This window comes from Homarus americanus, unplaced genomic scaffold (genome assembly GCF_018991925.1).
Source record: "Homarus americanus isolate GMGI-L3 unplaced genomic scaffold, GMGI_Hamer_2.0 scaffold7626, whole genome shotgun sequence".
NCBI classification, from domain to species: Eukaryota; Metazoa; Arthropoda; class Malacostraca; order Decapoda; family Nephropidae; genus Homarus; species Homarus americanus.
Window position 1 is genome coordinate 19,900,505 of NW_024718273.1, and position 72,089 is coordinate 19,972,593.

At 41.7% G+C, this 72,089-nt stretch overlaps 4 protein-coding genes across 11 annotated transcripts in view; 1 reads left to right on the forward strand and 3 right to left on the reverse strand.

Moving 5' to 3' along the window:
* LOC121859562 overlaps nucleotides 1–4,631 on the forward strand; it is a 51,271-nt gene extending 46,640 nt beyond the window's left edge. The window contains exon 4 of the mRNA XM_042356488.1: nucleotides 2,894–4,631. Coding sequence (XP_042212422.1) covers nucleotides 2,894–3,365 — 472 coding nt within the window. The 3' untranslated portion in view covers nucleotides 3,366–4,631. The remainder of the gene's footprint in view (nucleotides 1–2,893) is intronic.
* An 832-nt stretch (nucleotides 4,632–5,463) lies between these two features.
* On the reverse strand, nucleotides 5,464–11,174 carry LOC121859610 (histidine-rich glycoprotein-like). Its single transcript, XM_042356549.1, has 2 exons — nucleotides 11,081–11,174; nucleotides 5,464–6,611 (listed from the first exon to the last, which is right to left on the reverse strand). The coding sequence occupies exons 1-2, from the start codon at nucleotides 11,172–11,174 to the stop codon at nucleotides 5,464–5,466; spliced, it is 1,242 nt and encodes a 413-aa protein (XP_042212483.1).
* A 2,996-nt stretch (nucleotides 11,175–14,170) lies between these two features.
* Nucleotides 14,171–26,835, reverse strand: LOC121859563 (biogenesis of lysosome-related organelles complex 1 subunit 2-like). 2 transcript variants are annotated; one of them, XM_042356489.1, is made up of 3 exons: nucleotides 26,694–26,835; nucleotides 18,357–18,623; nucleotides 14,171–15,461 (listed from the first exon to the last, which is right to left on the reverse strand). In XM_042356489.1, the coding sequence occupies exons 2-3, from the start codon at nucleotides 18,594–18,596 to the stop codon at nucleotides 15,192–15,194; spliced, it is 510 nt and encodes a 169-aa protein (XP_042212423.1). In that variant the 5' UTR covers nucleotides 18,597–18,623; nucleotides 26,694–26,835; the 3' UTR covers nucleotides 14,171–15,191. The 2 variants fall into 2 exon arrangements, with proteins under 2 accessions (XP_042212423.1, XP_042212424.1); XM_042356490.1 differs by having other exon boundaries at nucleotides 26,715–26,815.
* Nucleotides 26,836–30,299: 3,464 nt separating this feature from the next.
* Nucleotides 30,300–56,266, reverse strand: LOC121859564 (lysophosphatidylserine lipase ABHD12-like). 7 transcript variants are annotated; one of them, XM_042356496.1, is made up of 11 exons: nucleotides 56,247–56,266; nucleotides 54,330–54,462; nucleotides 53,762–53,838; nucleotides 52,847–52,965; nucleotides 50,724–50,823; nucleotides 48,994–49,202; nucleotides 46,085–46,217; nucleotides 42,507–42,624; nucleotides 38,054–38,215; nucleotides 37,198–37,325; nucleotides 30,300–33,653 (listed from the first exon to the last, which is right to left on the reverse strand). In XM_042356496.1, exons 3-11 carry the CDS (start codon nucleotides 53,824–53,826, stop codon nucleotides 33,602–33,604), a joined length of 1,086 nt encoding a protein of 361 aa, XP_042212430.1. In that variant the 5' UTR covers nucleotides 53,827–53,838; nucleotides 54,330–54,462; nucleotides 56,247–56,266; the 3' UTR covers nucleotides 30,300–33,601. The 7 variants fall into 7 exon arrangements, with proteins under 7 accessions (XP_042212430.1, XP_042212426.1, XP_042212425.1 ...); XM_042356492.1 differs by lacking the exon at nucleotides 56,247–56,266 and adding an exon at nucleotides 55,603–55,686; XM_042356491.1 differs by lacking the exon at nucleotides 56,247–56,266 and adding an exon at nucleotides 55,430–55,527.
* Nucleotides 56,267–72,089: the final 15,823 nt, after the last annotated feature.

The window sequence follows — 72,089 nt, forward strand, 5'->3', positions numbered from 1 at the left end:
ACCCTACTGCTGCACGGTGGTACTGTGCTGCTGACTCTGCTGCACGGTGAGTACTGTACTGCTGACCCTACTGCTGCACGGTGAGTGCTGTGCTGCTGACCCTCCTGCTGCACGGGGTGAGTGCTGTGCTGCTGACCCTACTGCTGCACGGTGAGTGCTGTACTGCTGACCCTCTGCTGCACGGTGAGGTACTGTACTGCTGACCCTACTGCTGCACGGTGAGTACTGTGCTGCTGACCCTACTGCTGCACGGTGAGTGCTGTGCTGCTGACCTCCCCTGCTGCACGGTGAGTGCTGTGCTGCTGACCCTGCTGCTGCTGCACAGTGAGTGCTGTGCTGCTGACCCTCCTGCTGCACGGTGACAGCTTATTGTAAGAACATAAGAACATAAGAATGGAGGAAACTGCAGCGGGCCTATTGGCCCATACTGGGCAGTCCCGTTTACACCCAACCCCTATTGCTCATATGAGCATCGAACCTATGTTTGAAGCTATCCAGCATATTCGAGTTAATGATGATATTTGGTAACTTGTTCCAATCATCCACTACTCTGTTTCCAAACCAATGTTTACCTATTTCACGCCTAAATCTAAATTTGTCTAATTTAAAACCATTGTTACGAGTTCGCTACTGGTTGGATAGTTTGAGTACCTTTGTAATGTCCCCTTTGTTTAGCCCTGCCTTCCACTTATACACCTCTATCAGGTCGTCCCTCGCTCTACGTCTCTCAAGGGAGTGCAAATTAAAATGCTTTAACCTGTCTCTATACTCAAGGTTCCTAATGCCCGGGATTAGTCTTGTCATTCTCCTCTGAATTCTTTCCAAGGATTCTATATCCATTCTGTAATACGGTGACCAGAACTGAACTGCGTAATCCAGGTGTGGTCTCACAAGAGCAAGGTACAGTTTTAGGATGACCTCGCTAGTCTTGTAACTAACACTCCTTTGTATGAACCCAAGTACTTTATTAGCCTTGTTACGAGCAAAAACACATTGTTTACTTGGCTTAAGGTTCCTACTTATCATTACTCCTAAATCTCTCTCGCAGTCGGATTTCTCTATGGCATCGTCGTTCATCTGGTATCTGGTTTCCCTGTTTGCATCTCCTATACTGAGTACTTTACATTTGTCGACGTTGAATTTCATCTGCCATTTTTCAGACCATTCGAAAAATTTGTTTAGATCTTCCTGTAGTTTTGCCGAGTCCTCGTCAGATTTGATAACACGTCCTATTTTAGTGTCATCAGGAAATTTACTTACGTTGCTGTCAATGCCGATATCTATGTCGTTTATGTATATAATAAATAATAATGGTCCAAGTACTGAGCCTTGGGGAACTCCACTTGTGACGTTGCTCCAATGGGACTTAGTGCCGTTAATGCTCACTAGCTGTTTCCTGTCCTGTAACCACACCCTAATCCATTTAAGGATATTACCTTTGATGCCATGTGCTTCTACCTTTCTAATTAGTCTTTCATGGGGGACTCTGTCGAAGGCTTTGCTAAAGTCGAGATATACCACATCATAATTGTGCCCCTCGTCCACCGATTCGAAAACTGATGAAAAGAATGTTAATAGATTAGTTAGGCAAGAACGTCCGCTTGTGAAGCCATGCTGGGAATCATTGATCAATCGGTGCTTCTCCAGGTGATTTCGAATAGTTTGAAATGATTGCTTCCAGTAATTTGCCTACTATTGATGTACCTGATGATTAATCCCCCAACTTATTGTACCTGATGATTAATCCCCCAGCTTATTGTACCTGATGATTAATCCCCCAGTTTATTGTACCTGATGATTAATCCCCCAGCTCACTGTACCTGATGATTAATTCCCCAGCTTATTGCACCTGAAGATTAATTATCGTAATGCTGACCTAACCTAACTTAACCTAATTAACCTAAGGCCACCATCTGTCTATTTGTTTATACGCACCCCCCCCCCTCCCGCCCACACCAGGACGTGGCTTCTCAGTTCACCGTCTTTTGCCGGGAACGCGAGGTGTGCCAGCTGCAGAAGGCGCTGAAAGAGACGCCCCTGGTGGACTGGCATGGGAATTGCACATAGGGTGTATCCTCACTACCTGCTGGGCCTGGCCAAGGAGGTCACCCACCACCTAGGACTAGCCTCCTCGACAGCGCCCAGGATCACATCTTCACCTACCACCTCACCTGGACACTCAGCCCTCAGGTAGGTGACACCTCACCTGGACACTCAGCTCCTCAGGTAGGTGACGCACCTCACCTGGACACTCCCCACTTCAGGCAGGGCACACACCACCCGGGATTACTCCCCACTCTCAGGTAGGTGACACACCCTCACCTGACACTCAGCCTCTTAGGTAGGTGACACACCTCACCTGACACTCAGCGCCTCAGGTAGGTGACACAACTACCTGGACACTCAGCTCTCAGGTAGGTGACGCACCTCACCTGACACTTACCTTAGGTAGGTGACACACCCTCACCTGGACACTCAGCCCCTCAGGTAGGTGACACACCCTCACCTGGACACTCAGCCCCTCAGGTAGGTGACGCACCCTCACCTGGACACTCTACCCCTCAGGTAGGTGACGCACCCTCACCTGGACACTCTACCCCTCAGGTAGGTGACGCACCTTCACCTGGACACAAATGGGTAAATGGTAACTGGTAGGATAAATAGTTAATTACCAGGTAAACAGTTGCTAGCCACACTGACGAGATATTATTAAGACGATTGACTTAGATAAATGTGAACTGGCTGTCTGTCATATGATGGGAAGAAAATTTGATAAAGGAAGGAAGAAGAGAAAACACATCACTCACAATTAATGGTGTAGCAACTTGATATAGGAGCAGAGGATGGTCCTGGGGCTTACCGCTCTGAGTAACCCGTCTCTCCCCTCCTCCAGGTGTAGGGCGGGGTTCTGTGTCCGTCTGCTGGGTAAAGCCGGTTTGCAGCACCTCTTGGAGACCAGCCAGTACGCTAAGGACTCGCCTCTGCAGACCATGTGGAGATTTATCCAAAAAGTGCCGTCTGCAGGCGTGTATTTGGACCAAACCGTTGTGGAGGACACGTCGGTGGAGCTGGGCGACATATTAGCTGCTAGAAATGAGGTCGTCCCCGTGTCCTGGATTGCCTCATCCACGTATGGTGCCCTGGGCATGCTGAGGACCGAAGAGGACTACAGGGGCATGGGTCTAGCTCGTCTAGTGTCCAGGGTAACGGCGAGGCTACAGGCTAGCCAGGGCTACTTACCACACGTCCTTGTGAGCATCAACAACACGACCTCACGAGACTTGTTCACACACATGTCTGGGTGGCGTCACTCTCACTTCTCTTTCATGATGTCGACTGACTTTACCAACATTAACTACTATTAGTTTCCCTCTGCAGTGTAGTGGACAATAGGCATCCCAGTTTATTTCACCTAAGTAATTTACTCAATGTAACTATGAGTGTTAGAAACGTAGACGGCAAGCTTGTCTGTGAAGCTTGTTTACGTCTGTTTCTCGTGAGTGAAGACTTGAGTAGAGACTTATCGAGGGAGAACGGAATATATCTGAAACCTCCCTCGAGGGAAGACGGAACCAGCAACAATGGTTCTCAATAACGTCTTCCTCTAGTGAGTGATATCAAACTACTGCCCGTCATAGGTAGTCAGAGAGCCAGTTACTTAATGCTTAACTCAGCACTAAGTGACGCAACTTCCCGTGGGCACACCTTAACACGTGCTCTGAAAATAAGTCTCAAAGCTAGTGGAAAGTTACAGGGGATGATAGGGTATATAAATCTTATGGGATTAACCCATTTATATAAATATTTCTGCCTATAAGACAGGGGCTAATACATGGGGTTAGGCTAGGCTAGGCTAAGCTAGTCTAGGTTAAGTTAGGTTAGGATTGGGGTGTTTATTCGTCATTTGAAGTAAGCGGGGGTTCCTAATCATCATATATCCAATCTTTGTTCTAACGAAAGAAAGTCATCAAGAATTAGTCACAAAGTGTGATGACACTGTGGGCTGATGTATCATGTGCCTAGCACCGCCTCCCCCTCTACCGAGTGTTAAGCTGTGGCATTAATGTTCAAAGCAGTTAATGGGTGGTTAGGTTAGGTTACCCTCCTCTTGGTGACTTGGTTAGGTTACCTTCCCCCTCGTCTCTTAGCCTCGGGCATATAGAGAGAGAGCTCACAGACGATCCATTAGCCCATCTGTTACTACAAGCTCTCACACCTGTAGCTAATTAAGAGATATAACCACAAACCAATATTAATCATGTACAATTTACAAAAACAAAAGTCAAACAAGATAGTCTTTGTCTTAATCGTCAAGAAAACTTGTTTATCTGTCAATCCTGTATATTGTGTACTGTCTCCAGCCTCTAGAAAATTTGTTTTATAAAACTGTCAGTCCTGTATATTGTGTACATGCTGTCTACAGGTGGTGAGGAAGGTGTAAGTACAATGTATTTTTTTTTACTCATTTCTGGGGATATCTGTTTGGCCACGAAGTCTGGGAGAGTAAACAAGCTGCCTTCTCACGTCTCCTATTGTGCCCCTGTGGTGATGTGCACACTGGTGATGTTGTAATGAGACAAAATCTCACATGAAGAGGTAAGTTAGGAGTTTATAGTAGTAGAGTATTATAGGCAGAGGAATGGAGTGTCTCGAGGGTGTGATGTCAACACTGTATATTAACACAGGCACAGTACAAGTGTAGTATATAAAACACCAATGCGTGTTACAGCTTTATTTTACTAGTTCAATGGGGATTAATAGGGGGTTCGTACACAATTTATGATAGACTATGGTATTCGCATAACCTAACCTCACAATTAGAATGGGCACTTCACTAAGTCGATCGTTGGGGAGGCCGGATCACTGCACTTCTACAGTCTACACAGCCAGCACTTACTGTTACACGTGGAGTTGACAGCACTGTCGATGGACCCGGCTGAGACTTCGTTACACTTAGTGGCGGGCTTCTCTCGAGCGGACTGGGGACGTGGTAGCTGGCTCTCCTGGTTACAAGACAACCTCACTGAGGGAGTCGGACGTCCTATATATTGGAAGACCAGCCGTCAGGTTGAGCTGATTGAAGGTCACCTTACATTTGCCCTCGCTAATGTAGGGTCAGGTCTGGACGTTTTCAGAGACTGTAAGTTGTACTTTCTGGAGAAGTCATCAGGTGGGCCGTGTGACATGAGCCCTGGTTGATTTGTGGCCTTGAGTTGGGCTCGAGGTTACTGACCTGGCTAATGTGAGGTCAGGTCTGGACTTTGTTCAGGGATGTAGGTTATTATATTGGGAAAGAGTCGGCTGGTGCCTTCTTACATGTTTTGTTGGGGGCCGTGACACATGGGAGGAGCTAGTTGATTTACAATCCTTGGTCAACCGCAGAGTTACCTATACTTGACCTCCCTAATGTCGGGTCAAGTCTGGCTTTCCTTGCTATATAGCTGTGGTCTGACAACCCCTCCACTACAATGTCGGGAACCGGTGATGTGCAGACCGGTGATGTGAGACTGGTGATGTGCAGACTGGTGGCGTGTAGACTGGTGATGTGCAGACTGGTGGCGTGGGCGGTGATGTGCAGACTGGTGATGTGCAGACTGGTGAGGTGCAGACCGGTGATGTGCAGACTGGTGGTGTACAGACCGGTGATGTGCAGACTGGTGATGTGCAGACCGGTGATGTGCAGACCGGTGATGTCAGACCGGTGATGTACAGACTGGTGACGTGTAGACGGTGATGTGCAGACTGGTGATGTGCAGACTGGTGATGTGCAGACTGGTGACGTGTAGACCAGTGATGTGCAGACCGGTGATGTACAGACTGGCGATGTACAGGCTGGTGACGTGTAGACGGTGATGTGCAGACGGTGATGTGCAGACTGGTGATGTGCAGGCCGGTGAGGTGCAGCCGGTGGTGCAGACGGTGATGTGCAGACTGGTGATGTGCAGACCGGTATGCAGACTGGTGATGTGCAGACTGGTGATGTGCAGACCGGTGATATGCAGACTGGTGATGTGCAACTACACAAGTGATAGACCGGTGATGTGCAGACTGGTGATGTGCAGACGGTGATATGCAGACTGGTGATGTGCAGACTGGTGATGTGCAGACGGCAGACTGGTGATGTGCAGACTGGTGATGTACAGACTGGTGATGTGCAGACTGGTGATGTGACTGGATGCAGACTGGTGATGTCGACCGGTGACGTAGACCGGTGATATGCAGACTGGTGATGTGCAGACTGGTGATGTACAGACTGGTGATGTGCAGACTGGTGATGTGCAGACTGGTGATGTGCAGACTGGTGATGTGAGACCGGTGATGTGCAGACTGGTGATGTGCAGACCGGTGACGTGCAGACCGGTGATGTGCAGACTGGTGATGTGCAGACCGGTGATGTGCAGACTGGTGATGTGCAGACTGGTGATGTGCAGACCGGTGACGTGCAGACCGGTGATATGCAGACCGGTGATGTGCAGACTGGTGATGTGCAGACCGGTGATGTGCAGACTGGTGATGTGCAGACTGGTGATGTGCAGACTGGCGCGTGACCGGTGATGTGCAGACTGGTGATGTGCAGACCGGTGATGTGCGAACTGGTGATGTGCTGGAATCTATACAGTTCACAATCTCACCACTTCAGAACTTTTCACTGAACATTTGGACCATGGAATAATGTACAAATTTGTTCAAGATTATTTTATAGAAATTTGATATGTGTACTTGAGGGTTATTAGTACCGTCGCCTCATTACAGTGTGGGAATGTTTTGATTCTGTAGTCTGTTTGTCTAGCTGTTTCAGTCCTCTTAATGTGTCTGTTACCATTGCGTTTTTAAACTATAATATGCTACTACAGGTCCCCACTAACCTCCCAGAGCACTGTCTCCCTACTACAGGTCTCCACTAACCTCCCAGAGCACTTTCTCGCTACTACAGGTCTCCACTAACCCCCCAGAGCACTGTCTCGATACAGGTCCACACTAACCTCCCAGAGCACTGTCTCCCTACTACAGGTCTCCACTAACCTCCCCAGAGCACTGTCTCGCTACTACAGGTCCCCACTAACCCCCAGAGCACTGTCTCGCTACTACAGGTCTCCACTAACCTCCCAGAGCACTGTCTCGCTACTACAGGTCCCCACTAACCTCCCAAACTCAGCTCCCCCAGAGCACTGTCTCCTACTACAGGTCCCCACTAACCTCCAGAGCACTGTCTCATACTACAGGTCCCCTACCTCCCCAGAGCACTGTCTCCCTACAGGTCCCCCTAACCCCCCCAGAGCACTGTCTCACTTCCAGGTCCCCACTAACCTCCCCAGAGCACTGTCTCGCTACTAGGTCCCCACTAACCTCCCCCAAGCACTGTCTCACTACAGTGTCCACTAACCTCCCCCAGAGCACTGTCTCCCAACTCACAGGTCCCCACTAACCTCCCAGAGCACTGTCTCCTACTACAGGTCCCCACTACCTCCCCAAGGCACTGTCTCCCTACTACAGGTCCCCACTAACCTCCCCAACTGTCTCGCTACTGGTCCACACTAACTCCCCCCAGAACTGTCTCGCTACTACAGGTCCCCACTAACCTCCCCCAGAGCACTGTCTCCCTACTACAAGGTTCCACTAACCTCCCCAGAGCATTTGTCCTCTACTACAGATCCCCACTAACCTCCCCAGAGCAGTCTCGCTACTACAGGTCCCACTAACCTCCCCAGAGTACTGTCTCCCACTACAGGTCCCCACTAACCCCCCCAGAGCACTGTCTCCCTACTACAGGTCTCCACTAACCTCCCAGAGCACTGTCTCGCTACTACAGGTCCACGCTAACCTCCCCAGAGCACTGTCTCCCTACTACAGGTCTCCACTAACCTCAGAGCACTGTCTCCTACTACAGGTCCACACTAACCTCCCCAGAGCACTGTCTCCCTACTACAGGTCTCCACTAACCTCCCAAGAGCACTGTCTCACTACAGGTCCACTACCTCCCCCAGAGCACTGTCTCGCTACTACAGGTCCACACTATCCCCAGAGTACTGTCTCGCTACTACAGGTCACCTACCTCCCCAGAGCACTGTCCCACAGGTCCACACTAACCTCCCCAGAGCACTGTCTCCGCTACTACAGGTCCTAACCTCCAGAGCACTGTCTCACTACAGGTCCACACTAACCTCCCCAGAGCACTGTCTGCTCTACAGGTCCCCCACTAACCTCCCCAGAGCACTGTCTCGCTACTACAGGTCCCACTAACCTCCCCAGAGCACTGTCTCGCTACTACAGGTCCACTAACCTCCCAGAGCACTGTCTCGCTACTACAGGTCCCCACTAACCTCCCCAGAGCACTGTCTCCTACTACAGGTCTCCACTAACCTCCCCAGAGCACTGTCTCGCTACTACAGGTCCCCACTTCTCCCAGAGCACTGTCTCGCTACTACAGGTCCACACTAACCTCCTTTTATGTTCGTTTTTTAGTGATAAATGCGCCACTCACCTCTTGTGCACGTTTATCAGTGCACACAATGTGTCATCAATGATAATGTCTTGCTTATCAAACAGCCTCGGGAACACAGTAGGTGCACACCGCCCCACAAGTTGTTGTCATTCACTCACTACACACAGGCGTAAATACTTACTGTAGTTATTTACATCAATTCTGAACGAATGCTTTAGGCTACATTTTTTTGTAGAATAATCAGCACTACAGTGAACGGGCTATTGGCTTTATAACATAAATACAGAGCTCAATGACACACTAACACCACCAGTTTGTTAGCCCTACTTGGACAACACCGAACGAGCGAGTGTGGCTTCCTGGTCGACTAACGCTGTCTCAATACACCTCCTTGATATGTAGATAATGTACTTGGCTGACCTTACGAGAACAATGCAGTTACTTAATGGCTAAATATTTAAAGTTAATGTTTTCAGGAACTTATCATTTAGTAATATTGTACCAAAATAAAACATTAGAGGGAGAAAAAGAATTACTTCCATATAACTCTAGGTACAGATTCATTAAGGTTCCTAAGACCAATAATAAACATAATTATAATTTTAGGTAATTTCTTACATCAGTGGTGCGATAAGTCGACCAATAACGAGGAATATTTACTGTACAAACTTCTGCAAAACTCAATATGGGCGGACAGTGGCTGATTCTACACCGCAATGAAGTCAAATAATGGTCCTACATGAATAAATCGGACTGCTAATCACTTCTCGACTAGTATTTGGTGTCAGAAAGTCACAAAATTGGAGAAAACTCCATTTAATCTGAGTTAATAGATCGCGTGCATGTACCGAGGAGCGAGAGTATCATCTAATAAATGCAATGAAGCCAAAATGATGGTCGTGATATGTAATTGGCGAATCACTTTTCGATTATTATTTGCGTTTCGGGGTAAAACTTGCTCACCTGAGTTGGGTTAGGCTAGGGTACATGCACTTTGGATTTATTAACTAGATTAAATTAAGTTTACTTCAATTTTTTGTGATTTCTTTCTGACACCAAATACTAGTCGAGAAGATTAGCAGTCCGATTTATTCATCTAGATCATTATTTGACTTCATTCCGGCTATATTTGGGTACATTTAACATTTGGTAATTAGTTTGAATTCTGACAGAGTGTAAATGGAAGGCAGGGCTAAACAAAGGGCGACATTGCAAGTTACTAAACTATCCAACCAGAGCTTAAATCCTCAGAATACCAGCTCTTAAATTAGACAAATTCTAGATTTAGGCGCGAAATAGGTAAACACTGGTTTGGTAACAGAGTAGTGGATGAATGGAACAAGTTACCAAATATCATCATTAACTCGAACACGCTGGATAGCTTCAAACATAGGTTGGATGCTTATATGAGCATTAGTTGAGGTAAATGGGATCATTCAGTATGGGCCAACAGTTCGCTTGCAAAGTGCTTTTCCATTCTATGTTCTTATGTTCTTTATGGTTTAGCCGGTTATGTTGTAGGGGCATCGAGATATTAATGTTGTCTAGCACCAGGATGAAGGAATTCTAATGTGGTTTTTGGTATAATATATGTTATGGCGATAGACAGCGGGCTTGCTGAGGAGGTATTGCTGTTCAGGAAGATGCAGAATGAGAGTGCTGGGCTTGCGAGGGTTTTGAGAAGGACAGCCAGGGTCGCCATGCCTGCTGGGCTGGAGGGGAGCGAGGACCGCCAGGCAGGCGAGAGAAGCGGGCAGCCAGGCAGCGGTGGAGGAGGAGGTGTTGCTTGTTCAGGAAGAATGGCTGAATGAATCTCAATGGAGAGACAGAGCTTATATAACGTTAAGCAGCTGCCAGTCATGTTGGGAAAAACCCAGAAAGTCGCCGTGACTAGTTCTGTTGCTAAGATACGGTAACATCTGGTTGGTTGCTAGAAGCGGTAGCAGGTGGTGGCAGCACAAGAAGTTTGTAGGGGAGACGGCCCACTACAATGTACCAAACCTACCAGCATTATAGGTTCGTTACTTAAGATTCAACAGTTCAGTGATAAACAACGCGTATTAGCTGTAATGAGCATACTGTAGGTCATGGTGTAGTGAGGAAGGGCAGTACTACACCAATCAGGCGGTCCCATGTGTAGTAAAAATTACAAAAGCATAAACTTCTTGAAACGCAACAAAAAATGTATAAACTTCCTGATAAAAAACGTAAATAAAAAAGTATAAACTTGATAAAAAACGTGTAAATAAAAAAGCATAAACTTCTTTGATACTTCACTAACAAATTAATCATCACAAGACACCATGATGAACGTGTTGTCGATCCAACACCACCACCTGTGTCCTTGTTCCCCTCCCCTGCATGGCCCCCTGATATATATATACTGAAGAACACAAAGAACATGAACACGCAGTGAACACCTTGACCATATACAATTAAGTAACAATGTTCTTACCCGGGGTCAACATTAACATCCATCTCAGTTTCCAAATCACAAATTTTACTAACATTTAATCGGTTTTCAGAATGCATTAATCCTTCCGATTTAATTTCAATATAAATAAGTAGTTCCTCTCTCACAAGATTACCACACACATACACATACACACACACGCACACACATATACACACACGCACCTGGTCGTAAGATGGGGCCAATGTTTAAGTTGTTGGTGGTCAATCTCTTGCGGCTTTTCTCCTCTCTCTGGTAACACGCCTTGGGGGACCACATATTAAGCCAGACAGACACTCCTCGCCGTTGTCTCCACTTAGGTAGGTCACCATATATGCAGTCACATAAACCACGGACAGGTCAACACAACGGCACTATAGGATCACTTCTGGACAGGTAACCACAACGTCACTAGAATCACTTGGACAGGTCACCACACAACGTCACTACGTCACTATAGAATCACTTGGACAGGTCACCACACACACTCCTGTCACCCCACAGACCTGGGGTACTGGACTTTGACACTCACTCTACCTGCCTGTAAAAACTACTCCAACCACCTCGTTAATGATCGTTTGCAGCGCTAAAGACAATTACGATAATACACGTTTTACTGTTATATTTATTTACTATTATTCTTTAATATTCTGGTTTAGTTTCGTGTTTTTTTTTTTTAGTATTAATGAATTATATGAAGGTTAGTCCTATTTTATTTCACCTGAAGATTAAACCTTCTAACTACACACCTCTCTTACGTGTTACAGGTGTGAGAGGGTGGCAGCATATGTTACAGGTTAATGAAGAGTGGCAGCATATGTGTTACAGGTGTGAAGGGGTGGCAGCATATATTACAGGTGTGAAAGGGTGGGCAGCATATGTGTACAGGTGTGAAGAGGGTGGGCAGCATATGTGTTACAGGTGTGAAGAGGGTGGCAGCATTTCTGTGGCTTCCCAGCGGTTAGTGGGTGGGTTGGGTGGGAGGAGCTGTGGTAGGGGTGGAAGGGTAAGGTGCATGGTGGTGGGTGAGGGTGGGCCAGCAGCCAAGGTAGTGGTGGAGGTGAAGGTGGGTGGGCGGACAGTCAGGATGGGCAGGCAGTCAGGGTGGGCAGGCATCCGACCGCAGATTCCAAGGCTTTCATCTCACATGATTTTCAATTCCACGATCACCAATTCCTGGAAGCTGATCAATTGAGTTAGATCACCAATTCCTGGAAGATGATCAATTGAGTTAGATCACCAGTTCCTGGAAGCTGATCAATTGAGTTAGATCACCAATTCCTGGAAGCTGATCAATTGAGTTAGATCACCAATTCCTGGAAGTTGATCAATTCAGAGTTACTAAATTGATATTCATTACGATTAAGTGAGTTAGGTTAGATTAGGTTAGGTTAGGTTCATTATGATAAAAATGTGACAGTGTATTAAACAATTTAGTTCAAAGAATGTATATCTCTCAACAATAATGTCCCCGAGTGTCTGAGGTGTACCTGAAATTCAGAGGAGTACCTGGTAGTGTCAGAGGTGTATCTGGGAGTGTGGGGTGTACCTGGAGTGTCAGGGTGTAACTGGGAGTGTCAGAGGTGTACCTGGGAGTGTCAGGGGTGTACCTGGGAGTGTCTGAGGTGTACCTGGGGTGTCTGAGGTGTACCTGGGAGTGTCAGAGTGTACCTGGTAGTGTCAGAGGTGTACCTGGTAGTGTCAGAGGTGTACCTGGTAGTGTCAGAGGTGTACCTGGGAGTGCTAGAGGTGTACCTGGGAGTGCTAGAGGTGTACCTGGGAGTGTCAGTGGTGTGCCTGGGAGTGTATGAGGATGTACCTGGGAGTGTCAGGTTTGTACCAGGGAGTGTCAGTGCCTGGGAGTATCAGTGTACCTGGGAGTGTCAGGGGTGTACCTGGGGGTGTCAGAGGTGTACCTGGCAGTGTCTGAGGTGTACCTGGCAGTGTCAGTGGTGTACCTGGGTATGGCGGTGTACCTGGGAGTGTCAGAGGTGTAACTGGGAGTGTCTGGGGTGTACCTGGGAGTGTCAGAGAGGTGTACCTGGGAGTGTCAGAGTGTACCTGTGAGTGTCAGGGGTGTACCCTGGGAGTGTCGGAGGTGTACCTAGGAGTGTCGGACGTGTATCTGGGTGTCAGAGGTGTACCTGGGAGTGTCTGAGGTGTACCTGGGAGTGTCTGAGGTGTACCTGGGAGACCACAGGTGTACCTGGGAGTGTCAGTGGTGTACCTGGGAGAGCCACAGGTGTACCTGGGAGTGTCAGCGGTGTGCCTCGGGTGTCAGCGGTGTACCTGGGAGTGTCAGAGGTGTACCTGGGAGTGTTTGAGGTGTACCTGGTAGTGTCTGAGGTGTACCTGGCAGTGTCAGCGGTGTACCTGGGAGTGTCAGAGGTGTACCAGGAGTGTCAGGGTGTACCAGGGAGTGTCAGAAGTGTACCTGGGAGTGTCGGAGGTGTACCTGGGAGTATCGGAGGTGTACCTGGGAGTATCGGAGGTGTACTTGGGAGTATTGGAGGTGTACCTGGGAGTATCGGAGGTGTACCTGGGAGTATCAGTACCTGGGAGTATCGGAGGTGTACCTGGGAGTATCGGAGGTGTACCTAGGAGTATCAGAGGTGTACCTGGGAGTGTCAGAGTTGTACCTGGGAGTGTCAGTTTAAAAAAAGCCCCCCCCCTAAAAAAAACTTTCGGTTTTTAGAGCTTTTCGGTTTTCGGATAAAGGGTTGTCAACATATATATATATGTTGTTTACCTGAGCCAAACCAATTGTAAATTTGTACTACGATTTTACTATATTGTAGATATTATTTTTCCCTCCCTCATAAATGTCATGTTTAATGCACCATCATTCTATAAAATACTGTATAAAAATGTACTGTATAATACAATACAGTACAATGATTTTATTGAATATTTTTCCTTACAGTACTGTACAGTACTTACTCTTAACATACTCTTATTTTCTTATACAGTACAGGACTTTTCTTTATCCTCTTCACCAATGACCTTCTGTATTGAGCTTATTCTTTAACGGCTGTTTAAATAAAATCTATAAAATTGCATATAATGACCAATTTGTGCCTGACTCAAGGAATACAGTATCTTCAACACAATACTGGAGTCTATATTAATGGAGTGGTTACATACCAATCAATCCGGCTAAGGAATAGAATCTAGGGCTCTTCACTTTCAGGGCGACAGCTCAGTCCCTGAGCTGTCTAACTTTCATTCAAGATATTTTATTTCCAGGATTCCTAAAAAGATAATCAAAATGCCACCTGGGGTAAACTTTTATCAGAATAGTTTTTCCAACATTTGATATTACAATTATGAACCAATCGAATTTTAGCTTATTTAGATTATACTGCAGTAAGAGAGATGAAATCATACAATGTAACCTACGACATGAAATCATAAATTTATTCCAGCAAATATTACAAACTGGCAACATTAGAGTTACTATGGTATAAACTTTTCTGCGTCAGAATCGGTATATAATTAATGTAAAGGGCAAAGAAGTCAGTACTGTATGACTGATACAGTTAACTTATAAAATTTCAAGTTTCCAATTTGCACTGGTGGTGAGCAACGGGTAGTCTCCAACAATTGCAATATGTTACCAAGACCCATTGAGACACCAATAACGATTGTGAACATACATTAAAGCACACACATGTAAGATAATATAATTTGTTACAATAAATAAATGATTTTATCACTGCAGAGAAATATTTAGGATACCTACCAAAGTGTGACTTATATGTAACAGGCATACCTCTGTCATGTAAACTTTTAAAAACTGCTGAAGAGGATACACACATACATACAGTCAATGGTGGTTTCAACAATACTCTTCTTAATTACTTGTAGCTGGCCTAAGTGGAATTACTGGGTGTTTAAATTCACAGGTTTACTAAAATGAACATTAAGTAATTCATGATCATGATTAGCAAAAAATCTTTAGAAACAACTTCACACCATCTTCACCCAACACACCAACATATCAATACGTATCAGTAGAATTAGCTTTTTTATAGTGTCTTCCCTATACACTGGTAAGAAACATTTCAGGCAAGAAAGAAAACTTTAGTTAAAGGCATTAACATAAAGAACAGCTCTGTGCATATCACAGTCTATAACACCCTATCAACCCTGTTTGGCTCCATCTATCAAAACCAGGCCACAAGGCTGTAAGTGAAGCATACCTCTATACAGAAATGTCCTTTTGAATAACTTTATATCTGGTAACTCAAGAATTATCCACTTACAGGACACATATTCACACCTGTATCATCTATCTTACTTCTTCTCCAAACTTTTGAATTTTGTTTCTAATCTCTTAGAATAGGCATCAAGTTTATATGCAGCTGCTTCTAATTTTGTGACACTATCTTCAATCTGATCAATTTGCTCAAGGTATGGCTGCAGTGCTAAGTATTTCTCATTCAGATCCTTAAGTGCTCTGCTTACACTTCCTCCAATCTGACGCATATCTGCATACTTGGTGATGGTTGCCTTATTCATTTGTTCCAGTAGTGTATAATCCTCCAGGACTGCAGACAATTCACCCTTAAAAGAAGAAGAAAAAGAAATAAAGTTGTTCCTGATACCCATTTTCACTACAGTATTACTCTAAATAACATAACACCTGCAGCTGGTATTACAGGATCATTCTTCCATTTGCTATATAATTCTGTGTCCATCCTTAACAGCTTGTGTATATGAGACCAACTAAGCATTTATCCAAACCAGGGTTTTACTGTGCTTTATAAAGTGAAACTGACATTACTATTTAACCACATCAAACGTCCTTTAACCGCATTTCAAAGATAATTCATTTTGAAATTTCCCGCTGTTGTATGCACGGGTGACGGATGGAAGCGACATTGCAAGGTTACCACACTCTGTGTCTCACTGTCCATTGTCATATGCAGATCTAGGCCACTCACTTTCATCCAGTAGTGCACTATTAAGTACTGTAGGATGATTTTATAGGTTACAAGTTACATAAGTATATTGCATATTGTACAGGGTGGTCCAATTAAAGTAAACCATGTTGAAAATGAAATAAAAATTCATGAAATGGACAAGTCTGTATTTAAACAGTTTGCAAGTTTCTGAAAACCTTTGGAAACAATAGTTAGTAAGGTTTGAAAGTTATGTCATCCAAATGAGTTTAGCTTAAACGATTACAAATCTACCACTCCTACTCCTGCGACTGAACCATTGCACTTTTCTATAATATTCAATCATAGGGTGGCTGGTGTGTTATACAATCTGGGCATGAATAAGGCTCATGGATCAGACGGACTAACCCCTCGTGTTTTGAGGAGTGTGTTGAAGTTCTGGCCCGTGTTTGTTCACTTCTTTTGCCTTTGCCGCAAAACCCAAACTTTTCCTTCTTGGAAGAATGCCTCGGTTCAGCCCATCCCCATTGTCCTAAATTAATCCCTCTCTAAGAGTTCAAAAACTATTCGACCCCCAGTGGAAGCCACTGTGATGCGGTGGAGGGGGGGGACTGGCTTGTGGTGAGTCCCACCAATAATCTGGTGAGCAGTACCAGAGTGAGGCTTGGCCCCTCAGGGAAGGGTTTCCTAAACTGGGTGAGGCATTGGAGAGGGTCCAGATAAAATGGCTATTAGCTTTGAGAGCAGACCACAGCACCATCCCCAACCCAGACCACCGGGACTGGAATGCTCTCCCACGTGTTTGCAGTGTGTGGCATCCCATATGGGAGATGGGAGTCCTGGAGGTTGAGCAATCCTCCATGCTGCACCCTGCAGTTAGCAACACATCTCTTTGGTTCTTATTCCAGCTAGATGGACGGCTTGGTTGGGCCCGATCATGTCAATAGACTGGTCACAGTGTGTCTTGGGTCAAGTGGGCATCAGGGGACCTGGCACTCCTGTGTTGGGCTCTGTGGAGGGTGAGGGAATCAAGTAATTTAGGGTTTGTATGGAAGAAACAAACTCCAATAACCAGCCAGATACTTCCCTGACAACCCTGCACCCGTCCCTGGCACCCACTATGATGCTTCTACCCGTGAGATCTTATCAGGTGTGTTCAAGCAGGTAGATTTTGCAAAATAAAATATCTAGTGCTCTGTAACATTGTCAGATGTATGGCCATGTCAGCAGCACTTGTCATAAGTTAGAGCAGGGTGTTCCTGCAGTATGTGTTAACTGTGGTAAGGCCCAAGAGGGTCAGAAATGTCTGAGTCCGGTCTGCTGTTTACACTGTAGAGAGGCGCATTGGGCTCTTCTAGTGAATGTAACTGGTTACGACTTGAGAAAGAGATACTAAATATCCACATAAGAAATAAGATGAGCTTTGCTGAAGCCAGAAGCACAGCACTGAAATCAGTCTCAAGTCATGGGAATTCCTATGCACAGATTGTACCTTAACACAAGACTCGGCAATCTGTTGCTGCGACATTGCCCCGACTATGCCACCAATCCTCAGTCTTCAGACTTCTCTTGTAGTGACCGAGGTCAATATCAATGAGGCGGGTACATCTGCTACTCCTCATCTTTCCTTCACCCGCTGTCCTGGTACTACAAAAATTTCATAAATGCTACCAAGGATCCTCAGAGTCTCTGGAGGTGGACGATCCTCCAGCCTAGGTCTCTACGGTGGAATCATCTAACTGGTGTGAAGGAAGCGAGACCTCTTTGCCAACTTCAGAACCCAATCCTGAATCCCAGACACTCCAACAGATGTCAACTCAGGCTGGTGTCTCCTCCCCAGAGATGTCGGCTGATCCTCCCCTGGATGCCTCTGGTGACGGGACCCCAGCTAATCTTACAATGGTAGCTGGGACCCTGGCAGCACTCAAGTTGACAACAACAAACATGACCAATGCCATGTGGCCACCCAGTGCACTAGAGTACCAAGCTTTGTTTCCTGGTGATGCCACATGCCCGCAATGATTATCAGTCAGTATCAGTGTTGTTACTTATCATAGGTGTATTATTTATCTTATAGTGGGAGGACATCACTAACATTCACACTGTATTCTATTTTGGTGTCTGTGAAGTGATTTTTGCTTCTTTTTTTTGTGTCTATAAAGTTCTTTGGCCAGACGATGACCATGGTTCATTCTAACCGTTTACATCATGGATAGGAGGGTGGTCTTAATGCATCACCATCGTTAAAGCGGAATATCGTAGATAGGGACATCATAAAGCGGGAGATACCTGCACAACTATATTGCTTCTACGGTCCTGTTTAAGGGTTTTCTTGAGAGAGATAATAATTCCAGCCTATGATATCTATGGGTGAGGCTCAAGTTTACAGCCCAGGACTCATGGCTATAATTCATGGGTCACAGTGAAGGGTGTCAGCCATAAAAAAAAAGTTAGGAGTACAAAAAGATATAAATAAGTTAATGGTAGAGGCGTCTTATGACTCATTCTGGTAAAGGGAAGCCTACCACTGTAGCTTTAGTGAACTATAAATACAAACCTGCAAATAATTAGAGGTGTGTGAGAACATTAATGATGCTAAGTGGCTAAGATTAGGGTCATGGGGGTCAAGAGCTTCAAAACTGCTGGTGCTGGTTGAGAGAGTTGGCCCATGTCTAGGTGATCCAAAGTCACTCAGCCTTTCCTCACCCTCTACATGTCCTTTGGGCAGAGTGTCCAGTTGTGTACGACTGTTTGGAGGGGGATGACCTGGATCTCCTTCTTTGTTGCTAACATCCATTTTTCTTATGTAGAATGAACTTCTGTCCTGAAAGACATATTCATTGTTACAGGAAATATAGAACAATTGGGGAATCCAACACAGACCATTGGCCTCCTTGCTCAGCATGGTCACCTCTAGATGGGGTGGCTCTTAGGTGAATTAGGTATGTAAAGTATAAGGTAATAATCCTTATTCATTTAATTGTTACAAATAACAAAAGTTTTCATGTACTATATATTGTAGAAAATGACAAAACAGTTACTGTACAGGAGAATTATGATAAGATATTAGTTTTGCAAGAGGCCTGGCCCAGGCAAAAGGTAAATTTCTCAAAGTATGATACAAAAATTAGCAATAATAGTTTTTCTATCTATTCTTACCCATTACATCATCTGCCTGTGTGAATAACCAGACACTTGTAAAGATACTGGTTGAGGGGTGATAGTGGAAGGGGGTTAAGCCAGGAAGAATGGTAAGATGGGGTTATATGATGGAACAAAGCATTGCTGGCACTGGAAATATTGGAGAGCTCTTCTAATAAGGTAGCCAACATATGCACTGGTGTTGCAATGGCATTAAGTAGAAAGACAGTACAGTACAGTATATAATTTCTATAGACACAATTTGGTCAACAGAAGTCTCTCCATAATTAATCTAGGCATGTTTCCTCTTCTAAACACATGTGAAAAATTCCCAGCAAAGTCTTATGGTGTAATCTTTATCACTTTCTTCAATGTGGAATCAAAGCCAAGAATGGAACAAGAACTTGAGCAAGCCACAGCTGATGGTGACCTTATCCCCTGAACTGATTCTCCCTCAAGACAGAAGAAGAAAAAAAGGAACCCCAATTTCTCTGAGCAAAGTTGGGATGCAGAGTTTACCTTGTTTACTGCCACTTATTATGATCAGGAGGCACTGACTACCAGGTTCTCCACATTTATACAGATATTTTGATACCATTATCTTGTTCAATTTAAGAATTAATTGCACCTTCACAGTTGACAAGAGGATCAAAGGGCCAGAGCCTAGTGATGTATCCAAAGCTAGCCAATAAGCATGGTGAACAAGTCACTGATGAGTGATTAATCATTGGTAAAGGTGGAGCAGATGGTTAGCACCTGAATGCATTTAGTTACATATTTCGTTCATATTTTCCACAGTTTTTTTTTTGGATGATACTGAATAATAAAATTTAAATGACAACATTGTACAGCAGTATTTTTTTTTTTATTTAGCCATTCCTTTGATCATAAATTACTTGTAAGTGGGCAGGGCATGAAAGAGGGAATTTACAGGGTAAAAAACACTGTGAACACTGATCATATGGCAGAAATTTCACGTCTCTACGTGCTTTGTAGGCGAAGAAATAAATCATTTACCATAATTATGACGTGGCGACCACGTTTTGGTTCACATTGTCTGCTATATGGGAGCGTCTGTGACCTTTATTTGCATGTCATGAAACAAATGGCAATATCATTAGGTATGTTAATTATGATTTATACTGGATTGAATTCATTCAATTTTTTTTAGAGATATTGTTTGGATAGTTTGAAAATCAAAATGACAATGCACAGGTTAGGAAGTTACATAGGTTAGGTGAGGTTAGGTCAGGTGCCAATAGGTTAGGTGAGGTTAGGTCAGGTGCCAATAGGTTCTGTGCATTATCGTTTCCATTTTCGTGTTCAGTATCTTGCAAACAGCATCTCCATAAATTTGGTTCAATTCCATAAGTTCTTTCTGGTGCTAACCATCTCCTCCACCTATACCTTTTTATTTTTATTTAGGGTAATTATCTGGATCATGACCATCCACTGTTTTCATTGAAAATAGGTATAAAAATGCCCAGTTTTCACTGATTTTATTAGAGGATACAGTATTACGTTGGGAGAAATAAAAAAATGGTTGAAATCATGTACTAACCTAACCAAACCAAACCCATATCTTAACTCGCCAAAACAGTATCTAGAAAACTAAGCATTTACACAAGAAAATGAATAGAACTGAAAGTAATCAGCATAAAAAACAGTTTAAAAATTACTGAACCGCTGACGGAAACATCACAGCTGATGACGTGACTGTAAGAATGTTATCTTAACTTGCCTATATCTAGAAAACTAAGCATTTGCCCAAGAAAATAAATATTTGCACAGAGGTTCTGAAGATTCCAGCAACCCCTCAGGATGTGAGGAGACTGGGACAAAAGCAGGGGGCTAAGCCTCGCCCCCTCAGGATCACATTAGGGAGTGAGGAGGAAAAATGGCAAGTTATCCGGCAGGCAAAAAACTTAGCAAGGAGCGAGGCATTTCGAGATGTATTTATTCACCCAGACCGCACGGTAATGCAGAGGGAACAGCACAAGAAGCTCCTGCTGGACTTGAAGCAGAGGAGGGAGGAGTCGAGAAGGAACGGGGACAGGTGCACATGGGTTATACTCAGGGGGAGGGTAGTGGAAACAAGTGTGCCGACACAGGGCCAGGGGGCAGCAGTGCACCCTCCACCCACTCAACCCCCCACCCGGGAGGCGGCACCAGCTCAGCCTACCGGACAGGAGGGAACGAGCGCCGTGTAAACAATGAAATTTTTAACCACACCCTGCAAAATACAGTGTACTTAGCAAATGCTGCAGCTTCTGAGAATGTGGGTGGAGCGGGTTTATTACTAAGAGCAGAGACGTTACCGAGAACAAATTCTGGCTTGAATGTCATGTACACTAATACCGACACGTTCCTTGATAAGAGGGAGGAGTTTGAAACACTACTAAGAGTACACCAACCAGATATTGTAGGAGTTGTAGAACTGTTGTACAAGAACAGGAGAATCGACCCAGAGGAATGTGAGTTCAGTATTGCTGGATATGACTCATTTACGAACCTAACTCAAGAATCCTGCAGGAGGGGTGTGGTTATCTACGCTAGGCAAGACCTTAGAGCCAGCCAGGCGAGGGTACAGGGAGAGGATGTTTTTGAAGAGTCCAAGTGGTGTAAAATTAAATTAAAGGGAGGGGACTTACTTATCGTCGGGTGTATCTACAGATCCCCGAACTGTGGCCCACTAAATCAAAGGAACTTAAGAACCTTAATAAACAATGCGGCGATGCTCAACCCCAGCCACCTCCTTATCATGGGGGACTTTAACTATGGCGACATCGACTGGAGAAACGAGTCAACCCCGAATGACTTGAATAATCCTGCTACTCTTTTTGTAGAAACTCTGAGAGATAATTTTCTGTTCCAACATGTGAGAGACCCGACACATTACAGAGGGGAACAAACACCCAAGCCACTTGACCTCATCATAACAAACGAGGAGGGTATGGTGGCCAAACTGGAACACCTTGCCCCAGTTGGCACCAGTCACCATACAGTGTTGTCATTCAGATTTAACTGTTACCTAGTTCAAGATAAGGCCAGGCCAAGGTGCAAATATTACAAGGGAAATTACAATGGGATGAGGGAAGAGATGAGGGGTATCAACTGGCCTGACTTATTAAGGTACAAGAACGCAGACACTACGCTGAATATCATAACTAGTAAAATGACCCATTTGATCGATAAATATATACCCAAGACCAAACCCAGTGCTTCTAGGAATACGAGGGGATCCCTACACATGAACCATGCGGCGGTCGACAAAATTAAGAAGAAAACCCAGAAATTCAAGACGTGGGTTGGGTCAAACGATGAGCAAGACAGGAGGATGTATGCAAGAGCCAGAAACCAAGCAAAGATAGAGTGTAGGAGGGCTGAAAAGGAGTTCCAAAGGCTGGTTGCACGCGAGGTCAAGTCAAACCCAAAGGCGTTTTACCGCTATGCAAAGTCGAAATTGAAAACGCGAGTAGGAGTATCAGACCTGAGGCTTGAAGATGGTAGTTACGCAGATTCTGACCAGGATAAAGCTGAGGCATTGAACAGCTTCTTTTCCTCAGTGTTCACAAGAGAGGATGCAACTAACCTTCCTGCGTTTGAGGACAGACGGTTCGACACAGCACTGACCCACATTGTGTTCACAGAAGAGGGTATTAGAAATAAACTGTCCAGGCTAAAGGTCCATAAGAGTCCTGGACCTGACATGGTGCATCCTAGAGTGCTAAGGGAGCTGTGCAACGAGCTTGCAGAGCCCCTGAAGATTCTGTTTTGTAAATGCCTGGATGAACAAATGGTCCCCAGTGAATGGAAAGTGGCTTATGTGAGTCCTATCTTCAAGAAGGGCGATAGGCACTCCACGAACAACTATAGACCGGTGAGCCTGACCAGCATAATATGTAAAGTACTTGAGAGTATTATCAGAGATGCAGCGATGGAACATCTACTACGAAACAACCTTGTAAAAGATTGCCAACACGGTTTTATGCCGGGGCGCTCTTGCTTGACACAATTGCTCAAGGTATTGGATATTTGGACCCATATTCTAGAACGGGGTGGTAATATCGACAATATTTACCTAGATTTTGCCAAGGCTTTCGACAGTGTACCCCACGAAAGGCTGAAAATCAAACTGGAAGGGTACGGAATTCGGGGAAATGTCCTAGCGTGGATAGAAGACTTTCTACATGACCGCAAGCAATGTGTGGTGATTAATGGCACGAAATCGTCATCTGTACCTGTAACAAGTGGGTACCGCAGGGTAGTGTATTGGGCCCGCTGTTGTTTGTTTGTTTCATAAATGATATGCCTGACGTTGTACACTCCTCCATACAAATGTTTGCCGATGACGCCAAGTTATTTCGGGAAATTAAGAACCAAGCGGACTGTGAAGAGCTGCAGAAGGACCTCTGTGGGCTCCAGGAATGGTCGAAGGAATGGCTGCTGAGATTCAATGTCACGAAGTGTAAGAGGATGCACCTGGGGCGTACCAACGGTAAGGAGGCGTACCATATGTCCCAACGGGATGAAGAAAATGTACTAGTTGAGACTGTGTGTGAGAAGGACCTAGGTGTGTATGTTGACAATGAGCTGAAGTTCTCGGGCCATTGTGAGAAGAAGGTAAATCAGGCAAATAAATTATTGGGTCTTATAAGAAGGTCGTTCAGATATCTAGACGGTCCGTCCCTCGTGACGATCTTCAGGAGTGAAGTGCTTCCCCATCTGGAGTACTGTCACCCCATCTGGTCCCCGAGATATGCTAGGGACTGTCAGTTGGTTGAAAATGTTCAAAGGAGGGCCACCAAGCTGGTGCCTGCACTTCGGCATCTCAGCTACCCTGCGAGATTGGAGCGCCTGAACTTGCCTAGCTTATACTACAGACGGGCAAGGGGGGACCTAGTTGAGGTTTATAAGCATCTCAGGGGGCACTACTCAGTTGAGTGTCCTTACTTGGAGCTGGCGGACGCTCGCCCCACAAGGGGTCACAGCTCAAGATTGAAGAAGCCGCAAGTCCGGAAAACCGTGAGGGCAAACTTTTTCGGAGTGAGGGTTGTAAACTCTTGGAACAATCTACCAGAAAGTGTTGTGACGGCACCGAGTGAGCTCTTTCAAGAGAAGACTTGACCAACACTGGAGCGGGTTCAGGTACATTCAGGAGCCGGTGCATGCCCAGTATTTGCCAACAGTGCGTGACAGACGTGACGATCGCCCGGGCGGCTAGCGAGCCGACCTTTTGGTGAAGAATATAAAGGAAAAGAGTCGTGACCGATCGCCCCAAGCGGCTAACAAGCGATCAGTGGCGAAGGATAAAAAGTAAAAGACAGCGGTCATCAGTATTCAGTATCAGCGACTGAATCTCAATTAACAAGTACTGCTGTATCTTTTATGCCAATGCAGCATTTCATACCAGACGAAAACTTCATCACAAGCTCCGATTTTTTTCTTGATAACTGTATTTTTTTTATTCTATTTCTTCTTTTGTCTTAAATTACAAGTAAATGATTTTAGATGTATATAAGGACTTAGGCTATGATATAATGGGATTTTAAATTTTTTTTTCTGTAAGTATGGTATCCACAGAGCATGTGTTCTGACTTATGTACAAATCTGACTTAAGAATGTTCTCAGGAATGGAACCCGTTCGTAACCCAGGGAACCCTTGAACTGTACTTTGGTTTTAGGCAACAGTGTTTAAAGAAAATGATGTAAAATTTTAGTTTCGGTCATTCCTTTATTTGGTAAATATTTAGTCATTCCCAACACCTCTGACTTTTGATAATGGGTTTTTATCGTGTAAATCATCATGTTAAATACAAATATGACCTTCATTGCCATCAGAAATTAACCGTTGTTGAGATATTGAAAAAAAAGTGGAAGGTTAAAATATGCAAAAACCTGAAAAAATCTAACATAACCCAACCTACCTAACCTGACCCCTAGTGCATAAGAAACTTAGCTTAAGTAAGAGATATAAGAGGATAGAGTGATGTGAAGTGGCTGTCTCTTACCACAGTATCATGCATGGTGATCTACACAGTATTGACACTGAATTACATCTTGGACACTTTACAGATGAAACAAAATCACAGTGAGCCCTAGAAATGACAATGGCTGCTGCTTCATTGTCCAAAACATAGTGAATAAGAAGCCAGTCAGCCAATGCACACCCTTCTCACACAGACGACATACAGCTACTCCTCGACTTACGACATACTCGACCTACGACAACCCGGACATACGACCGCCTCAGTCGTACCAAAATTTTGTCAAATTACGTATTTTCGAGTCCTAATGTTAGTGATTGCGCTGTGTACTGACAAAATTTTCGTTTGTAATTTACTTTATAATGGCTGGCAAGCTTAACAGTGAGAGTTTTGTGGTGCTGAGAAGAAAAAGAGACACCCATTTTCGATTTTCTACGTATTATTTATCGGTAAGCATTTTAGACTTACGGCCATTTTGACTTACGACCTGGATTTGGGTCCCTAACACCGTCGTAAGTCGAGGAGCAGCTGTATTCCAACTGCCCAAGAATTGAGACTTGCACTGATTGGCGCACGAGTATTACGTCACATCGGCACTCATGCTGAGTAGCTCGCACAACTATGATGTCATTTCAACACTCACCCTGACTGGCCGAATATTATACAATAAAAGTTAAAATAACTCAAATATTATAAATTTCCAGTGGAAACATTATAGAATAAATTATTCTTAATTGTTTTGTCTTTTCCTCCCTATATGGCTCAATATTCAGTTGGGTGTTGGCAACTACTAAATATTAACCCTGTATTTAGATATCCGGTTAATATATAGAACTAACCCGCGGAAGAGTTATTCGTATTACTGTTTATTTTCATCAATGAATTCTGATAAGGTAATTATTTCTTGTGAAAATGTTTCGTTTTGTAGGTAATTAGGCGCCTAGGTGTGCACTTATTTGTCTTCCTGGCGGTAATGGGGCCGCACTCTGCTGCGGCGCTTTTACCCGGGCTCGCGGCAGTTTTATTTTCGGCATAACGTGTGAAGGTTGTCGTCTGTCTTATGGATGTAATTTATGAATTTATGGATAAAGACAACGAGACCCTTCAATTGTTCAGAGACCACGGCAGTGTTCCTTTAAATAGATATTGTCCACACTGCGGGAATCCCTGTGCTTTCAGACCGGAAAGAAATTTGTTCATCACTTCATCAACGCCATGCCTTGACATTTCCCGCCATCACAATAAACCAATATACCGCCTGGGCTGCGTAAGAGCCAATGCAGCTAGATGATCTCACGTCCAGAAAAAGCCTCAAATTACACCATATAATAGTAAGGTCTTTCTGTTTAATATACCTGGGAGTCCGGGGGCGGAGTCCCCCAGTAAGGGAGTCAGGTAAGGTTAGGAGGGTTTGCTTGGATAGGTTGGTTAGGTCTGGTTTTTAACACATTTAACAAACTAGTACAACAGTGTCCACAGTGGGTTAGTCATTAATAATTACCAGATATCCAACTTAACCTAAATTAACCAACTCAACCTAACCAAGCCACAGAACCCAGGAACTATAATTATTCTAACCTAACTGGGGTGTGCAGACTCCCCTTATCTGATGGTGATTAAATTCTTAAGATTCCTATACTAAAACAATACCATAATGTCCACTTGGAAGTCGAACTGAAACCTGGCTCACTCCTAAGATACATTACACATATTCCCTTGAAACTGATTATATCACTATCCTGACTAATACATAGCTTTACACTAACCTTTATATCTTTCTTTTCTACCTGTATGTTGAGTTTAGATGAGTCCAGACGTCATAATAGGTGTCTACATGAGCCTGCCTTCCACTCTGTTTGTACACCATTGATTCTTGAGCTACAGATGACAGAGAACGGAACACTCAGGGACCCTTTAATTTTATCCTCTTGATCCCATTTACAGTATTGCTAGGTATAGAAAAATGAACCATAAAGAGAAAAGGAAAGAAAAATGAAATTGTTAAAATCTAGAGGAAAATGATAATAAAATAATGGTAGTTAGAGAATACTTATAAATAATCCCAGTTTATCAGATGGCCACCAGTCACTTACTACACTCGTAAGGTATTTTGTTCTTTAAATCTTGCCAATAAGTTGTTAAACTACCCAAACTACTTCGTTCTTTACCGTGTTCTATTAGCACTATATTAATTTTGTTTATATTCCCCAGCTCCTCTGATCACCTCAGCTATTCCCCATCTAGGTCCCCTCCTCTTCTCCCTGCTCTCTTTACATTAATTCCTAATCTTTTATCCTGTTAACCACTGATCGGCTCGTTAGCAGTGTATTGGGCCCGCTGTTGTTTGTTTGTTTCATAAATTATATGCCTGACGTTGTACACTCCTCCATACAAACTCTTGCCGTTGAGGCCAAGTTATTTTGGGAAATCAAGAACCATGTGGCCTGTGAAGAGCTGCAGAAGGACCTCTGTGGGCTCCAAGAATGGTCCAAGAAATGGCTGCTGAGATTCAATGTCATGAAGTGTAAGAGGATGCACCTGGGGCGTACCAAGGGTAAGGAGGAGTATCTTATGTCCCAACGGGATGAAGAAACCACTATTTGAGACTGAATGTGAGAAGGACCTAGGTGTGTATATTGACAATGAGCTGAAGTTCTTAGGCCATTGCGAGAAAAAGGTAAATCAAGCAAATAAATTATTGAGTCTTATAAGAAGGTCGTTCAGATATCTAAACGGTCTGTCTCTCATAACGATCTTCAAGAGTGAAGTGCTTCCCCATCTGGAGTACTGTCAACCTGTCTGGTCCCCGAGATATGCTAGGGGTCACAGCTCAAAATTGAAGAAGCCGCAAGTCCATAAAACTGTGAGGGCAAACTTTTTCGGAGTGAGAGTTGTTTACTCTTGGAACAATCTACCAGAAAATGTTGTGACGGCACCGAGTGTGAGCTCTTTCAAGACAAAACTTGACCAACACTGGAGCCGGTGCATGCCTAGTACTTGCCAACAGTGCGTAACAGAGAAGTGACCGATCACCCAAGCGGTTAACGAGCCAATCAGTGGTGAAGAAAATAAACGTAAAAGTAAAAAAGTAAAAAAAAAAGTCTTTGTCTTCCAGCTGCAATTTCTCAAACCCTTCCCCACTGAGGGGCAACACAGGTCCAGGGGGCTCCTTAGACATGGACAAGGCCTCGAGGGCCCTGATGCAGTACCTGAACACACCACTGCAAGACTCCAATGCATCCCCGGCACAGTTCTTGATGGGGCGACAGCTGAGGGACTCGGTGCCTGCTGCACTATAATGTCAGTTGGCACTGGGGAAGATTGCTGAGGAACAGGGAATGTATGATGGGATGCACCAGTGAGAACATGTCACAAAGGTTCAACCCGACTGCTCACAATCTCCTGCCTCTTGCAGCGGGTATGAGTCCAGAACCAGGAGTCAGGGCACTGGGACCGGTTGGGGGTGGTGGTGGAGTCACCGGCCCCCAGACAGTACCTGATCCGCCTGGACGAACGACTGTCAGGAATCGCCACCATCTTCACCCCTCAACGCCCACCGGCGCCCCCGAAGCCACCCCTGATGTCACAACAACACTCTAGTCACCCGCTGAGAGGCCCGTGTGGACAACACGTGCTCCCAGGCACCTTCAGGAACATGTCTCTTAGACGAGGACTGCCCCCATATATCACTTACGTGTTAGCATTTTGCCAATGGATCTATTTCTAGTATGTATCAGTTGCACATTGATAAGAACCTTCACTCATTTTGTATTAATTCAGTTTGCAACTTTTTCACTCGTGTATCATTTTGCTGGGTTTTGGACGGGTTCTTCACAATAGAGGGCGTGTGCCAGTTTGGCAACACTATATCGGTCCCAACGGATGCGGAGCCCAGTTCCGACTCAGATGTTTAGCTGTGAGGACATGTCTGCTCCCCCCATCATCTTCGCCAATAAATGGACTATGGACGCAGCCTTTACTTATCCCCGGGTTGGCACCCTAACACCATGTTTATGCAATGTCTTTACCGAATATATATAAACAATACATGAGGTGGGAAACCATTCATAAAACAAAGCTTTGAGCTTTAGAGGCTATAAGCTTAAATAAAAAATTAGTTACTGTATTGTATACCACCTAATATTTATAAGAAAATGAATGGCCATTTATGCTCGGAAAGTATTGTATTCTTTAGCAACCAGGAACAAAATTTAAAACATTAGAGATTTCCATTCAACAGCAATTTGTTACGGTACTTAGGAAAAAATAAAACTTGGCTAAACTGCTAACTTCTTTGAATGCTTATTCAATTAATAATTATTTTTGCACAACAAAAGCATTCATATTGTTCTAGAAGTAAAACAAATTTCAAGCAAGGAAAAGAGCCATGTGCAGAATATTCTACACCTAGAGTTGTTATTAGCCTGTGTTGCTGTATCGTCTCGGACTGGCTGTCTTTTTTTATGCAAGCAACTTCTTCGTCTTTCGTGCATGGGATTGGGATATAGCTCTTTTATTTTCATTACCCCTTTAACCTGCAAAACTATAAGGGAATTCTCGATAAAAGGTTAGGCAGCAAGATGTTCTGCTCAAGAGTTATTTTAATAAAACATCAATCTACAATGTTATCCAGCCGGCTGGTCACTCGGCACTTGCTTGGTTCCAGCAGTCCCACCCCACACAGTGTACACACCATCCTTAAAATGTACTTGACAGATACTGCTGTTTGGACAAATCATACCGAAAACAGGGACGTCTCTTCTTAGGCCAATAGTACAGTAAATTTGCATTAGCTTAATACATCATGTTAGGGAGGAAGGAGAGAGGCATATCCTTTTCTTCTCAGGTCAAATTATAAATTATTGTATTTTTTCTATTATTGAAGATTCTGTATTATGTATGATAAATTATATACCATAAGAGGCTGATCATACAAGAATATTATAATAAAATCAGGCTGATAGCTGGCATTCACAGGTGAGGGGTCATGGAATACAGTACTGTACCCTACCTTCTGATACAACTCATCCTTTAATAATTCAAGCCAAGTTACAAATTATAAAGAGTATATTGTATTTTTTCTGTTACTGAAGATGTTAAATTATTTATGATAAATCATCAGAGTTGTAAAAAGTACCGGATATTGTTACTTGAGTAAAAGTATTGTTACATTGGCAAAATATTACTCAAGTAGAAGTAAAAGTATCCAAAGTTCAATGCACTCCAGTATAAGTAAAAAGGTATCTCATTCCTAAAGTACTCAAGTACTAAAATTAAAAAGTAACAAAAAAATTATTAATCATCTCAAATATTAAAATAAATACACAGTAAATAAAAAAATAAATAACTAAAGATAAAATAAAAGACACACAGCATTACACATGTTTATTTGCAAATCTTTCTACCGAGATTAATAAATAGCCAATTCTCAAAATTATGGCTGTCCACAATTAGGATCTTTTAGGCCTAAATATAAGCCCAGCTTGACTAAGCAGATGCTCACATGCAGCAGACATGAAAAATGCTTGTGATTGGTTAGCTTACAAGTTTGTCCTTTGTCCTGTGATTAGATATTTAAAACTATTGTTTGGGGCATGTAATGAGTAATGATTTTTTTATTTTTCAATTGTATTGCAGTAAAAGTATTAGAAAACCTTAAGTAAAAGTAAAAGTACTGAAAAATTTGAGTACTGTACTTTTTAAAAAATACCCCAAGATGTTATTCGAGTAAAGTACTCAAGTAAATTTACTTTGTTACTTTACAAATCTGTAAATCATATACCATTAGAGGCTTATCATATGGGATTATAATATTGAATCCATAAATAAACTTGGTGAATGCAGCAATACCTGCCCCCCCCAACCTGTTTAAATATGCAATGTCTTATCTCTTGTCTTAGTAGCTCTTGTTAGACTTACAACAAATCTGATTAGACCACTGTACAGTATTCATTGACCTAATGTTGTCTGTGCCTTAAGAATTTGTCTTAATTCTACCCATTTCTTAAAACTCTCAAGTATCCCCGTTAAAGAAAATACAATATGTACCGATATGATACTTATGCAGGCAGGACTCGGATTGAGGAATGTGCCATTTGTGACTCATGTGCACAAATATTCAATTGCATGCTCTGTAACAACTTGCAATCTGTCAGGACAGATGCTGGATTTTCAAAACTGTTTTAAATATTTCCACTGAACAGAGAGGTGGTCTGGAGTACCTAGGAGTTTGTAAAACACAAATTCCAGTGTACTGAAGTCCAGTGCATAGAGGGTCTCTACTGTGTTGATTTATATGGCAAATTATAAATGCTCTTGGGTGCTTGTATATTTTACATAATTACCTGCACTTTGCTTTGAAAGACACTAAATATTAGACACTATTGACAGGCCTGTACAGTACAGTATTGTCAATAATCCCCATTATGATAAAAGCTAGTGTCTATGACACTTTAAACATCTATTGATTAAATTGAGTCAATTATAATGTATATACAGAAGCATCAGCATGTATAGTCCCCTTCACTAGTGTGTTTACAGGAGCTCGTCAGGTTTTGTGCAGTGTAGCAGCCCTGTGTTTGTGTACAATTGACAGAAGGAACCTGCAATAGTAAACATATGATGGAACCAAAGTAGAGCCATATAAAAAGAAATGTTGGAATGTAATGATTTGTGGAATATTTATATGACGAGCCCCTGTAAATGCAATAGTAAAGGGGACTGCACACACATCATAGCAACAAGACAAGAACAACTGCAATTAAAAAGTAGAGAATTAAATTTCATAATAAAAACTATTTTTAGCTATTTTATGGCAATTAAATTAGTACAGTACTGTACACAACCCAAACTTTAAGGGATAGAAATTCAAATTTTTCATAATACTGTACTTCACCTAAAGCCATGAAATATTCCTTTATTGTAAATAAATTGTAAAGGTCTCTGAACTAATTAAGCAATGGGTTGGATTTCCAGTATTATACAGGAAAACTTTTAGAACAACTCAAGTTCCTTTTTGGTTACTGCAATTGTTGGTAATTTCCATAAAATAGTTAAAACTTAAAAAAAAATTGAGGCACAGTTTTGGTGTAACCTTTCTTATACAATCTGACAAACATTTGTGCTGGTGGAGTATTAGCAGAGAAGAACCTTGGTACTTCATATTGATACAAACAGTACATAACAAGCCAGACAAAGTGGCTGCATTATGTATAGTTAATTGTACCAAAAACAAAATAATCAAGAACTTTTTATAACAAATCTACAGTAAATAAGAATTAACATTTTTATATATACCAGCAAGTGACTAGACTTACCTCGGGCCAGATATACCCAGTGTGGTAGCTGCCAAAATATATTTTACTCAAAACCTTTTGGCCATAAGAAAAAAATAATTTTACACTCTTCTACCTTTTACTTCATACAAGAATTTCATTTCAACCTTTGACAATCCTGTAGTACTTATCAGACATACTCTATGTAGGATATGATTTAACTTCCCTAAGACTGACCCCTGGCACCTTGTTGGAACATGATTCTGTTGAACACACAGGTAAAACTTGGGAAACATGAAAAGTGAGAAAATACTGTTCCCAGCAGTTTGATGACCTGATAATAAATCAAAATGGGAAGTCAGATTATCCATGTTAACCTAAAATACAAGGTGTCTCAAGTAGTGCACCATAACAAAACAACAAAGATGGCAGAGAAATTAAAACCAAAGGAGAGTCTGTTTATTATTCATGTATGTAAAGCTAAGAAAATAAAGAGAGAGGAACACTAATTTTTCCCAAGTGTGTGACCTATGAGAGAATCTGTACAACCTAGAAACAGAGCATGCAGTTCGGTACGGTACGATTGATTTATCGAAATTCGTACCAAAGAAAAAATATCGTACCGTAATTTTGTACCCCACACACAAAATGTAGCCCTATTTAAGGTGTAACAAAACTAGAATAATTATATTATTAACTTTAGTATTTTATTCCTAAGATAATATTTAATTTTCTAACATATTAACTAAATTACATATTTTACTTAAAATTTTCTGTCCCTAGCCCACAAAAACTACATATTATGTGTTGGAACGCAACGCAATGAAGGTTCGTTCGACACTAGCTTGTATCACTGGCAGCCCGTGTGTGTGTGTGTTGTTAAAGCCTGGTAGGGGCACCCCCTCCCTGGGGTAATGTAATTTTGTTGGTCTCACTGGCTCACTGAGTGTGGCCGGATCTGACCTGACCTAACATCACGGCTTCACCTGACCTGACCTGAAGGCTGGAGCATACCTACATTCCCCCCAAGCTATTGTCCTGGCCAAGTGGCAGGCCAACATTTCAAGGGAGTGGTTTGGATCGAAATGGTACGATAAAAGTACAAAAAATTAATTGTACTTTCATACGGTACCGAACTTTGAAAAAAATATTGAACCAAACCTTTATCACCCTCATAACCGTACTGTACCGTACTGCATGCTCTTACAAGTAAGCAAAACTGAAATTTCTATACAGTTTTTACAAACAGTCATGATTACTATAACACATTTTATATCTTCAAATACATAAATGCCACTTCAGAAATATGTACAGCATACCAATTATGATAAGAATTTTATACCACTTTTTCTAACCATTGATCTTCTGTTCATTTCCGATCCAACTTGAGGCTTCTAAGCTTACTGTGAATGTTGAGTTTTTGAAGCTGCTGTTGAGTTCTTCACAAAATTTCTGGAAAAATAAAAAATAAAAATTTTCTATGGGAAATAGCCCATCAGGGCCTAAGTGATCTACACACATCAGAGCCAAAGGGGTGTGTAAAAAAAAAGAGAGGAGAAAAAGAATACCTGTATGTTAATCTACACCACAAAGATGCCAGAAAACCAGCTTTTTGAAGTGAGATAGAATGTAAGAGGATGGAAACAGAGAAAGAGGCAAAGCATTCCTCAGTTTGGCAGTGCGAGGAAAGAAGAAACTACTATAACTGGTTATTCTTTCTAGTGTGCCCAACATCCACACAGAAATGGTGGGCACCGCGGGCAAGATGAGTGTTACGAGCCTACTGTTTTGCTGGCGGTACACAGGATGTTTAATCCACTGAACATTGCCTGTTAAATTACCAGAAAAAAGAGAGATAGTGAAGCAACATTGCAGCAAAGAGAAAGGGAAAAGAGATTATTGACTAAAGGAGGAGAGTTAATAAGATGGAATGTGAAATGCCTTTGATTCCACTCTATCTAACAGTTGGACAGAAGAACCACTATCCCAGATATGAGAGCAGCACTCTAAGTTAGGACAAATGAATACCTTATAAACCTGAAGTAACTGCTCAGAAGTGAAGTAGCTACAGCAACTGTACAGCATCCCCAGCTTTTGGGAGGCAGCTTTGCTATTTTGTAGATGTGTGGCTTCCATGGCATATTAGAGGAAATAGTGAGGCTTACCATATGTATCTATTTTAGAATTTGGCAAAATAGTTGTGCACTGAAATGTGACAATACATAATATATAAATACAATGATAAAACAAAGCTGGAAGTAGCGTGTAAAGCCTCAGTTTATGTACAGGAAGAGATGAAGGTGTGACCTAGAAGATTGGCAGTGTCATGAACCCATCAAACTATTGTGGAAGAGATAATATTAAAACCCTGAGTTAAGTGTATCTATGCAGGCTGAATAAACAACTGGTTCTTATCTACTGTACAGTGTGACCCGAGCTGTTGCGATAGGAGCACCTGCCAGATTGATAAATTTTTCTGGTTTTCTAAAGAAGATCCCTTCTCTTCAAACCATAAAGAACTTCATTGTTTAGTTTCTGAAGTATATTAAGGTTGTGTTTAGTAATGCATAACTATTCAATTTGCCTCTTTTTAAAACTCATATATAGTCATGGTTATTACTTAGAAACACAATCAGTTTTCTGGAATACACAAAATAAAGTAAACATAAGCAACAACACCTTGTAAGCCCATTTCTACTTTATTTTTATAAGTTTACTCCCTTTCTACGTTACTCTAAGTGATTTGTTGTTTGTGAGTAATAACCAACAATGCGCATCTGAGTTTTGTGAGGAAATTCTGCTAACTAGCACTGCACCACTAAACTGAACATTTATATATCTGAAATCACATTGCACTGATGGACAATATACTCTGCCTAACTTGTTGGGTCATCACAGGAAGCAGCCTCAACCATGTGAGTTCCCAAAAGTGAAAAGGAGGTTGACATCTCAGTGGTCAATGTATCTATGAATTAATTTTTTTTTTTAAATTTACTTGGTCCTCTTACTAATTATTAAAGTCATCAGTCGACAGAATTTTAAAGCCTTATTGTAATATAATTTCCCGTTTAGAATGAATAAAAAACAGTGTAATTAGCTTAAAGAAGCTGGCATATACAGTACATAAGTATGATAAGGTTTTTCACCAATTATTAAATGTTTCTGTACAAAAAATCAGTCCATTACCTGCCCAAATTCCCTGCTCCAAAAGCATTCTCCTTTAATAAATTGTTTCTTATGGAAAAATTAGTTTCACACACAGTACTGTACAGGTATCACTTGCTTCATGAACGTTAGAGATATGAAAATTTGCTTATATGAATTTCCTAAAATAACAAATCTCGTTCATTTAAAGAAGGCCTTCCGCGCTTTTACGAATTTCGGTCCCAGCAAAAATTAAAATCGCGTGCCACTGGGAGTCAACTGTGGTGACCACCATGAAGAGAACACAGACATATTCTCGCTCACTGATCATAACTTCCCCTTCCTCCTGCACCTCCCACAAGACTGCATCTTTCCTTCCACCATTCGTTGTGTGGGAAGTGTTCTTTTTTATTCGTGTGTATTCGTGCTATCCTTTTGTTATTCTTTTCATCACGGCACCCAAACATTCTGCCAATTTTTCCCTTACTATACCGAAGAAGATACGAACGGCTGTGACTCTTGAGACCAAGCTGGAAGTAATAAAACATCATGAACGTGGCGAAGGTCCTACAATGATCGGGAAACATCTTGTTGGTGACACCTCCTCACCTCATTATGGTGAGCCCTGGCTGCCCTCCCATAAAGTAATGTACCAAAGTTATACTGTATTTTATTAATGTGTCAAGTAGTACACTGTAGTAGTTATGTACTGTTTACATATCAGTTAGATAGGATTTCATGTTTTTGGATATGACATTGAGGGGTTTCTTGTCACTGGGGAACTGAACCACATTTTTCCCATATGTTCTGTTGAGATATGAAAATACTGTACACTTAATGAATGGTTTCTCGGGAAGCTAACTCATTCGTATTGCAATTTTGCACTTTGCGTGAGTTTTCAGGAATGGAATCCTCGATATAAATGATGACTACCTGACCTGTACATAATGTACTTTTAATGTTATTTCCTGGTTGAAGGTATTACAGTACACTGCAAATCCTGTATTTTTTAACCCCATGTAGACCTTTGTAGATACAGTATTTCTAATCTCAAACTAATTTTCCCGGGAAGGTACATTACACTATACTGTATAGAGCCTCACTTGGTTTCCTTTCACTGTGTAAGTAGATGGCAACTTTTTCACTGAGATAACCAAAACAAAATTCAAAATGCTTCAACAACTATTAAAAATTTCAAATATATTTATGGCTTTTGAAAGTAAGGTGTGGCAACTTCTTGTGCAATGGTTCTTTATACATTATGTTAGGCGAGACATGTAGGCTAGGGGTATAGCCCCTTTTCCTAAATTCAGGTCTGGGTAGGGTAGGTGAGGTAAGATTAGGTTAGCATTAGGGTGGTTAGTTTTAAGGTGAAATAAGGTGATCCAGATTACTTACCAAATAAATATATACCTCTAGTTTTCCTGTCTCATCTAATGTATGTAAGAAAAAAAGTAAAAACAGTAGAAAAGTCACAGTGTACAGCTTGAGGCAGATGAGAGTTAGGTTAGGTCTGATGTAGTTTGGTTAGGTCTGATGTAGTTTGGTTAGGTCTGATGTAGTTCGGTTAGGTCTGATGTAGTTAGGTTTTCATTTTTGAAAATTGTATGTCAAAATACAGTATGACATGACCAAAGAAAACACTCAAACCCTAACCTAACCTGACCCAACCCAACCCATTTTGCTGATGATATTTAAATAGAATGTAACTTTTTCCTGTGAGCTTTTCCCAGCCCCAATTGAGACACTTTTCCTGTAACTTTATCACCACTCACCCCCTAACCTGATCCCTAAAGGCAGCATTAGGGTGGTTAATCTTCAGGTAATCTGGTAATATTGTAAGTATCTTTACCTTATAATTTCTGTAAACTCAGGTGCTCTGGAAATGTGGTTGTGTCCATAACCGTACATTGCCTTAAATTCAATAAATCTTGTGGGAAAATTCTCTGCCTGCTGTCTATATTGTGCTGCTCTGTAGAGCTGTAATAGAAAAAGGTACAGTACAGTACAGTACAGTCGATGAAATATGTTTCATCAATTGTTACAAAAAGATTTAATTTTTTTAAGTTCCCATGGCCTATTGTATTCTTTCTCCATAATTCCTTTAAGTATTATTGTTAAGCTGTACTCATAGTGTGAATAATAACTATGACTGAATAAATATGAAGGATTGAAGTACTGTATGACACTGTGACATCCCATTTTATGTATAGGTCTAACAGAAGACTTGGTGGGATGATGGATGTATGGGTCTAGTAGAAGACTTAGGAAAATTAATGTTTTTATTATTCAAGTGAGGGAATCCTGACAAGTCAATGAAGAAGGCAGAGAAATCAACAGTAAGAGGAAAGAATCAGTTCAATATCGTGTACAGAAAGCCAGATGCTACACACTCAACAGTTGCAGAAGAATTTACGCAAAAACACCCATATGCCTCGGTGTTGTTGATTAAATTTGTTTGTTTTGATTCACTCAAATGAATAAGAAAAAAAGTGAAGAGATTATTAATTTTTCCTATGGTGTGTGACCTATGAAACATCCTGCACCATGATTGTTTCAAGATGTTCACTTGTCTAGTATTTACTCCAATACCCAATTAAGTGAGGATTGACTAAAAAAAAAAAAATGAATAGCTATTCTGAAATACCCTGAATGTTGCTCTTTCTTGAAAATGACTGTAACAAGCAATCACACGTAAAATTACATACCTTTCGGCCAAGTTCAATGGGTATGATATAATCATCCTGTGCGTGGAGAATGAGGATTGGGCATGTGATGTCAGCTATGTGCTTGTCACTTTCAAATGCATACCCAGTATCTTTCACAGAGTCTATAAAAGCCCAGTCAAAGTACGGTAAGGGATGAAAGATCTGAGAACAGAAGAGAATCATTACATTATTTTCAAATAAAAAGTAAGCAAAAGCATTAATATTTTAGTATCATTTCTATATGGAAAATTGTGATGAGAATATTTTTGTAGGACTGAGGAGACAAACAATGATCTGTATACAATACCACTGTCAAGCATCTTATGGCACAGGAAATTGAATGTGAGTTTAACAGACACAATGGTCTTAGTGTCTCAGGATGGTTTGGACCTTCAATATAAGAGAAGAGGTGGATCATACTGCTGTGTTAAACTGCAATACAATACTTAGGGAACCAAACATTCATTTTCATGGGTTTCCAAACAGTATTGAAAGGAAAGGATCAGCCATATTCAACGAAGACATTATATATATATGGTAGTACAGTACAAATGTCTACAATAATAGATGAGGTTCACGAGTCATGTTACAGATGTGGTGTCATTGGATCTTCTCACCAATTTTGCCAGAGGGCCAATGTAGGAAAATTTCTTTATGATTTGGCCAAGTGATACTTCTTATACTACAATCTCTGTGGTAATTGTATTGTGTTCAAGAAAATGGAATTGAGAACAAGCTGTTGGAGTTAATGTTCCCCACTATTCAGTTACAATTCAAAGTTTATGTAATCATATATTTTTCAATTGCTGTACTAGGATATAGTGTTACAGCCTCAATCTTCAGAGATGATAAATACTGTATATGAGAACTGGGGCATTATAAAGTTTTCTGGTGCAGATTTGAAGGTCATACAAATGACAGTGACCATTACAAAATGCACAAAGAGCAGATCAGCAGTGGACCAAGATGATCTCTGCCTGAATCTTGTGCATACATAATAATAATAATAATAATAATTAACGGTTTATTGAAAGAGCTTGGCAGCCAGAAGGCTGAAAATATACAGTTACATATTTGGGGAATGGGTTTCGAATTACAAATAATATACAAGTAACATAAGTGATACAAATAAGACATATAATAACTAGATGGGGAAAGCTCAAACTACAGGGCATTTCAACACAGTGACAGTGCAAGAAGTAGTATTTACTGGGAGTGAATACACTGGTTTATTACAAGTTATTGATAATTTCTACAATGGGACTGGGCTTTATAGCGATCAGTTCGCGGAACGTATGGGCTGGATGCGGTTGTGGTGTCGAACAGCATTCTCGGCTAGGATCTCAGGTGAGTAGTAGGAGCCGGTGTCGAGGATGGTGTAGAAGCTTCTACCAAATATGCTGATGAGGTCGTGTGATGGTCAGTGAGAGTAAAGGGTCATGTGTGTTGAGCTTCTTGATATGTGAGTAGGAAGGGGAGAGAATAATCTGCATGCCCTCTTGCACTTTTTCTAGGTGTTTGTGTGGCATTTAGGAGGAAGACCAGGTAGGGAGGCATAGGTGAGCTTGGGAAGTATGAATGTTGTGTAAACACTGAGGAGCTCGCAGGAACTCCGAGGACTTGAGTCGGCGGAGGAGGTGAGACGGAAACTGAGGATTTGACAACTTCCTGACGGTGGTTTCCAATTTAGTTTGTTGTCTATGGTGACGCCGAGGAGCCGCGGAAATCCACAACCTGGAGTGTGTTCGACCAAAAGTAATGGAAGGAGGGACAATGTCGGAGGAGAGGTTGATGTGCATAACCATGGTCTTGGTATGGTTGATGTTGACATGGTTGTTGGTGGCCCAGTTTTGGAGACTGTTCAATAAATCCTGAAGGGCGGTATAGGAAGGAGAATTGTTGACGCTGATCCCAATGATGGAGTCGCCGACATACTTCCAGCAGCAGGGGTTTCTCTTAGGCATCATTGATGAGCATAAGGAAGCAGAGTGGTCCCATCTTGGTGCCTTGGGGAACGCCACAGGTGACTGAAAGGTGGAGACAGCCTCGAAGCGCACAGCTTGGCGTCGGTCACTGAGGAAGTCTGTAAGCCATGGTATAAGACTTCTCCGGCCCGAGGTCAATAGCTTTGTTGATGATTATATTGTGGTCGACTAGGTTGAATGCTTTCGTGAAATCAATGAAGGCGACAGCTACAGACGTTTTTCGCCGAGATGGCGTATATGTAATCAAGAAAGCTGACAAGACAGTGAGTGGTGGAGGAAGTTTCATATTGCCAAATTGCTGAGGGCTCAGACTCCTGCAATATCAGCATAAGCCCAGTCAACACAAAACTTTCACAGATTAAGCTGGGTATTGGGGTGATTGCAATAGGTCATAGCTGATTTAAGGATTGTAATGGTTGACTGGGCACTGGTGATACATAAGAGGTCTTCCAGTCAGCTGGGCATCTGCCTTGACTGGAGAAGCATTGATGATGGAGCATAGGGTTTAGCAAGCTCCGGGAGAACTCCTTGAAGAGTTTCATTGGTAAGTCATTGGGGTGGTAGAGCGTTTAATTTTAGTTTGTCCAGGCGTTTTGCTACTCAAATTCTTCTACTAAGTGCGTCAAAATGCATTTTTCAGCACGCAGTGCCATTGCATCCGTTGTTGCGCAGGCGTTCGCCTGTACCAGAGTTCGCCGTCACTTACAGAGCCGTAAGCCTATCTCTCAGATTAACGCACTATCGTTTGATCCTGGGATCCAGGGCAGTCAGCTGGGTGAGATCTGACGGACTTCGGGAAGAAGTGGTGGTGAGCTCGTGGTGGTGTTGGTATAATTTATCCATTTGGTTTCCACGTCATCCACCACTGCAGAGTCAGTAATCGCCTGTAGGTCTTGATGTAGGTCTTGTACTTGAGGGAGTGGCAGCTGGGGACCAGAGCACTGATGGGCATACACCTGATAGGAGGCATTGGTTGAGGTGGTTGGTACTGGTCCGCTTAGTCAGTTAAGATAATCAAGGGTGAGTTTTGACCGGGTGGGGAAGTTCACAACTTGTGATAGTGAAGATGGTCCGGATATCAGTGGTGTCATTCATTATAATCCCACATAATATAACTTGGCACATGGGTACCTAACCTGAGGTGGTAATGAGATGATTGTTAAAAGTGTCTCTGGTGGGTGAGCGAAGGATGGTATGCCACACACATTATGATGGAAGCAGTGCTGGGTGGGCCCGTTGGCACAACATGTACCCATATTGCCAACATCTGCTGGGACTTGAACATCCAGGGCGGACGGGCAGGTCATCTTGACAGAAGAGGCAATGCCCCTCCGCCTATGTGGAAGGTGATGAAAGAGTTGATATCCTCAATATGACACGTTTAGCACAATTTGCCAAGCCTCACATATGGCAAAGACGCTGGCAGCGGCTGACCTGACTCGTAGTTGCCAGCTCGCCAAACTTGTTAGCTAGGAAGTGACGCTGGATAGCAGTAGAGACGGAGATCATACCACATCCTGGAACTTCAGTGTAAGGTACGTCTAATAGGTTTCTCCGGTTCCTAGTGAAGATTACGTTCTAATGGGCTTATATGTACGACGGCCCTGTCTACTCTTCGCGTGGAATATGTTCAGTGACTTGAGCCGCGATAACACTTTCATCAGGATAAACGCTCCCACGCTTTATATGGTACAGAGAGCATCGAGAAGATTGGTACATCTGTTGATATCTGGGGTAGGACCGAAGTGTTTTCTTCCGCCATAAAGTCACTGACGGCACTTTGAGGGCCACTGACACTGGTAGACATCTGTTAATATTTGTCAGTCGTAAAAACCTTGGGTCTTTGTCCCTGGTGCTTGGGGTCGCCGACACAGTTTTCACGATATATGTAAACACCGCGGTGGTCCTTGTCACTGGCACTTTAAAGGTGACCGATAAAGTGCCCACTGTCTGACTTTTCCTTGGGGTGCACTATCGGAACACTGTATGATAATCACTTATTGCACTGATGACTTGAATGTTTTGCTAAGAAAGTCCCGGTCAGGTTAGGTCGGGTCCAGTCACACTGCTGTGCTTTTGTGCTTTTCCTTAAGTGCACTATAGGAACACTGCTCGGTAATCAATCGTTCACTAATCACTAGAATGTTTTGCTGAATAGATCCCGGTGTAGTAAGGCTGGTAGGGCGTTGGGGGTATAGCAGGGGCAGTGGCAGGGCCAAACAGACTCGGCCTGGCTGCTAAAACCGGAAGCACCTTCGGGGCACGTCTTGTCTCACTGACGGTTGACAAGTGTGTGTGTGTGTGTGTGTGTGTGTGTGTGTGTGTGTGTGTGTGCGTGCGTGCGTGTATACCACAGCAAATGGAGATACATGCTGCATTTTGAGGAGATCAAAACTTTTATTCTCATATTAATATTGGTGCTGTACTGAGGATTATGCTAGGCTATATGATACTAAGAATTATATTACCTGAGATAAAGGATTACGTTGTATTTCATCATGAAGATTGTTAAATGGAGCTTCTAATATGAGACCCCGAGGACACCGTTTCCTCCTGCACAGCTCTAATACTGCATGGCACGACACTCTGATGGAGGAGAAAATATTAAGTAAGGAAATTAGCTGCACAGAAATACTTGTTGAAGAACCATGGGCATATTGGGAGAGGGGGGTGGGGGGGGGAGAAGCAACACGCCCCCACACATGACCAAACTTGTGTCAAAGAAAAGCAATATTTGTTTGGGTTAGGGAATTTACACAGTAATTTTTCAGAGGTCAGACAAGCAGGTGCAGTAAGTGAGGTCCAGGCAGGTGGTAACTGAGGTTAAGACTCTCCTGACCCTAAGTTCAGCAGTTTGACAACACCAGTGAAATTAAATCAGGTCATATACAGTAGACTATTCACATAGCGACTTCAGTTTTGTACAAGATGTCATTGTGACACTGACCGCTTCTGTTTTAGATTCAATCATTTACCATGTTGGAATACATGAGGTTACAGGGTAAGAAAAGTTTGGTAATTGTTTAATATGTATTGATGTTATTTTGCCATGGCACCATGATTTTAGATTAATTTTTTTGTGTCACAGCTGTGATTTTATACTAAGAGCACAAATGTTTTTGTATGTACAGCACTGTGATTTTAGAACAGTTGTCATTTTTATTTTTTGGTGATTTTAGATAGACTGTACTGTACTGTACTGTACTGTACTGTACTGCCTGTGTCATGGTACCAAGATTACAGATCGTCACAATTAGCAGCAGAGCTGGACATTGAGCTAACCCGTCCTAGGCAGTGTGGTTGGCAGAAACACTGTTCAAACATCAAACGCTGAACTATAGAAGAATATTTTGTAGATCAGTCTATGTATCATATTTGGAAAGTGGATTTGCAGCCTAAAAAAAAGGAGGACCCTTTTCTCCACACACAATATAAATTACAAAGGTTACATGAGAATAATTCAAGGACCAGATTGCAAAAATCATTAAATTAATTGATTCCAAAAACTTAGGTGAAGCAGCCACCTGGTTTGAAATTTGGTCTCAAACAAGAACCAAAATGACAGACTTGAGGGTTTGCTCAAACACACTGATCTATTTCTTTCTATTAAACAAGCAATTATTATTGCTCTGACATTACCCATGACAACATGCACAATGGGGAGATCATTTAGCACAATGAGAAGGTGAAGAATTTACCTAGATCATTGATGGCAGATGATGATTTATCTGGACCGTGTATGGCGAGTGTTCATCAAACAAAGATTTGTGAGAATAAACAATAACTGATTAAAAAAATTAATTGATCAATTCAAACAAGATCTGAGAGGGTTGCAGTTTTTATTCCACAGTAGCTTCCTTATTTTTCTATCACAACTTTCATGATTCTTGTTCTATTATTTTTTACCTTATTTAACTTAATGGCCACCCACTAGAGGTGACCATGCCAAGGGAAGGAGGCCAGTGGCCTGTGTTGGATCTTTCCTTTGTTCTTGATAATTTTGTACTGTTCTTGATTCCACTGCTTGGGCTGGTAGACCATTCCATAGGTCTACCAGCCTCTGTGTATTCAATGAGATCTTGTATTTAGTAGTAATTCTGAGTCTCCAAGTTCCAACCCTGTTGTGTAAATGTTGACATATGATGCAATCCACAAACACAGTATATAGTAAATGTTTATTTAGGGCCACTATACTTGTACTGTACACTGGGGATAAGTTTTAAATGTGTGCACATTTTTTATGTCAGTGGATGGTGTTAATCTGCACGTTTATGTCTCCCGGGCAAAAATATTTATAATTATTATACACAATAAAATATACTGTAATGTAATAGTTTCATGTAACCCCATCTTAATGCATTCACATAGACTTGATGTGTCAAGATCATTATACAGTATAATAGTAAATCTGTTGTAAGCTTGTAACAAGAAAATTAAGCCTACAAAACCTGATTGTGGGAGCTAGTCTATCCCCTTGCAGAGTGTAGGACAAAATCCCCTCAGACAAAAACTCCCTAGGACAAAATCCCTCGGGAGGTGGGGGGGGGGGGTTGTCCTATTACACACTTTTACTGAGGGAGCTTTGTCCAGGAGGATTTTGTCCGCCCCCTCGAAAAGGTCAACAAAAACTATCTTCACCTTTTCAGTGTGACACAATATGGAACAATGGACAAAGAATTCTGACCAATGCTCTTAAGTCTTGGCTTATATTAACAGCCCAGCTTTCCTGTTATAGCAATTTGTCAGTTACTCTATTCCTGCCATTTGCTACAATAAAGATATCTGATTGTGGTATTTTAGCAAAATATGTTCAATTTAATGTGAATAAAAGTACTGTATAAATATAGTAAATACCAGGTGAATACCAGGTTAACTGTCATCAATAAAAAAACACATTTCAGTGTTTCATTATCTTTAAAGAGTATGTACCATAAAATATCTGTAATATAAGTCTTACTGTCAATCATGCTATAAAATATTAAATAATGTTATAATAACGGTGAATTATGAAAACAATAGAAGGTTCAGGGAGATTACAGTATATTGTCATATGCTATAGTATGAAAATAAATTAAGTATATTGAAAAATTTAAGGAGTGGACCACAAGGGTGTACATCATATGATCTACGGGGAGATGCGTCTAAGACTTATTTTTGGTTAATACAAAGGAAATAAGTACAGTATATGAAAGAAAGCCATATTGAATAGCATGGCCAAGACAGGAATTTATGAACACATCTCTGAGTGTGTTCTATTTTATCACTAAAGTATTACATTTTAACCCCAGTTCCTTGCATAATACCGTAATATTTAATGTGAGTAAAATACTGTAATAATTTCAGTTGTCTTTGTTTTTTAAAAGTTATTACTGTATATTTCATCCTATTTTGTTTCTTAATTAAAAAAAGAAAGAAAGAAAAAAGTTCAAGACAGTACTGTAGCGAAGAGATACAGGAGAGTTGCCCAATAATGTGAGTTAGGGACCGTCAGCGGCCGTATTACTGTGTAGACGGGTTAAAGTGTGACATGGGTTTACAAGTTAAATGTACCATTGGGTGTAAACATCAGAAAAAATACACTACAAATGGTTAAATACACAACAAAAATGGCTAAATGGTTTTATTCCACCCAAAAAAGTAAACACTACAGGTGAGTTAAAGTAAAGATAAAGTGAGAATATAAAGGTCTGACTTGAAGTGAAGAGGTCACGACCAGCAGCAGTCCAGGCTACTGTAGTCCACAAATTTCACGGTCAGACATACAGTTACCAGCTTTACTTAAACAACAGGATTCATAGTATTCACTTCAGACCCAAGAGTGAAGCCGATTTTTTTTTTTCACAAAGTGCACATATACAGTACAGGGGGCCCCCCAAATTCGCGGGGGTTAGCTTCTCAAAATGGCCGCGAATCACCAAATCCGCGAATAACATTTGTTGACCTGTATATATAGGGGAGGGGGGGGAGGTGATCTGAGAAATCAGAGTAATTTCCTTAAATTTAGTTCATAGCAGATGGTTAAATAACTTCAGATACTTAAACTTACCCTGTACCAAGAGAATGACCCCAGACAAAAATCGGAGAAGTTCCAGCAAAGTCAAGAAGGTAACTGAAGACGGCCTTTGCATCCATTACCAATTCTTCTTCAAGTGGGTCACCAGCTGATGAATCTGCAAAACCTGAGAAGATAAAACAAGACTTTTTATATTAATACAGACAAATTAAATGGTGGCTGCAAAGTGAGGTTGAGTATGACAAGATACATAGGTGTGCCTCGATAACTGACAGATATAGGGACCGGGAAAAGTCGTTGGTTAGTGAACTAACGGTTATTGAATCAATTAATCCAATTAAGAACATAACAAATTCAGGGGTTAGGGACTGGTCAACCTCCATAAACTCCCATCTACACTCGACATATCTTTGTCGTGCACACTGTCAAGCAAAAAAAATAAAGCAGACATATGAGGCACTCAGCATTAGAAGGGGGTGAAGAGACACCCTGGCCAAGATGCGTTTTATGATGGATATCACTGTTTTCACCCTTCTTCTACATGTTGGCGTTGGATGTAACCCTCGAGCTAGAATAGAAATATGGTAAGGTGGCAACATCCCATTCAGAGGGAGAGGAGCGTGAGCCAATGACAGCATGCATCCCTCGGACCATACCCCTTGAAGCAGCCAATCACAATGGATTTACCCTTGCTACGTCACAGCTCCTCGGCCAATCCGCGCACCCAGATGCTGCCTCCTTGTTAGTTTTGGCACGTTGTGTAGCATAAGGAAGTTCAGTGTACTTTCTACTGCTATTTTTGACAACTTTTCGGTGTAACATTGACGTTATTCGTGTTCCACGGGTGTGAGAAGTGCTGTGCAATATCTGCCTGATATTGGAGCAAGACTCAAGTGAGGCCAGGCCTTCTGGTGTGGGTTCAGGAGCCTATTATTCCTGAGCGAGAGTTTGACGACAGTGCTCATGTGGACACCCCAGGAATGCTTGGTGATAGTGATTTTGGTATACTCATAATACAAAAAGTGACTGCTATGCATCACAAGACCTTTTTGCAGACTGTGTTCTGGTACAGAGTTACATGACATGCACTGACGGCAATAATGACGATGAAAGTGAAGATGAAAATGATGAAAGTGAGTCTAATGGTAGCACAACAGTGACACTAATGTATCACAACAAGAATATACAGACTGTGAAAAGGTACAAGTGGACAGTGACAGGACATGCACTGATCTTGATAGTGATGAAAGTGAGCCTGACCCAACGAATGCTAGTGAAAGTGAGCCCATACCTCAGTCTTATAATGAAACTGAACTGTTGCTGGCATCAATTATCAATGATTTAGTTGATGAAGAATTAGTGTGGCGATTTTTAGAAAGTGCAGAGAAAGACTTTGATCAAGACGTGAATGATTATGACGAGGCCGTTAAAGTTATACGCACTCCTCACGATTTACGTAACTTCAAGTTGCTACGATCTTCAGGGATAATAAAACAAAGGAACTAAACAAGGTAAGATTGTAATGCTATTATCATAATGCTGTTTTTACCAAAGATTATGCAAACTTTTTCCACCTTTGTATGCCTATGTTGATTATGTTGGGGGGGCATGGGCTGGGGGGTAATGGTGGGGGATGAGTGTAGTGGTGTTTCCTTATCATTACACACTATTATACTTAACAATATTATAAATCTTTGGCTACTAATAGGCAAATGAGTTTTTTATTATTACTGTATTTCATTTTTGGGGGGTGGAGGTGGTTTGGGAGGTTTATGGGGGGGTGTAAGACGAGTGCTGTTTTTGGTGATCATTAACTTGTTTTACAGTATTAGTCCACAATAATAAGAAAATTTTGCAGAAGAATGTGATTATTGTTGGTTTGAAGATCAAACAACTGTACATAATGGGTAGTTATTCTCATTCAACTTGCAATAAAATAATAACTATTCACAGTACTAACTGCAAGTTTTCACAGTTCGCTAGGAGAGGGATTGAGCTGCATGATAAAGAAAAGTAAAAAATTAACCCTCTAGCTTAAAAAACAAACAAAGTTATGGTTGTCTAAACTCGTTTTTCTCAGCCTTTTGAATTTGGCGCTTCACCCCCTTTTAATGCGGAGAGCCTCATATGAAGCAAGTACAATAAGCATTAGATAAGCAATGTAAAGCTGAGGATGGTAGAGATGGTAATAGGGTGGCAAGTTCAGTCTCTACCAAGCTTTACTGGTCCATCACCACCTTTATTATGCTTTTATTACACCTTATTGCATCACCTCAAGCTGCCCCTAGAGGAACTATCACTGGGGTGTTTAGGCATGATTGTATAACACACGAAGTCGGATATAAAAAAAACACGAAGTCAGAGACACATGTTAAGTGTAAACAAGTGCAAAGATGGCGGGAATGAGTCAGAATTGGTGGTTATTGGGGCATCAGTTTTTGGGGTACACCAATATACAGTAGAACCTTGGTTATCTGGCACCTACTGGGACTGAGAGGTGCTGGATAAAGTAATTAGGAATATGTCAGTACGATGATGAAATTATTCCACAAGGAGAGGGAAGGACTAAGAGTATGGCCCTATACAGTATGTCTTATTTCTAGGTAATGTTAGTCTCTTGATAATGTTTATAGTTAAAGATTACATTTCAGTTTATTGTCAACTGACAAATCCTACAGAAGGATTTCTGTGTTTAGATATTCATTATGGACATAAAACTGACCAACCAGTAAGCTGACCAGAGGCAAAGAGGATAAAATAACTAAATACATAAATATGTAAGTAAGTATAGTAAGTAATAAGGTAGGTAAGTAAGTGAGTGAGTATGGTAAGTAAATAAGTGATAAGTAGCCCAGAAAAAAGAAAGAGAAAAGGTCTACCATAATGGCTACCTGTCAGTGTATCAAAATGTCCACAGGTAGGTAGTCCAAACAGCCACCTACCTCTGTAATCAATGGCAATAACGTGGTAATCCAGCTGACGAAGTTTATTATACAGTTCTACCCTGTGACTCCCCCCTCTTGAACCTTTGTTGCCGTGTAAGTAGAGTACGATAGGCCTGTCATTTTTCAGTTGTGCCTGGAACCACTTTTCCCGCAGGTCAGAGTCTCCCTCGGGAGCTGAATGACTCAATGATCCTGGTAAGATGTGCCTGCGAGTGAAATTTGGGATAAAAAAATATACAGTACAGGTTGTAGTGTGTGTATATAACTACATAGTTGTCAGCTATAACTGTAAAACTCAAGAGCTCTTGTTATAGCACAGGTAACAGTAAAAAGATCACCTGAAGATGAACCACCCAAATGCTAACCTAACCTACATTACCATAAAATAACTTATCATTTCTTCACCAACCCTACCCTTACTTACCTTAACCTACTTTATCTTAGTCTACCGCAGTGTAATCCCACATGTAGCATTAGGGTGGTTAATGATGAGGTGAAATAAACTGGAGGATAATCTTCAGGTGATTCCATTAAAACATTATGCTTGGTAGTTTGAGTCACAAGGTACGGCAAAACTTTTAACCCAGTGAACGTGTACAGTAATTCCCAGATGTTTTGAAGCAACAGCCAGACCAATATTCTATTACCCTCTCAAACCAGTCAGTGATATAGTGGTGAGCAGTTGTCTTTTAGGGAAGCTATTCTCATCTGTTTGGGATTGTTTCGTCTCCCCCAGACCACAAACAACTCAAGATGATAAGATAAGTTCCGTTGAAGGAGTTTTGATAGGTACTGTACTGTGTCTTACAAATCACTTGACGAATGAGTTCTATGCTGTCAACTAAACAAGCTGTATTTCACTACAGTACATATCCACTAGCAGTGTACCCTAGCTGGCTATTTTTCATCAATTCCAAAAACTATTTACTATGTATTATTGTCTGAATATTGCCTAAATGTATGCCAGGTATGTTGAACACCTTTAAGTGATTTTTCTAAGACCAGTGGTCATAAAAAACTGAGGACAGATATACACAGATGAACAGACAAATGAATGGATAGCAATCCTAAAGCCCCCGCCAGTTTAACATACAGCACTAAAATTATACAGTACAGTAATTAAACAATATTCTGAAGCAAAACTAAATACTGTACACTATTACAATGACTATTCACAGGATGTAAATGAATGGAGTGTTAATTTGTTTTTGTTTTTTAAAGGGATTAGCCCATCCAGGCACAGGTCACTGACCCACATCAGGGCCTGGGAGGTGAAGATATATAATAATATTAATAATAATAATAAAAATACAAATTAAAAAGATTAAATATAATAATAATATAGAACTATAAAAAATTGCAAATTAAAAAAAAGATCAATACAGTAGTGAGAAACGATAGATATAAGTTGTGCTGTCAGAGTAAGAGAAACAATTGAGACCCTGCAATTGTGTGTAAATGAGGCAGAAAGTCAGATCAGCAACCTGAGACTTGGCAAAAATTTTCGTGATGCCATATGGCAGCAGGGTCTACCATTAGACAACACATTATGCTTCCAATAACTGTGTTTTTCTAGCTAGATAAACTGTTTCAATTCAATTCAATTCAAGGTGGTAGTACCTCCCTGTTTGGTAGATGCCTACTACCTACTGAACTATTCTAACACATACTTACCTATTCTACCACATAACACACTGATTATAATAAAAAGGCAATTATGTTCTCACCATAAGCCAATGAAGACAAATTTATCTGTCTGAAGATAGAAATTCCGAGTTCCTGGTAGACCAACATTCTCTGGGTTGTTGGAATCTAATTGGCTGTCCACTGGAATAGGGAAAAAATTAATAGTAGAGCTGATCTTCATGTGGTAAATGAAATCACCCTCACATATTTCACCTTAAGGCTAACCAACGTTTCAAACCTAATCTAACACCCCCAGGTAGCATTAAACTGTAGTGCTTAATAATCAGGTGAAAAAGGTGGGGTGACTAATATCCAAGTGATCCAATAAATGCTAAGAGTTTCTACCCACTGAGGAAGGATAGTTATTTACTTAAAGACTTGATCCTAAGTCAAGTGGTGAAAGAGAAGGTTAAACCAGAGCAAAGGAGTTTGAGGAATGAGACAAAGTTAAAGTAATACCTGTATGAACAGAGAAAAATGATAATTACAGTACTGTATAAGGTAAATCTGACTCATATTATAAAGACTCTGCACAATATCTGTAAACAACACTTAGCTGCATGGACACAAACATGTGCTCTTTCCAGTATTCTACTAATATTTTGGCTGTTGGCCGATTTATCAAAAGAGATACAACCATTTTTCCTAAATATGTAAACTTTATAACAGAATAAGGTTCACATTGCAATCCCATGAAACAACAACAGTAAAAAGTGATGTATTAAGAGTAAACAAAAAGTTTGTGTTCTGATGACACTTACGTTTAGAAATAATTATTTTATCGTGATTATACTAGCAAGCTTGCTATGACTCATTACATCCAATAATTTCTCATGTGGTGCAGTCAAATGCCGTGAGGCGACTAACAGGCCAGACCCTGAGTGTCTCGCAGGAGAGCAATTACCCAAACCCAACGGTGTTTATAAATAATATTGTTAGCGTAATGTGCCTTTTTAGTTTTAGGCGCCCCAAAAGAGGCAGATGGACATTTTCCAGACATGCTCAATGGGGAAAACAGCGTTTAACACTAAAAAGGTGCGTGATAAACACACAATGCAAATGAAAGCATAGAGGAAAAGTAGTGGTAGTGTGAACTGAGAAAGCGATATGAGGGAAGCTTGCTGGACGTCGTCACAGTTGTTGTACAGAACAATTCATTATCATCATTATCTTCATCATTAGTAGTAATAATCTTTATTAATACAGTATTATAATACAGTAATTATTATTGTTAATAATAATATTAAAATCGTTGATGTTGATATGACTGCGACTATATAGTAATAACCTAGAAGCACCTCACCCGGCATCACACGCGCGTCCACTGCCAGGCAACCAGGTGAATACGCGCGGCAAATTTAAACTGTCTTGAGCGCGTTATTAAAAAAATAGGTGACCGTAAATTAGCTTTTAGTATTAATTGAACAATTGCGTTATTCCAAAAATGCTTAAATCAAACGCGAGTTACCTGTATATATATTTTATGTTGGTCATACTCACTAACACCTACATTATATTGTGGTTGTTCTTGCCAAATTTAAGTTGGATGAAGGGATACATTACTGACATGGTGTTACACCTTAGTCAGACTCAACAGTCCCTTAGGGTGAGCATTGTCTCTGTTGAATGAGGCGAGTACAGTATTAAGCCGAGTCACCAGGGAGGCTAAAAATTTATTTGTTCTTTTATTAAATTTATTCCTGTAACTCTGGTAGTACATTTCTTATTAACTAGGAAAAGGTCACAGTGAGATTGCAAATTTTGTACACTATGCCATAATATAGGTTCGTCCATAAGCACTCTTAGTGAACCCTGTGAATCTGACACCAATATTGTTAAGTAGGCAATATGAAATAGAAACTTTATAAAAATATATAGGAACTCAGATACGGAAACAAAGCACTCTTGAACAGTAGGTACTGTATAACCAAGAAACACTGACAGCCAATCATTCATACATGCATATAGGTTTGGTGTTCAATTGGCCCTTAAAACATTATCAAACCCTTAAACTTTATCAGACTATCTATCATAAATTACGATTACAGTACGACCTGAAAAATCCTTAAACCCTTCACCCAAGACCATTACAGTAAAATTAATTTTAAGTTTAAAAATCTTACAAATTTCCCAATGAAAAATACAAGAGAAAGTTTTACAATACCTGTGTGAAGTAACACAAAAAAATGATGAAGTTTTGGTGAGAAGTGGAAGATGAGGGGGACCACAACCCACATCACAAAAACAGTCACTGCTAATCCATATACTACCAACCTCTGGTACCTGAAGAATTAAAACTGGTATAAGAAATCTGGGTTTACCTGATGATTACCTCGAACCATAACTTATTTCACCAGATGATTAAACACCTAAATACCACCTGAGGATTAGGCTAAGTTAGTTTAGTGTTTGGGTGGTTAATCTTATGATGAAATAAGCTTGAATAATTCCAGTGTAAGTTAGGTTAATGTAGGTTAGGTTAGTACAGTATTAGGGTGGTTAATCTTCTGGTGATCCACTTTTATTTTGTCTCATTCAAGCCTTTCTCCTGCTATGATCAGAATCAAGGGTGGGCACACAAGTATTCTCCCTTCATGCTAAGTGATTCATTTATCTTCACTATTTCTGTTATGGTCTTGGTATTTCACTTCAAGGGTCCAAATAACCTTCTAGTTTATTTCTGGTAAGTATTTTTGAATCACCTGAAGATTGGGTACCCGAGCCTATTTCACCCGATGACTCAACACCCTAATCCTAGCTTAACGCCTTTGTGACATTAAGAAGTTTAACCATTCAAGAAACTTAAGCTACAATGCCTAATCTTCAGGAGATCCATATTTTCATGAAAATCTTATTCACACTTGGAGGAGGTCAATGGGTATACAGTTATATAATTATTATTTCAAACTGGAGTCATAATAAACGAACCATTGTTAAGGCAGCTAAGGCCTGGAAAATTATACTGTACTCCGTCTTTTGAAGAAGAAAGAAAGATAAAAAAATTGATGCCTTGTTGCAATAGTTCTGCCAAAAAATCCCAAACTACAGTAGAAGTGAAAATATAATTCTCAAAACATACCTGTTAAACTTTCTGCGTCGACCTGCATGTGACTGCCATATCCCCAACTTGGAAAGAATATCCATGGTGCTTCAGTTCTAGAACATGTACATATGAGTAAATATATTTAGCAATACAGTGAACAGCATCTCTTAAACCGTCATCATTGTTAAAACAATAGTGTGTCATTATATAGTACAGTACACACATTCAACCATACAGAGTGCAATCACAAACTAAAATTTCAAATGTATGTTTTTACTGGCATCAATCAAAATAACATGGCAACTCAGGGTAAACAGAAATACTTTGCCTTATAAATGGTGGATCTTGAACTCCAAATCCTAAAAGTTTGAGTCAATGTGCAAACCACTGTGATGATTGTGATGGATTTAGTACAATACAATACAGTATATCACACCACCAACTTGCAGCTGGTTAATTTAATTTATATTATATTAGGTTAGCATTGGCGTGGTTAATTATCAGGTGAAATAAGATGATGGAAAGTTCCAAATTGGTGGATAACCGAAATGATAATTTTACCCTTCTATAACATGAGCAGTTTACTTAATGGTTGCTGGCTTACTTAGGTTACCCGTAGGACGTCTCTCATCACAGATTACTCAACCTCTCCTCTGGTAATCTTCGCACACCTGCACTTTGATCCCATTGTTCATGTATGGTATTTTCTGCGGCCTTAGTGGGTGTTGGTCAACCTGCTGGGTAGATTGAGTCCATAATCATAACTACACTATAACTCATAAATTGATCTTATTCCTACAGAAAATACTGTGTTTGTGAATTTTTTCATAGAACAATACATATGTTTAAAATGATTTTAATTTCTAATTAGGTATGAATCAGGGGGTCCGACTAATTACCCAAATGTAGCCGCAATGAAGTCAAATAATGGTCCTACATGAATAAATCGGGTTAACAATCACTTCTCGACTAGTATTTGGTGTCACAAAGTAAAAAAAAATTGGAAAACATAATTTAATTTGAGTTAATAGATCAAGTGCATGTACCTAACCTAACCTAACTTAACCTAACCTAACACAACTCAGATTAAATTAAGTTTACCAATTTTTTGTGACTTTATGACACCAAATAATAATCAAGAAGTGATTCACAGCCCGAATTACGCTTGTACGACCATCCTTTGACTTTATTGCGGCTACATTTGGGTAATTAGTCGGACCCTGAATCGGGTGCTGAATGATGAAGTACAATTATTTATTATAGCAATACTGAAATCAAATAAATATCACCAGTTTTGCTTCAATAAAATTAACATGATTTTTGTGAAAGTACATGTTGTTTTGATAATGTCACTTGCCTTAACTATTTTTGGTTAATATATAGGTCCAACCCGCCGGGGAAGTTAGGTCAGGTTAGGTTAGGTTAGGTTAGGTTAGGTTAGGTTAGGTTAGGTCAGGTCAGGTTAGTTAGGTTTGGTTAGGTTAGGTCTGGTCTTCATACCCACAAATGTTCAGTCGCGTTTATTTTAAAACTATAATTTTTTAACACATTTCCACAAACTACAACAGTGTCCACTATAATATAACAAAGAAAATCCATTTTTTTATAATTATTTTCAATCAATTTCTCCCGCGGGTTAGTCCTATATAATTACCCATTTTTTTAACTACAGTATAGTATAGGTAAATGAACTACATAATATACCTCCTGCACTACACAGTAAACACCGCCCTCAACATGTAGCTTACTCTTCAGTGGTGACTTACACGTTTTCTTTGAACTTGCCTTACTAGTATCAGTTGCTGTGAATGTGAAGGCATTGATTTTGTTTAGCTTATAACATAAAACCCTGGTAAAGTATTGTGGGAATATATTACCTGATGTTTTATGAAAATTTACTATCGTGATTTTGAAGGAAGTGATCAATAGCAAGAAGGGAGGACCACAAACCAGTCCCTCCCCTCCCCAGAAGCTGTATGAAGGAATATCTTAAGGAATTGAATCTCCTTTTGATTTTATTTAGGCCTAGACACTGGTGCAGTTTGATGACTACAAACTAAGGACGTGATTGATAAGATAGAAATAGTCCAGAGGTGAGCAACAAGACAACTACCAGGACTGAAAGATTTAGCATATCCAGATAGACATAAAGGAAGTTAAAATTACCTAGCTTAAGATAAAGGCTGCTAAGAGTTGATATGGTCGAAATTTACAAAATGATGCATGAATATTATGATGAAGATCTTTAAAATGTGGTTCAGCTTTGGAGAGACTGCATAACGCCCAGGACATGTCTGAAACTTTACTCAAAAGAAGCAAAGACAACAAGAAATAAAGAATCTTTTGAACTAAGGGCAGTAAAAATATGGAACAACTTGCCCAAGGGAGTTGTTACATCACCATAAATAATTGTAAAAATATATTAGAAAAGTCATGGGAGGGACTTGCAATACTATATGACTACTACGAAGCTCCTGCCGCCCCTGATGCGGCCTCTGTTGCTGAGTGCGGACCCACTCACCCCTCTTTTCTCCCTCAGGTACTCCCTGCTAGTGTCCTGCACCCTGCTGCTGTCGTGGACCCAGCTGCTGTCACGAGCCCTCATCCGCTTCTGCTGACACAGCCCCTGCTCCTGACCCAGGCCCACACCCCAGCAGGCGCATCTGACGACCCTGTACCTGCCGTGAGGGAAGCACAACATTCATCGCCTCCACACACCCTTTTTCTCCCACAGATAGTGTGTATCTAGACAGTTGTATCAAGCGACAGGCTCATCCACGCCATCGCCGTTGTCTCACATGAGGCACGCACCGCCCCTTCTGCCTCACATGTGCTATGCAACCCTGCAGACAACAAGTCTCCTACACCGCCTGGAGGGAAGGGGGAGTATTGTAGTGGATTTCTCCCCTACAAACGCTGTTTGTCGCTGAGTAGTCGACCCCACCAATTCCTCAGTATATGCCTCGTGGTCTGGGTCAACCAGCGCCGCCATACATCACGGAGCGGGGGTCAACTACTAAGCCACGCCTACCCCCCCGCTATTTAAGACCTGACCTCGTGGTGACCTGCCATCACTCTCTCACCCTCTCTCACCATGAACGGTTACGAGTTTGATTACGTGGCGCGGATACGTCCGGATACGCCGACCTGCCCCAAGAAACTAAACCTCCTAGTTCTCCAGAAGTTCTTTGAAACTAATGGGATCGTGGGGGTCACCAAGGTGGAACGTCTAAAGCTCCATGGTGACATCAAGATCACCTTCGTCGAGAAGGGCATGCCCGTACAGCTCGCGGAGATCCCAGACATCAACGGCATTCCTTTTAAAATGATTGCCTACATGTGGGACAACTTGAAGCTGGGTGTAATCTCCCACGCCGAAATTGCCCACATGGACAAAGCAGAGATGAGTGAGCTCCTCAAGGGGCAGCAACTTCAAGTTGTGAAGAAGCTGTCCGACACCACTGCCCTCATCGGACACCACTCCACCTTACCCAAGGAAGCTCAACTGGCGTGGGTAACTGTGCCAGTCAAGCCCTACTGCAGACCGAAACGGTGTTACAAATGCCAGCACTATGGACACACTGTAAACAAGTGTGAGGCGCAGGACACCTACTCCCTGGACACCGCTACACGGTCTGCCCCAACAAAGTTAAAAAATGCGCTGCTTGTGGTGGCCCACACTCCTCCGCCGATCGGACCTGCCCAAAATGGAAGGAGGAATGCAGGGTAGCCAAGGCTCGTCTTGAGAAGAAACTGAGCTACAAAGAGGCCCTCCTTGCTGTACGCTCCCAAGAAAAGAAAAAACCAGCAGAAAAGAAAAACCAAGAAAAGAAAACTCAAGAGAAGACGCCCACCACACAGAACCAAGAACACCACGTGGCCCGTGGAGCTGAAGCCCACGTGGTCAACCTCACCGTCTCTGACTTCTTCCACACCTATGAGAACTTAATACACGAGGAAGACGAACAACAAGACCCAAACACAAACGAATGGACACTTCAAGAGAGCAAGAAGAGGAGGAGAGTGAGAAGAAAATCGACATCAAGCTAAGGAGACCAAGACATCTCCTCCACACAAGAAACCAAAACACACAATCAAGCCGACCAAGCACTGAATATCCATTGCCCAACCAAACACGCACCTGACGCTTGACCTGACGCTAGCCTGGCTCTGTCTTGTCGCCTCCCGGCCGCGTCCAGGCGAGTTGCTGCTACCTCCATCTTATAATCCCTCACGCAAGCGGTGTTTAGCCACTGCATCTGTTCTCTCCTCCTAAAATTCACTTCAATCCTCACTTTATTCTTCCCCTGAACCTCCTTCCCCCCTGTCACTAGCATTTTTGTTTTGTTGTTGTGACCTGCCCTCTTTCTACCTCCTCCGCCGCTGCCTGGCGGTCCTCACTCCCGCCGGCGAGCATGGCGACCCACAAGCTGGTCCTCCTCTGAGCATCCTCACCAACCAGCTCTCTCTACATCACGCTTGTAACCATGCTGCCTTCCCAGTACCAAGCTGCATTGTACATCCAATACAACATGTATACATGAGAGTACATCGTGAGTTTCCTTTCTCCATTCCATCCTGAGTGTGAACCAAACATCTCATACCCCACAGTACCACAGACCCGCACTGCTTACGAGCAGTGGATAACAGAGCCAGTACATGCCCAATTGCCCACAGTGCCTAACAGAGACGTGATCGACCTCCCAAAAGGCTAACGGGCCGGTCAGTGGCGAAGAGGATAAGATAAAATAAAGTACACTAAAGTAAAATAATTGCTATATCATGTAACCAAAAAGAAAAAGTAAGAAAGTCCCCCATGTCAAAGTTTCATTTTCTTTTATCGCACCAGAGAAAATGGACATAAATTTACAGCCCTATGAATGGGTTTAAATGTGGGACTTAAATGACTTTGAATGAGATTAAATGTGGGAATTAAATGACGCGGAATGAGTTTAAGGGAGTTACCATTTTAGTAAAGAGGCCAACTGAGTATCACTTTAAGTAAAGGATAATAATAATGATGATAATAATAATAATACAGTAATAATAATAATAATTGCTATCGCCGCTGGCTTCAGCCTCCCAGCACCTCAACAAACGTGTCTACGAGTGTTACTTTACCCAAATAAACACTTATCTCTCAGCCTACGACCACGTACGCCACGACCTCCCCTTTAGACTGTAGAGGTGTTGTGACGAGTCGTCACTGACGACCATGTTCGCTATTACTCTTTGTTTTCTTACAAACAACACAACGGGTGTTTGGAGTTTCTTTTTTTATCTACTGCCACGCCCCCTAGCCCAAGGTGCAGTTGGCTCCACTCCTGCGTTTATCACTTAGCGTTGACACTATCTCCCTGAGGTGTGACTTTGAAGCACTCGCTAGTGAGCGCCGAGAGAGAGGAGGGTTGAGACGGGGTTAGTGAGGGGAAACGGGGTGAGGACACAAGACAGTGTATCTCAGTTGGGAAAGATTAAAATGCAGAATAACGCTCTGACAATACCGAAGGGTTTCCTCAGCTGAGTGTAATCGTCTCGCGCCAGATTGAAAATATTTAAAGTTACAATAGGATGAGAAGGGGATGGATTCATGTTCTAAGTGAGATGTTCCTTCGCAAAAGGGAGCATTTATGAGAAAACTGTTGACTTGTAGGAAATAGCAGACTTTTTTTTTATTAAATATTTAACTTTATTATATCTTATTTTTTGTCTTTTAATCGTTAATGTGACTCAAAATTTCAACCTATTGTTATAAATTTGTTTTCGGTTATACAGTGTTTTATACCTGACAGCGTATACCACATTGAGCAGCACAGTGACTCCATTTTGCTACTGTAGTGTAATTAACAGCACTCTGTTTTGTCTTTTAACATTTTCCAATCCTAAGTTATAGCCGGTCGTCAGGGCAGCCATCTTGGACTTAGGCTGATGCTATGGTCTGCCCAGGACTGACAGTCATCCCGCGGCTCTGTGTTTAGGTACCCCTAATCATCAAGAATTTGCCCCCCAAATTATACTACTAACAATATCTAGGTTACCATAATGACAAATGGACTATTATCGCTATGAAAGGAGTAAAATGAAACCAAGGATACTGTCGGCCCCCCCAAAGGATGAACACAACGTGGCCCTGGAGGATGGCAGACAAACAGCTGATACTTTGCGTCAGTGTTCACACAAGAGACGAAGGTTAACATACCAGTACCTAAGAGAATGTTTACCTCAGGGGTGGAGGATGAGTTAAGAGAGATAACAATTACTGACGACATTATCAAGAGAAAAATAGTCAGCTTGAGATAATTCAGCGCCCCTGGAGTGGACGGAACACAGGCCAAGGTGATAAAGGAGTTTTACATCCCACTAAGACTCTTATCCAGGAGGGACTGGAATTTAGCCAACGTCACCCCAGTATACAAGACGTTAAGAGAGGTACAGCAGGAAACCACAGACCGATCAGTGGCATAGAAGATAAAGTAACGCAACTTAAGCACTGTTACCCCACGCGGCGCTCAATACAACTTGAGCCCTGCACAGAGCTCAACACTGCATCAAAATCGCTCACATTCTAACCCAGAGCAAGAGCAGCTGCCTACCTGTCTGGCTCAGTATTTACCCAATTCAGTTCACGGCGTGGCTGCTACCTTGGGAAATTGAGAGAGAGAGAGAGAGAGAGAGAGAGAGAGAGAGAGTGTGCTGTGAAGGTGTGGCGAGTGAATTTAGGAAATGATGTGTCTTGAGTTTCTTTACCCTTGTGTGACCTCAGAACCTTCAAAACCCTTCATGTGGCCTCGTGACCTCCCCTTCGTGTGGCCTCGTAACCTCAACCTCATGTAGGTCAGGTCACACGGAGAGCGTCGAAAAGAAAAATCGTTACATTACAGGAAACACAGTAAGTGGTGAGAGGTGTTAAGACGGCAAATGACCCATAGTTAAAGAAATGGCACACACACACACACACACACACACGAGTTATATATGCTTGAGGGACAATAACCACCACCATCAACAGCTGTGAGGACAATAACCACACCATCAGCAAGCTGGCGAAGACAATAACACATCAACAGCTGCTTGAGGACAATAACCACACCATCAACGGCTGGCAGGGGACTAATAACCACCATCAACGGCTGTGGGGACAACCACCATCTAAACGGCTGGCGGGGACAACCTTACAACTTTTATCAACGGCTGGCAGGGACCGTGGCCTATCAACGGCTGGCGAACAATAACCGCACATCAACAGCTGGCAGGGAGGGACAATAAACACATCCTTGGCTGGCGGGGACAATAACCTATCAACAGCACTGAGGACAATAACCACACCATAAACGGCTGCTTGAGGACAACAGCCACAACACCATCAACAGCTGGCAGGGACATGCCTAACCCATCAACAGCTGCTTGAGGTTTAATAACCACAACACCATCAGCTGCTTGAGGGACTGACACAACGCATCAACAGCAGGGGAACAATAACCTAACACCATCAACATCCAGGACGGCAACACGCACCATCAACGGCTGGCAGGGACAATAACCACAACACCATCAAGCAGCTGCTTGGGAGGACCAATAACCACATCAACGGCTTAGCGAATAATAACCACACCATCAACAGCTGCCTGAGGACCAATAACCACACCGTCAGCAGGGACAATAACCACCATCAGCAGCTGCCCACAGGGACAATAACCACACCGCAACAACTGGCGGGGATATACAAACACCATCAACAGCGCACGGACCCAAATAACCACCATCAACAACAGCTGCCTGAGGTTAATAACCACACCATCAACAGCTGCCTGAGGACAATAACCACAACACCATCAACAGCTGCTTGAGGACAATAACCACACCATCAACAGCTGCCTGAGGACAATAACCACAACACCATCAACAGCTGCTTGAGGACAATAACCACACCATCAACAGCTGCCTGAGGACAATAACCACACCATCAACAGCTGCTTGAGGACAATAACCACACCATCAACAGCTGCCTGAAAAAACAAAGAAAGCCGAAATGGACAAAGTTACTTGACACGATGAGGGTAATACTTTCCTCTCAGACTTTAACCAACTTTTGCAATTTTCTTCACATTTACTAGTAGGTGGGGTGAGGGGGGGGGAGGGTGTGGAGTGAGGGACGGGGGGGGGGGGTGAGGCGGTGGTTGAATGGATACACGGCTATTTTTCTGTTCTGAGGGGGTCACTGGATTGCGCCCGAGACACCCAGAGTTGACCCAGCTGTGAATGAGTACCTGGGTTTACATTTACAGGTGGTCGAGTTCATTGTCTGTCACCCTACCTGCTTGTGTACTGGAGGGATAGTGTTCAGTGTACTGTATCCGCACCGCCCCTAACAAGATGTGTGGGGGTGTTCCAAAATGCTCTGTTACATTCGGTGTTTCATACTGGGTGTCCACAATGTCCTATTTGGGGCAACATGACATGCGAGCAGCCTACATTTCACAAATATCATAATATAAAGGCATCACACTACTCATTCTCGAGGTGAGTGAAATAAGCTGTAGAACCATATAGTAATGTTTCAGGGTAAAGTGTAACATATCACCATATGTTACACTCTACCCTGTAACATGATATGAGTGTGGCATAGTGTACACTGTAGTATGAGGTATTGTGACAGTGAGGTAAACAGCGAAACACAAAGGTAAACAACGAGACACAAAGGTAAACAGTATAAAGGGGTAGATTGTTGGTAAACTGTAGCTACATAAAATGACTATAACATCGTCAATAATTGCGCGCACACACACACACACACACACACACACACACACACACACACACACACACACACACACACACACACACACACACACACACCAAAAAAACAACAAACACGTCTGAGCACAAAATCACCCAGTCCATCAAAGACAAATTCTAGCTCTCATGGGACCCGGAAAAAGAAACTCCCCCAAGAAATGTAGGAGTGACGGCGAGGAAGAGACGCGACTGTGGCCAACTGGAAGGGGGAGGGAGGGAGGGAGGAGAATATTTCTTTATCTGGAATATTTACGGATTTGGGATAATTTTTGGTATTTTTACATGATATTCGTATGTATTTTAGTGACTTTTTTAGTATTTTGTGTGATATTTTTACGTATTTGGGGTATTTATATTTTTATATATTTTGTACATCACATCACAATGGTGTTCCGACGCACTGTAACCAAGGTGTCAAAGGTGGAGGTGAAGGGTTGCCAGGCCCAGGTGAAGGAGAAGGGCCCCCGATCTCACAAACTGCAGACCACAAAACACAAGACTCCAAACAAGAAGAAGAAGGTAACCACCACTCTCTGCCATGTTCAAAAGGACCAGTACCTCCCCTGGGGAGACTACATCTTCACCGGGAAAAAGACAAAGAACAACAAGAAGCGCTGAACAGTCACCATCCCTTCTCAAAAATAATAAAAATATTAATTCATTTTGTTTGTATAATTTTGCTTATATTATTTTCATCTGTACACCATTACCTCTAACCAATATCTATTTATTTATTTATTTTTACGGGGATTAGCTCACCCTGGCACGGGTCACTGACACACATCTCATCAACGAAATTATTTCTATGAGCTATCACTATGTACACTACCTCCCTGTGAATGGTAATCACAGTTCACAGTCCTTAAGAAAACGGACACACAAAAGAAAAATTTCCTTGTGGCACCAAATACTATGTCTTGGCTACTCCCAGGCACTGATGGCACGCGTCCTCATAGTATGTTACGGTACAGTTACTTAATAGGACTGCATAGCGACAAAAGGAATACTGACGGAGGGCAGGTGGGACGGGAGTTACAGAGGATCATATGGTGACGGAAGGGGATAATGTTATGCTAAGGAGTGATTTTTGTGCATGTTACCCCTATTATATTAACAGAAAACGACTTGAAGGAAAGAAAATACGGTGTTATGATAACGCGTCAGGGGTAAACTTAGTTATTTTTAACTCACGAAGCCTTAACTCACAGCGACTGCTTGACTCACAAAATTTAATTCATGATTTCCTAAGACTTTCATATTCTACCTCACAAAGTTCAGCTTACAGTTTAACACATATGGTTGTTTAGTTCACAGGCGAAGTGTGTTTACTGCGTTATTTTGTTTATTAGTTTGTTAACTTCACAGTTTGTTTACCTCACACTATGCTAACTTTTATAGTGGGTTTACTCCACAGTCTGTTTACCTTACTTTTAACTATACAGTATGTTTACATTTGTGTTTTTTAACTTTACAAAGTTCGTTTGCGAAATTGGATTAAATATACAAACGTCTGTTAACCCCACAAAGGTTGTTTTCGTGACAGCGTGTTAACTTCCCAAAGTCTGTTAACACAGCAAAGTGTTTTTACATAACAGTGTTTACCCCTACAGCATGTTTACTTCATAGTGTGTTTACCTCACCGTGTGTGTATATTAGCCTCAAGACACCGGCAGCAACATCGGGAGGCTCGCTCAGAGGCATCACCATTGATAAAACGTCGACCAATAGCCCAATTTGTGATGCAGATCATCCAATTTGCCTCGACCAATCAGCAATTCTCTGGTCTCGGACAACTCCTGACTACATGATGGCGTATTGCCCAAAGACATGAATATCAAATTTTTCCTCTTCTGTTTTTTACATAATATTTGTGGGGGATCACATGAAGATCAGCCCCACAGCTTATTTCACCTAACTCTAACTCTACCTGGGGGAGTTAGGTTAACATAGCTTAGGTTAAGTTAGGTATAGTTTCATGTTTGGTTACTTTCGATAAATCAATGAGAACAATTTTTGGACGAATTTATATATTTAGATCACTTGGTTTAAATTCTCCTTTGCCTCGTTGATAGAAGAAAGAAAATAAAAAACAAAAAATAAACAAAAGCTAATCAGTATGGACAGTGAGGATTGCTATAAGGTGAAGTGCTTATACCACCCCCCTCCCTCCCGGCCCCTTTTTTTGGCCATGGACACATTTTCCGTGGGTGTTTGAGAGCTGGATTACTAGCAAGGGGGTCTCTCTCTCTCTCTCTCTCTCTCTCCTCCCTTAGTTCCCCCCTCCCCTCTCCCTTCTCTTCCCCTTCCATTTACTTTCCCTTCCCTCTCTCTCTCCCCCTTCCAGCAAAATATACCCTGATCCCGTCTCATCTCTCGTGATCATTTCTCCTCTCTTGTTATACAGTCAGTGTGTACGGAGGATGTATGCCTTAGCCAAGAACCAGCTCGTCCACTCATCTTTACTGTGAACTGAGATTAATGAGAGTTCCTTGGATGACCACCTGTGTTTTGATGTCGAATGTGACTGAGGAAATTTTAGAATATATTTTTAATTTAAATACTACGACATAAAGGTACTGTGTAAGTAGAAGACCTTGTATTAAATGTGTCACACCTTTGAAAAACCAGACGAGAGGCCCCCAAAAAAAACATCGGATATTTTTGACAGACAATATCGCTGTGTGTGTGTGTGTGTGTGTGTGTGTGTGTGTGTGTGGCAACTCCCGGTGGAGAATATTTTGTGAGAGGAGGGGTAGTGGTGGTGGTGGAGGGGAAGGAGGAAATGGTGGAGATGCGTAGTAATGGAGGTGAGGAGGAGGAGGAGGTGATGATGATAAAGGAGTGGGACTAGGTAGTGGTTCGGGTGAGAGAGAGAGAGACTTGGTAGCCCGGCACCTTCACTCTAGCTAGTCTCTCGGGAGGTTCGGGTAGCAAATTGTCGTGTTGGCAGAGAACAACACACAAGTATCGTCTTTCTCTCGCCACATTTACGGAACTCCGGCAGTTTATTCTGTTATATGTCTTAAAATTCTTGTCTTCCCCCCCTTTCCCTCCTCTCCACCTCCCTCCCCGTTTCCCTCCTCTCCCACCTTCCCTCCCTGTTTCCTTTCCCTTCCTGCTTTCCTCCTCTCCCACCTTCCCTTCCTCTCTACTTATCTCCTTCCATCCCTACTACTATCCTTCCGTCCATATTTCCCTTTCCATCTCTCCCACTTTTCATCCCACTTTACCTCTTCCTCTCCTAGTTCCCTCCTTTCTTTCCTCTCCCATGTCTTACTTTCCTCTCTGCTCCCTCCCCCCCCTGGATACAACGCTCTCCCTCTCTCTCTCTCTCTCTCTCTCTCTCTCTCTCTCTCAGCTAAGCTTTTGATCCATGGCCCTCGTAAAGGACTCTCAAGTTGTCCTAAGCTAGAGCATTTAAGAGCAGTTCATGAATACCAAATTATATATATATAAACACCAGAAGAAAAACGGTAATAAAATGTCTAACGAAAGTATGAAAGAAAGAAGAATATGAAAGGAATACTAAAGAAAACGTAATAATTCGCTGTATAAAAGAAAACTTGATAATGAATGTATAAATGTTGAGGGAATTAGTAGAGTCAGGGGGAATCTATGTCAAAAACCAAAGAATGTATTAAGTGAAAAACAAATGGATTCATAATACGTTTCAAAAGTTCCTGGAAAAAAAAGAGGAGAGAATTTATTGATATTATTTATTGATTTAGATAAAATATACAATAACGTAGATGGAAAAGTGAAGAGATAAAGAAGAGAGAAAGAAATAATGATGGACAATAGATACGAGAGTTAATTTTTGTTTTCGAAGTACTGATAGTTTTACCAGTTTATGAATCTATGTTCTGAAGCCTAATTAAAAGACACACATTTAGATGCCTGTAAGAATGAGGAGGAGGAGAAGAAGAAGAAGAAGAAGAAGAAGAAGGAGGAGGAGGAGGAGGAGGAGGAGTAAGTAATGATACAGGAGTTGGTATATATCTTGAATGATGTATACAAATTACACGGATGTATATTATTGGTATTTTCTGTATATTTTGTGTATTAAATATGTATTAGTGTGTATAATGCATGTATGATCTGAACAAAACAAATATATGGATAATACTTCAATTCTGACGTAGAAATATAAGCATCGTGTGAAGTATAATGATTTTCTTCACTCAATCTATTATTTATGAGCCTCAAAGGTCATAAAACTATAAAAAAATAATAATAAAAATTGTGACGTTGGTCGCTGTAAAAGATATAAATATATATATAAGTTTTAAGTTCAAAAGAGCAACAAAAAGATCGAAGGTGTTGAGCTGTTTTATTTTGGATCCAAATGTCACCAACAACAATACGTCACGGCCAGACTTCAGTGCTTAACCAAACAGTGAATCACAGCCCCCCCAAAAAATGCAGATATTTCTAGTAAATTAATTAATGTTAAGGTTAGGTTAGGTTAAGTTAGGTAATAGTTAACTTTATTTAGGTTAGGAATTGGTTAGGAGTGAGTTTCAGTTAAGCTAGGGTAGTTTGGGTTAGGTTAGCTTATGAGTTAGTTTAGGTTAGGTTACATCTGGGGAAGGTTGGATTAAGTCAGGTTAGAAATACAGTAAATTAGCATGAAACAAGATTAGCTTTGGTCAGCTTCGTGGTTAGGTTTATCAAGAGGAACAAGAGTGAGGTGAAGGCTAGAGGGCGGGGTGAAGCGGGGTGAAGCGGGGCGGGGCGAGGCGGGGCGAGGCGGGGCGGGGCGGGGCGAGGCGGGCCGACGAGGAGGGTTGTGTCACCAAATATTAGACCCTCAATGTAAACAGTAGGGAGAGGTCTCATCCTGGCCTTACTCACTCCTCATTCTCTTCCCTTATCCTCCTTCCCCATTCTTTTTCCCTTATCCTCCTCCCTATTATCTTATCTTATTCTTCTTACCTTCCTCACCCCATTTTCTTTCCTACCTATTCCCCATTTTTCTATCCTCTTACTTACCCCCCCCCTCACCATCCTCTCCCATCTTCCTCCCCACTTGTCTCCCCCTCTCTCTTTCTCTCCCTTTCCTCTACCCTCCCCTCTTTGAACTCCTACACATTTTCCCCTTCTCTCCCCTCCTTCCTCTTCTCCCCAGGCTCTCTCCCCTCTCCCACCTCCAGTTACTCTACCCTCTACCTCTACCTCTACCTCCTCGACCTGTTTTTTGACATTATGTAAAAAATAAGTTTGTTTACTCTGAAGAAATGACTAATATCTTTGTTACTTTCAAATTTAATTGTGGAGATTATTGTTAAGTATATAGATAAGATAAAACCGTATGTACAAACAGACATACAGTATATATTCTAACGCATATATACCCACATAAACATATGTTAACTCACACACACACACACACACACACACACACACACACACACACACAACCTTATTAATCGTTCACACTCAAGACATTCATTTATCTGGGAACAAAATGGACCTCAGACATATAGTGACAAATATACTAATAGTATTTCTGCTGACCCGTGAAAATTGTTAGACAAGAGAGGAATTTTTTGGACCTTTTCTTCTTCCGGAATTCGCTTTTATTGAAACCACTCCTGCTACCGATAGAACTTGATATTGAGTTAAAAAAAAAGAAAAACTACCCCAAAAATGTTACATTACTTTCCTGGTATTGATGATATTTTTGTATGTTTTTTTTTGTGTGTTCTGGCGATATATAGAAAAAATAGAGAAGCATTTCAATTTTCCTGTATCGAAGTTCACAAGTTTTTGAAGATTTTTTCCAATGCCGTTTTAACAGAACCCTCCCCACCCCCCCATGTTTGTGTTAACTTTCATTATTTTTTTCTATATATTTTGATTATACTTTCGTCTAATTTGAAAATATTTCTATTTTTACGGTTTAGAGTTTCATTTTTTTATAGTTTCTCTTATATTTTGCTTGACATTAGTACAAAAAATATATTATTTTTGTCGTCTGAAGCTTTTAATAAAGTTTAAATAGTTTTAGAATACAGTATATTAGGTGACATGAAGAAGTATAGGAGGAGGAGGAAGAGTTAGTGTGGTCTTGTGGTCTGGTCTGGTCTGCTCTGGTCTGGTTTGGTCTGGTCTGGGGTCTGTCTATGTGACCCTGACCTCTATGACCAAGATAACCCGGGCGAGATAAAACAAGGTTAAGGTACAAATGAACTGTCAGACAAAGTTGGATTAGGTTAGGTTAGGTAAGGTTAGGTTAGGTTTAGTTAGGTTAGGTTAGGTAAGGTTAGGTTAGGTTTAGTTAGGTTAGGTTAAGTTAGCTTAGGTGAAATTGGATTCGGATAAGATAAGGTTAAGCTTGGTTTAGTTATGTTAAGATTTGTTTGTTTTGGTTAGGTTAAGTTTTAAAGCGTCTTATCAACCCTTTGTATTATTAGAGTGTTCCATCTTAAACACACACACACACACACACACACACACACACACACACACACTTATTTTCTACCACGAGTTAGAATATCTTATCAGTACACTACTTCCCCCAACACATACTGTCGTCTCTACTCTTCCTTCAGCTCACAGCGATCTTTATTCCAGGCAACACACTATAAAATACAAATAAACATTCACACAAAACTTTTCATTCTTCCCGCCTTGCTTTACTGTACCCAATATAATCTAGACTGGACCAGAACACACATTAATTTAGCGAGCAGTTTAACCCCTGGCTGACATCCGCTCATGAATTCTCCTTGGATAATGTTTACTTTAATCGGAGCATTCCTATTGGTCAGCTACCTTTTGACAGCGGACCAATGGGGATACACGATAGCTACTGAGAATGTGTTTGGTTTTAGTAGTGTTGCACCAAGACCTGCCTGATGTACCCGAGGTGTAAAACTGACCTACATAAAGGCTTAAGATGCTGTTATCATGCCGACTCCTTATCTCGTGACAGGAGTCTGTTTTAAGATGGTAGTGTAGAGGTAGATGGCCTAATAATACTACACTGTGTTGCTGGTAGAGTCTTATAATTTATTATCTCCGGGGCGTCTCTAAAGTTACTGGCCCAGATAATGGTAAAACTTTAGATTATGTTACCCCTTCGTCGGCCCGGCACTCGAAAATTACATTGTTGATAGTGGCAGATCCTCACGGGACATTACAGTGCTACGCCAAGGAGTAATCTCACTCTTAATTACCCAAGGGAAAGAGAGGAGGAGGAGGAGGAGGAGGCGGATGAAGACAAGAAAGCGGCGGAGGAAGAGAAGGCCGGAGGAGGAAGAAGAACAGAAAGAGAGAGAGAGAGAGAGAGAGAGAGATAAGATCAAGAACGAGGAGAGAGAAAATTGGTTTAGAGAATTGGACAGATGTTGGGGAGGTCGAGAGAGAAGGAATAAAGATAAATAAGCAAGTAAACAAGGTGGATAATATAAGAAAAGTAAAGTAAGAAAATAAGTAAGAGAAGGAGGGATAGAGGCAAAGTAACAGAGTTAAATAAGAAAATAAGTAAAGAAAGAGAAAGATAAGTAAAAAAATATAAATAAACAAGTAAGTAAAACAAATATAAGCAGAGAGAGAGAGAGAAAAAGAGATAAATAGAGAGAGAGAGTCGTAAAGAAAGAGAGAGAGAGAGAGAGAGAGACATTCGCGCTGTTTACATAGACATTTCCCTCTCATCTAAGACTATCAACCTGGACATAACCTGAGGTCGTTAAGTAAAACCTTCCCAGGCCGCTGTTATTCCCCTGTAAATGACTTGTAAAAGGACCCCAGTCACTCTTTTACACTTTTTTTACACAACGACTTTTTTACGCGTTTACAGATATTTGTTTATTTATTTTTTATTTTTCCCCTTTTTTTCACTAATTATTTACAGCTTTTTTTATTCAATCGTGTTAATTGGTTTGTTGTAAAAGAGATTTTTACACCTATTTACAAACTGCTTTTTTATCCCTTTTTCAGTAAGTTAATTTTTACAACCGATTTTTAAGATATATTTTTTTTATCAATTTAAGTTTTTTTCGTATTTCTAGTAAGCGAGACTTTTTCACTTTTTTACTAATAGTATTTCTTATTTTTTTTCTTAATTTTTTCTTCACTTTTACATTTTGATATAAACTTTGATCTTTTACACAAATTCCTCCCAACAGAGAAACAAGTCTATGAAATCCATCAGAAAAGAAAAAGTCGCAGAAAAAATGCAAAGTAAAAAATCTAGGAGCAAAAAATATTTAAATTACAAAATAATCTCACAAAAAATCACATACGTAAAAAAAAATACATATAGAAAAAAAATCACGAAGTACAAAGAAAAAATTCCTGCAAAAAAAAAAAAAAAAATCGTGAAAAAACTAAACTACAAAAACTAACAAAAAAATCACAAAAGTGTAGAGATTAGTTTAAAAATAAAGTCAGAAAAAAAAATCTGGAGGAAAATATAATACCTATTCCCTAATAATTCTAATCAATAATTAATTCATCAATAAGAACTAGTGTATTTTATTTCCATAACCCAACCATTTTTTTCCGCCGCTGACGCCCCACCATGCCCCGTCCTCCGTTCCACACTCTCCCCGTCTTGCCCCACCATGCCCCGCCCTCCGTTCCACTCTCCCCGTCTCCACCATACCCTCCGTTCCCTCTCTCCCCGTCTCACCCCACCATGCCCCGCCCTCCGTTCCACACTCTCCCCGTCTCGCCCCACCCTGCCCCGCCCTCCGTTCCACACTCTCCCCGTGACGCCCCACCCTGCCCCGTCGTAGGCTCGGGTGTCTGGCGAGGTCATGTTTCCTTATCTCCGTTATTATGGCCCCAAAAGTAAACAAAACACAAGGAACAGTAAAAACTTTTCTCCCCACTGAAGGTATAAAGGAGGTACTGCTCTCCGTGACGATGTCTGGCTCCTGTCACCAGCAAACTCATGAGATTCCGTGTTTGCGGGTCGCTAACTCTTACATGTGGGTCGCCATCTTTTACATGTGGGTCATGCTCTTACAAGTGGGTCGCCAACTCTTACAGTGGGTCTCCAGCTCTTACATGTGGGTTCCAACTCTTACAAGTGGGTCCTTGGCACTCTTACAAGTGGGTCGCCAACTCTTACATGTGGGTCCTTAACTCTTACATGTGGGTCGCCAGCTCTTACAAGTGGGTCGCCAACTCTTACAAGTGGGTGTAACTCTTACATGGGCCAACTCTTACATGTGGGTCGCCAACTCTTACAAGTGGGTCGCCAACTCTTACAAGTGGGTCCGGTAGTAGGTCGCCAACACTAATAGCACCAATAGTTCGCTCCCAATTGAAGGTATACACCACACTACATAACCTAACATGAAACCTAACCTAACCAAACCCCCCCCCTTACCTCAGCTAGCGTTCGGGTGTTTATTTATCAGATGAAATAATAACTTATTTATTTATTGACAGATTCAACTCTTTTGTAAAGCAATAACTATAGTGATATCTTTTATAGTGTGTGTGTGTGTGTGTGTGTGTGTGTGTGTGTGTGTGTGTGTGTGTATTAAGTGCTCTGGGAAGTACTACATTCAGTTCCCATGAACACAGTATTGCCCCAAGATACACGTGTTGA

Excerpts from the sequence above, each read along its gene's own strand:
- LOC121859610 (XM_042356549.1), bottom strand. The coding sequence starts at position 11,174 with ATGTGGTCCCCCAAGGCGTGTTACCAGAGAGAGGAGAAAAGCCGCAAG. Across the intron at positions 6,612-11,080 it reads TGGCCCCATCTTACGACCAG|ATTCCAGCACATCACCAGTT; the intron begins GTGCGTGTGTGT and ends TGAACTGTATAG.
- LOC121859563 (XM_042356489.1), bottom strand. The coding sequence starts at position 18,596 with ATGGATGTTAGCAACAAAGAAGGAGATCCAGGTCATCCCCCTCCAAAC. Across the intron at positions 15,462-18,356 it reads ACACCTCTAATTATTTGCAG|GGTGAATTGTCTGCAGTCCT; the intron begins GTTTGTATTTAT and ends TCTTCTTTTAAG.
- LOC121859564 (XM_042356496.1), bottom strand. The coding sequence starts at position 53,826 with ATGGATATTCTTTCCAAGTTGGGGATATGGCAGTCACATGCAGGTCGA. Across the intron at positions 42,625-46,084 it reads GGTCATTCTCTTGGTACAGG|AGTGTCGTGCCATGCAGTAT; the intron begins GTAAGTTTAAGT and ends CTCCTCCATCAG. Across the intron at positions 37,326-38,053 it reads CCATTGAACTTGGCCGAAAG|CTCTACAGAGCAGCACAATA; the intron begins GTATGTAATTTT and ends TTTCTATTACAG.